This window comes from Perognathus longimembris, chromosome 9 (genome assembly GCF_023159225.1).
Source record: "Perognathus longimembris pacificus isolate PPM17 chromosome 9, ASM2315922v1, whole genome shotgun sequence".
Classification (NCBI taxonomy): domain Eukaryota; kingdom Metazoa; phylum Chordata; class Mammalia; order Rodentia; family Heteromyidae; genus Perognathus; species Perognathus longimembris.
Window position 1 is genome coordinate 12707039 of NC_063169.1, and position 57500 is coordinate 12764538.

The 57500-nt window shown below is 49.5% G+C and overlaps 1 protein-coding gene across 1 annotated transcript; it reads left to right on the forward strand.

Annotated features, from left to right (window-relative positions):
- The first annotated feature begins 24342 nt into the window (after window positions 1–24342).
- Bend3 (BEN domain containing 3) lies at window positions 24343–50675 on the forward strand. The gene is made up of 4 exons (XM_048354595.1): window positions 24343–24642; window positions 37883–37930; window positions 38942–39144; window positions 48346–50675. The coding sequence occupies exons 2-4, from the start codon at window positions 37894–37896 to the stop codon at window positions 50653–50655; spliced, it is 2550 nt and encodes an 849-aa protein (XP_048210552.1). The 5' UTR covers window positions 24343–24642; window positions 37883–37893; the 3' UTR covers window positions 50656–50675.
- Window positions 50676–57500: the final 6825 nt, after the last annotated feature.

The following is a 57500-nucleotide window of genomic DNA, read 5'->3' on the forward strand; positions in this document are numbered from 1 at the left end:
CATTTATAATATGAACATACGAGGCTAGGCTTTGGTGGCTCACACAAGTCATCCTCGGTACTCAGGAGGCTCAGATGTGAGATGTGAAGCCAGCCAGCCAAGGCCCTGAGACTCATCTCCAATGAACCACCAGAAAACTGAAAGTGGTCCTGAGGTTCTAAGTGGTAGAGCGCTGGCCTTGAGTGCAAAAGCTCTGGGACAGCGCCCAGACCCTGAGTTCAAGCCCTGTAACAGATAAGAAATAAAAATAAAATTAAATAAACATATTGAACGCTTTAACTTTCACACGATGAGGTGTGTGTATCACTCTACACCCAAGTAGTCATTTAATTAGTCTTTGTTCTACTAAGAGGATACTTGCCTCAATTTTTATCATTAATGTAGTAAACTATTGCAACAGAGGAAATAAGATCCAAGGAGTTCACACATGGAATGTAAGGTTACAAGCCAGGAGCTGGTAGCCTAAAATCCTAACTATTCAAGAGGCTAAAGTCTGAGGATCACAGTTCAAAGCCAGCCGGGTATAAAAGTCTGTGAGACTCTTATCTCCAATAAACTACTCAGAAAATGTCAGAAGTGACACTGTGGCTTGTGGTAGAGTGCTAGCCTTGATCACAAAGAGGCTCAGGGACAGCGCCCAGGCTCTGAGTTCAAGACTTGGGACTGACAAAAATAAAGGGGATGGGGCAAGGGGTGGGGGGCAGGCTGCGAACATGGCTTAGTGGTAGAGTGCTTGCCTAGCATGCATGAAGCCCTGGGTTCCATTCCTCACACCACACAGACAGAAAAAGCCAGAAAGGACGCTGTGGCTCAAGAGGTAGAGTGCTAGCCTTGAGCAAAAAGAAGCCATGGACAGTGCTCAGGCCCTGAGTCCAAGCCCCAGGACTGGCCAAAAAAAGAAGTGTAAGGTCACATTTGTAGAGCTAACACAAAATGTTCAATGTGAACCTGTGCAGCTAGTGGCTGAAGAATTTGGGACTGCAGCACCTCATAAATTCATGCCCAAGTCAGTTGTGGCTTCAGACCACCTGGTGGCAGTGGTTGGCCCCATGTTCAATGCTGTTGGGAACAATTCTGACTCCAGCAGCCTCAGGACAGCATTAGTGATTCTCAGAACGTCCCCATTAGTTAAAAATCTCTGAATTCAGAGATTCTGAAAGAAAAGAGAACTTGTCTTTTGAGGGCTCATACACACTTCTGCTTTCGTAGAGTCAGCTTCAAATCCAACACCCCATCCCACCATCCTGTGTACTTAGCTGCTCTCACACAAAAACTGGCCAGGAATGGGAGCCAGTTGCCAGTTCTGTATTCTGTCTAAAATTACACACACACACACACACACACACACACACACACACACACACACACACAGAGCTACTAGGGCTTGAACTCAGGACCTTACTTCCTAAGTTTCCTTGTCATGGGGCTTAAGCCCGGGACCTGGGTGCTGTCCCTGAGCTCTTTGGCTCAGGGCTACCACTCTACCACTTGGAGCAACAGCTCAGCTTCCAGTTTTGAGTGGTTAATTGGAGATGGGACTCTTGGGGACTTTTCTGCCTCAGCTGGCTTCGAACTTCGCTATTCAGATCTTAGCCTCCTAAATAGCTAAGATTACAGGCGAGGGCCACACCCAGCCTGTGCATTTTCTTAATTCTCCAGAAGACTCAAGGCTTGGTAAGCATAAGTAAGTGCTCCATAAACATTTAGTTCTGAAAGCTTTTGTTACATGAAAACTGGCAAAGCCCTTCCAAAGCGTTGTCCTCTGCCAACTGCAGAGAGTAAAGCCCTTTATTTAGGCAGGAAGTGGTCTTCATCACCTTTGTCTATAAATGATGTGAGGCAGACGCTTCAGTTCCTGAAGAATATAGGCCTCCACTTCCTGAAGAATATATGCCAGAGCAAGGCACGTGCACTGCCTGGAAACCAGGGGAGACCCTTTGGAGAGGGGATGAGGGAGACCTCAGCTTCCTGGTTTCTGTGCAAAACCACACATCCTTGAAATCCACTCATGAGAAGCCTTTCAGCTGGGGCTGGTGACTCTAACCTGTAATCCTGGCTATTCAGGAGGCTGAGAGGAAGTCGTCTAGGGAGGAAAAGCCCTTGAGAGACTCTCCCACTAACCAGGCAGAAAGACAGAATGGAATTGTGGCACAAGTGGTAGAGCACCAGCCTTGAGCAAAAAATCCAAGACTGAGCACGAGGGCAGGAAAACAAAAATGTCATCCAATTTTCTTTAAAAAAGGATTTATTTTAGAATAACAGGTTAAAATAGAGAAAAATGGAGGGGAGAGAGAGAGAGAGACATTTCCTCTTCCCTATGCAGGAAATAGGAGTTAAAAACTCAAGGGGGAGGGGCTGGGCATATGGCCTAGTGGCAAGAGCGCTTGCCTCGTATACATGAAGCACTGGGTTCGGTTCCTCAGCACCACATATATAGAAAAGGCCAGAAGTGGCGCTGTGGCTCATAGTGGTAGAGTGCTAACCTTGAGCAAAAAGAAGCCAGGGACAGTGCTCAGGCCCTGAGTCCAAGCCCCAGGACTGGCAATAAAAACAAAAACAAAAAAACTCAAGAGGGCAGATCCCACCTTAGCTGTCATGCTTTCAAAGCTGGGAAGAGCTGTTCCATGTACTTCTTCTGAAGGGGGGAATGAAGAGTTAGGGTGAACCCCATTTTCAGGCAGCCCTCGTTTTGTTGTCTGTTTAAACTATGAGCAAACCCAGGGCAAGTTTATTAGGGCCCAGCCGGTCAAGAACTCTAACAGCTGGGAATGCTTAACTCTAACCGCCCCCAGAATGCCTCGAGCCCTGAGCCAACCAGATTTGTACCCGTGTCCTAATCTTGCTTGCTTGAACACCTGATTGTTGTAACTTTGTTTTTTGCCTTTATAAACTCTGTGTAATCACAGCTCGGGGCTTCCTCCTAACCTCCGCTGTGTCGGTGGGTAGGACGAGGCCCGAGTTGCAGCTCGCTTGAATAAAGCCTTGCCTTGCTTTTGCATTTCGGAACGTCTGAGTCTCGGTGGCCTTCTAGGTGGTCTAGGTGGTTTCGCGACTTGGCATAACACTTCTAATCCCTTTTTTTCCCTTGCCGGTCCTGGGGCTTGAACTCAGAGCCTTTTTGTGCTCAAAGCTAGTGCTCTACCACTTGAGCCACAGCGCCACTTCTCGCCTTTTCTAAATAGTTTACTGAAGAGTCTCACGGACTTTCCTGCCTGAGCTGGCTTTAAACTGCGATCCTTACATCTCAGCCTCCGAGTAGCTAGGGCTACAGAGGTGTGAGCCACAGGCTACAATTTCTAATCCTGAGACTTGTTTTGGGTGACTGAGAAGGGTGAGGCCTGGCCAAAACAGTTAACCTTCAGAAGTTCCTCTTTCCTGACAGGCCTTGCATACTTTCTGTCTCCATCCAGATTTTTACCACTTCAAAGAAGGCAGATACAGATAGTTTCTCCAATATTTCAAAGGATAAAACAAATGTATTATAGCCCCGCCCACACCTAGGAATCTTGGAGTTTAGCATCTAAAAGAAGGTATGCAAGAGGGTTGCTTAACTGCTTTTCCAGTTACTTCCCAGTTTTCACTTTTAAGTCTGGCCCTTTTGATAGTTAAAAATAATGTGATTTTCCCAGGCACCTCCTCTGTCTGGCCAGGCTTCCTAAATGCGCTTCCCATAAATCCTAGTTTAGTTACCAAAAAGAAGAAGGGCAACACTGGTACTGTGGAAAGTTGCGTAGCTACAAAGGCTGTAACTTTGCTGTATCATATATTTTTATTTTATTTCATTTACTTATTTTGAGCTAGTCCTGGGGCTTGAACTCAGGGCGTTGGTGCTGTCCCTGAGTGTTTTTGCTCAAGGCTAGTGCTCTACAACCACTTGAGCCACAGCTCCATTTCTGGCTTTTTGTTGGTTATTTGAAGATAAGAGTCTCCTAGACTTTTCTGCCTGCGCTGGCTTTGAACCAGTATCCTCAGATCTGAGCCATTTGAGGTGCTGGGAATGTGGCTTAGCGGTAGTGTGCTTGCCTAGCATGCATGAAGCCCTGGGTTTGATTCCTCAGTAGTCCACATACACAGAAAAAGCCAGAAGTGGCGCTGTGGCTCAGTGATAGAGTGCTAGCCTTGAGCCAAGGAAGTTCAGGGACAGTGCCCAGGCCTTGAGTTCAAGGTCCAGGACTGGCAAAAAAAAAAAAAGGGAAAGAAAAGATCTGAGCCACTTGAGTAGCTAGGGTTACAGGACGGCACACACGCCTGGCTTCCTGGTTACTTTGTGCCAGGGCGCTGCTTGCCGCCTGGGCGCGCACTGGGTGAAATCGAATCTGCCTGTTAGGCGCCAGGGCCGCCAGGACAGCAGGCAGGCTGCACTAAACCAGTTGTTTGCTCATGAGGAATCTTGTAGACATTTTCTGCTTGGGCTAGTCTTGAACCCCAATCCTCCTAATCTCAGTCTCCCAAGTAGTTAAGATTTACAAACATGAGTCTCCAGTGCCCAGCCTGACACAGGGTTATGCAATACAGCTCAGGCTGGCCTTAAACTCATGATCCATCTGCCACTGCCCCCAAGGGCTGATGGCATTTGCCACTATGATGGCTGACTTTTGCTTTTTTTAAATTGAGTTTAAGTAACTAGCACTCTGCCACTTGAGCCACAGCGCCACTTCTGGCCGTTTTCTGTATATGTGGTGCTGGGGAAATCGAACCCAGGGCCTCATGTATACGAGGCAAGCTCTCTTGCCACTAGGCCATATTCCCAGCCCCATTATATATTTCACATTTTAGCCTTCACAAGGATGAAAAATCATCATTCTGCTTTTATTTTTTACTTTTATCGGTCGTGGGGCTTGAACTCTTGAGCGTGGGCGCTGTCCCTGAGCTCTTCAACTCTAGGCTGGCGCTCTACCACTTGAGCCACAGCACCACTTCTGGTTTTCTGAGTGGTTTGTTGGAGATAAGAGTCTCACAAACTCTTCTGCCCAGGCTGGCTTTGAACCATGATCCTCAGATCTCAGCCTCCTGAGTAACAAGGATTATAGGCGTGAGCCACTGGCGCCCGGCTTCTGCTTTTATTTATTTATTTTTATTTTTTTGCCAGTCCTGGGCCTTGAACTCAGGGCCTGAGCACTGTCCCTGGCTTCCTTTTGCTCAAGGCTAGCACTCTGCCACTTGAGCCACAGCGCCACTTCTGACCGTTTTCTGTATACGTGGTGCTGGGGAATTGAACCCAGGGCCTCATGTATACGAGGCAAGCTCTCTTGCCACTAGGCCATATCCCCAGCCCCTGCTTTTATTTTTTAATGCTTTTCATTTCATCAGAGGGAGAGAGATACAACTTTCCAAGTGTGTAATATACAATACTGAGGAGGAGGAAGCAGGTAAATATGAATTGCTCCATTCCTCTGGCTTTTTTTCTGAAAACTCAGCACAGTTGGGTTCCAAGAGCAATCGCTCCTCGCTCCAGGGTCCAGAAGGGAGAAACCAGTTTACTTGGAAGATTTTTATCTGGGGTCTTTCTAGTATTCTTGCCCCACTCCCGACCATTCAAATCAGGACCACGAAGCGACCAGCATCTCTCACACACCTAGGAAAATGACGAAACGAAGGGCACTTCAGGGAACTCCCTGCCCCCATTCATCGTCTTCCTGAGCTCAGATGCACTGCGCTCACCCCTTAAAGTTCACTAATGTTACTGCTTCAAACCAATGATCGCTCAATAATAGCTAGAATCATGTTTATTATTAACTCAGGAGATAGAACTTCCAAGCCGAGCACCGGTGGCTCACGCCTGTCATCCTAGCTACTCAGGAGGCTGAGATCTGAGGATCACAGTTCAATGCCAGTCCAGGCACGAAAGTCTATGAGACGCTTATCTCCAGTTATCCACTAGAAAACCAGAAGTTGTGCTGTTGCTCTAAGTGGGAGAGCTGTAGCCTTGAGTGAAAGGGAGCTCAGGTACAGGGCCCAGGCCCTGAGTTCAAGCCCCATGACTGACCAAAAAAAAAAACCCAAAACAACTTCCAGCTGTCGAGCAATTTATTAAAAGTTAAAAAAACCAAAAACTCACAATTGGCTGTAGATGTGGCTCAATAGTAAAAGCCATACATAGGTCAGATTGAAAGTTTTTTTTTTTCTCTGCTGAGATTAAACCCAGTCTTGTGCAACCTAGGCAAGCACTCTGCCACTGAGCTACATCCTCAGCCCCAAAGTGTAATTCAATTCAGAAATTGCTCATGGAGCACCAGACAACAATGATCAAAAGCAAGCATCGTATATAGAGTTTGATTGCTAGGAATGTGGCTTGGTGGTATAGAATGCTTGCCTAGCATGCATGAAGTCGTGGGTTCGGTTCCTCAGTACCACATAAAAAGAAAAACCCAAAGTGGCGCTGTGGCTCAAGTGGTAGAGTGCTAGCCTTGAGTACAGAAAGCTCAGGGACAGAGCCCAGGCCCTGAGTTCAAGCCCTAGGACCAGAAAAAAAAAAGAAAGAGAACGGAAGAAAGAGAGAGGGGGAGGCTGGGAATATGGCCTAGTGGCAAAAGCGCTTGTCTCGTATACATGAAGACCTGGGTTCGATACCCCGGCACCACATATATAGAAAACAGCCAGAAGTGGCGCTGTGGTTCAAGTGGCAGAGTGCTAGCCTTGAGCAAAAAGAAGCCAGGGACAGTCCTCGGTCCCTGAGTCCAAGGAGAGAGAGAGAGAGAGAGGAGAGAGAAGAAGAAAAGAGAAGAAAAGAAAAAAGAAATTGTCCATGGTATGATCAAGGAAAACAAGGTACTATAGTCATAAAAGTGAAATATCCTCTAGGATATAATATCCCCTAAGAATGTAGCTGGGTTCGATTCCTCAGCAGCACATAAACAGAAAAAAACAGAAGTGGCGCTGTGGCTCAAGTGGCAGAGTGCTAGCCTTGAGCAAAAGAAGCTCAGGGACAGTGCCCAGGCCCTGAGTTCAAGCCCCAGGAGTGGCAAAAGCAAAAGTGAAATATCCTATTGTATTATTCAGTACTCATCCTTTTCATTGAAGCTGGGTACGTAAGAGGTTTTTTAGGCCATGTTTAGGAAATTGGGAGTTCAAGACCATGCAGCCCCATTTGCTGGCCCTCTGGTGAGGTCTAACAACCTAAGGGTGGATGGCTTCAAAGCGGGAGTGAGTGGAAGAGAAAAAGCTCACATTCCCCAACACAAAGCCACAACAAGGGACCTGGTTCTCTCCTGAGAACGACGTCAGGGTTCCTAGGAGAACTACCTTCATCCCTTCTGAGGGTACCTCTCCAATGACCCAAAGCCCTCCCACTACGCCCCGCCTCTTAGCACTGCCACACTGGGGCCCGAGCTCCTGATCCCAACACCTGAGCCCGTAGGGGGCAAACAAAGTCCCACTCAGGCCATAGCAGGAATGAACACCCCGCTGGGCATTGCTTTGTCCCCATCTATGCTGAGATCAAGGATGGAGAGCCTTGCATGGCTTAAAAAAACAAACTACAGAGGAATGTTCCCCTGTAGCTGTGTGTGTGTGTGTGTGTGTGTGTGTGTGTGTGTGTGTGTGTACTAAGGTATGAATTCAGGGACTGGGTGCTGTCCCTAAGCTTTGTCACTCAAAGATGAAGAGCCACAGCTCCACTTCCGGCCGTCCTTTCTCACTGGAGGTGAGACTCTCATGGATTTTCCTGACCAGGCTGCCTTTGAACAGCAATCCTTAGGTCTCAGCAACCTGGGGAACTAGGAGAACTGACGTGAGCCACCGATCCCTAGCAGGAATGTTCCTCGGGGTTCTTGAGATTGTTTTCCATATATGGGGCAAGAAAAGCTACATTGCAAATGCTTAGGACTCCGTGGTGGAGCATTTGCTCAAGATTCACGAGGCCCTGGGTCGGGTCCTGCTCGGCCAGGCGGACTGCTGGGTTGGTTTAGAAGGTGCCCGGGGGCCGGTGGGCTTCTCTTAGATGTTTGAGAGGCAAAGGGCCCAGGGCGCTGTGACATCCAGCAGCGCCCTGTGGGCGGGCGCCCTAGCAGAGAGACGCCCTTGTCCCTGGTTGCGCATGGCAGAGCGGCCGCCCGCAGGGCGCTGCGGGAACGGGCAGGGCAGAACCGCGGAGCCTCCTGGGCTTGGAGAACTCCAAGTGGATGGCGGCTTCCGCCTCTAATCCTAGTGATGCACAGGGCTCCGACTTGAGGATGCTGGTTCAAAGCCAGCTCTGGAAGGAAAGCCCTTGAAACTCCCATCTCAAATTAACCACCAAAAAGCTGGAAGTAGAATTGTGACTCAAGTGGTAGAGTGCTAGCATGGAACAAAAAAACTTAGGGTCAGTGCCCAGGCCCAGGGTTCAAGCCCCAAGACGGGAAAAAAACAAAAACAAAAGGCTAGGGATCAAGTAGAAAGCTAATTATAGTTGTTTATTTTCTCTTCATCCATACAAATGTCAGAAGCACTTAGCCCAGGCGAGAACTTGTCCTCAGGACAGCAGGGTGTGTTGCTCCCCACTTTATGGGTGGGGGGGAAGAGAATAGCCATGAGAATGGGGTTCGAGGCCCTTTTGGCTCACACAAGTAATCCTGGCCACTCAGGAGGCTGAGATCTGAGGATCAGGGTTCAACACCAGCCAGCCCCGCCAAGAAAGTGCATGCGACTCTTACCCCCAACAATCACAGAACGAGGTGCAAGCGGCGGGGCTCAAGTGGTAGAACACTACCCTGGAGCTAAAGGGGACTCAGGGACAGTCCCAAGGTATGGGGTTCAAGCCCTAGAAGCAGAGAAAAGAGAAAAAGAAAGAATGTGGCTTGGGGAGCCAGGCTCTGGCTCACACCTATGGTCTACTCAGGAGGCTGAGAGCTGGGGATTATGGTTCAAAGCCAGGCTATACAGGAAAGTCCAGGAAACTCTTCTCTCTAATGAAACACTAAAATGGCTGAGGAGGACAATGGTGAAATGGAGGCCACCAAAGGCCGCCTAGGGATACCTGGCCCCAGAAAAATAACATACTGGGCATAGTAGCACATACCTCTAACCTCAACACTTGAGTTTGAGGCAGGAGGATCACAAGTTCAATGCCAGCATGGGCTACATAATGACAATGTCTCAAAAAAAAAAAAAAAAGGAAAAGAAAACATAAGATGTAGTATATTGGGCAGGGAATGTGGCTTAGCAGTACAGTGCTTGCCTAGCATGCATGAAGCCCTGGGTTCGATTCCTCAGCACCAAATACACAGAAAAAGCCAGAAGTGGCGCTGTGGCTCAAGTGGCAGAGTGCTAGCCTTGAGCAAAAAGAAGCCAGGGACAGTGCTCAGGCCCTGAATTCAAGCACCAGGACTGGCAAACAACAAAGAAACAACAACAACAAAAAAGCTGTGGTATGTCCCCCTCCCCACCCCGTGGGAACAAAGAACCCCCAAATCAGGCGGGAAGCTCCCTTCGGGCGCTGGGAAGCCAGTTTAGCAGGGGAAGGGCGGAGCAGTCCCAAGGCCCCACAGGTTCCTGAACTGGCAGAACCGGCCCCGCCCCCTTCCCAACAGAGGGGGGGGGTCAGCCAGCAGTGCAAGCCCCACCCGAGGCGCCCGGACCTCGAGGACTCTTACAACTAAAATCACAGGCGCTGGTGGGCAATACCAGCCCAGCAGGGTCACCTGAGCCTGATCACGTCCCCCACTCACAGCAGAGGCGAGGTCTGAGGGTGCCAAGCCACACCCGGACAGTCGATCCCACTGGGCCCCACACATACCGCCCCCCCCCAACGGACTCGCGGGAGGGTGCAAGCACAAACCAACAACCCGGGGCTCGCTCTGGGAGGCATATCCCGCTAAAGTGCATGTTGTAGTGGACGCTCAGCGCACAGGAGGGCGGGGCCCCCGGCGACAGCGCCCGCTCTGGTAGGCGTACCCTGCACTGGTGGGCGGGGACACAGCGACAGCAACTGCTGCCGTAGTCACACCTACACAGGAGGGAGGGAAGAGCTACAAATCAAACCTGAGAAGCCATCCAGATCTCCAGATGCGCAAATCACAAAGAAACATAACTCAGTTCATCAAAGGGCAAGCCAACTCACCAGCTCCAAAAAGCAGCACGACTGAAGAGGAGATGGAGACTAAAAAAGCAAATGAGGCCATGTTAACAGGAATGATGGAAAGCGTCAGAAATGAAATCAGAAAACAATTCCAGGAGTTTAGAGCAGAAATCTGGAAGGACACCCAGGAAGCCAAGAAAGAAATGGAAGCAAAACTGGATACAATGCAAGCCTCGTTTAAAGAAATGGAAGCAAAAATGGATACAATGCAAGCCGCCTTTAAAGAAAATCTCCACATCCTGAGAATTGAAATGCATGAAAAAATAGATTTAAAATACAACTCTTTGAAGGAAGAAATTTCCACGATCAGAGCTGATATGACAACCATAAATAGCTCTCTGACATCCATAACTCTGCAATTGAAACCGTAACACAAAGAGTGGACCATATGGAATCCAGAATCTCTCGCCTGGACGATGAAGCAGCTGACAACAACCAGAAAATGACCACACTCCAAGAAAAGGTGAAGCTTCAGAGCAGACTAATCCAGGAACTAATGGACAAAGACAAGAGATATAATCTGCGCGTAATTGGAATAGAAGAAGGAGCCGAATACCAGAGCAGAGGGCTTAAACATGTTCTCAATAAAGTTATTGCAGAAAACTTCCCCAATCTCACAGGGGACCCCATCCAGGTAACCGAAGCCTATAGGACACCTGGCAGGCCAGACCCCAGGAAAGCCACCCCAAGGCACAAAATATTCAAGACTACAGACCTCAAGATTAAAGAGCAAATTCTGAATTCAGCCAAGGCGAAGAAGGAAACTTTCTACAATGGGAAGAGGATTCGAATAACATCTGACTTATCCACACAAACTTACCAAGCACGAAGTGAATGGAAGAACACCATCCAAGTACTTCAGAATAACAATTTACAACCTCGGATCAAATATCCAGCGAAATTGGAGTTCACTTTCGAAGGGAAAACCAGATCTTTCCACACCAAAGAAGAGCTAAAGGAGTATGTGAATAAAAAACCAGCCCTACAGCGAATTCTAAGAGGGGAGCCCCACCCAACAGAGATCGTAAAAGACACACAGACAGAATCAGAAAGAAACTTCACTAGCCAAAGTCCAACAGAAAGAACAGCTCACTAAAGATAAGAAAAAAAAAGAGGAAAAACAGCCCAACAAGAAAATGGAAGGAGAAAAAACACCCTTATCCTTGATCTCTTTAAATATAAATGGTTTAAACTCCCCGATAAAGAGGAGCAGACTGGCAGAATGGATTCGCAAACAAAAAGCTGACATCTGCTGTCTACAAGAGACCCACCTTACAGCAAGGGACAAAAACAGGCTTCGAATGAAAGGATGGAGCAAGATCTACCAAGCAAATGCACCCACCAAAATGGCAGGTACAGCTATTCTGATCTCAGACAAGCTGGACTTCTCATTAAAGTCAACTCAAAAAGACAAAGAAGGACACTACATATTAATACAAGGAAAAATCCAGAATCAAGAAATCACGGTGATAAATTTATACTCACCAAACAAAAGAGGCCCGACATATGTCAAGCAAATTCTCACAGAATTACAGAACAAGATAGACGCAAACACAATCATAGTGGGTGACTTTAATACCCCTCTCTCTCCAAGAGACAGATCCAACACCCAGAGGATTAGTAAGGGAGCTGAGGACCTAAATAACACCATTTCCCAAATGGATCTAACAGACCTATATAGAACCCTCCACCCTACAGAGACTCAATACACCTTCTTTTCAGCAGCCCATGGATCATATTCCAAAATAGACCACGTCATAGCCCACACAAAGAACCTCAGCAAATACAAAAGTATTGACGTCATCCCATGTATTATATCTGATCACAGTGGATTAAAGGTAACCCTCAACAACAAAGGATACCACAGAGGCTATACACACTCTTGGAGGCTAAACGCCACGCTGCTATCCAACACTTGGGCCACAGACCAAATTAAAGATGAAATCAATGAATTCATAAGCCACAATGACAATGAAAACACATCACAAAGAAACCTATGGGACACAGCTAAGGCAGTACTGAGGGGCAAGATCATCGCCCTCAACACTCACATTAAAAGAATGGAAGCAGAGCAGGTGAATACCCTCATGATCAAACTAAAACAACTGGAGAAACAAGAAATGACAGAATCTAAAATGACTAGGAGGGGAGAGATCATAAAGATTAAAGAAGAGATAAATCTGATTGAAAATAGAAAGACCATTCAACAAATAAATAAGACTAAAAGCTGGTTCTTTGAGAAAATAAACAAAATTGACAGACCCCTTGCAAGACTTACAAAAAAAAGAAGAGAAGAGACTCATATTCGTAAAATCAGGGACTCCACCGAAAAAATTACAACAAGTACACACGATATTCAAACAATCATAAGGAGCTATTTCCAAAACCTCTACTCAGCAAAAAACAATAATTTTACAGAAATGGATCAATTCTTAGAGAAGTACAAACTGCCCAAACTGAACCAAGAAGAAATAAATCAACTAAATAAACCAATAACTTACAGTGAGATACAGGGGGTAATCAAGAACCTCCCAACAAAGAAAAGCCCAGGCCCAGATGGATTCACCAACGAATTCTACAAAACCTTTAGTGAGGAGCTAATACCAATACTCCTCAAACTCTTCCGCGAAATAGAAACAGAGGGAGAAATCCCAAACTCATTCTACAAAGCTAATATCATACTCATTCCCAAACCAGGCAAAGACAACAAAAAAAGAGAACTACAGACCAATATCACTAATGAACACAGACGCAAAGCTCCTCAATAAAATATTAGCTAATAGGATCCAGAAAGTGATCAAGAATATCATACATCATGACCAAGTAGGCTTCATCCCTCAGTCACAAGGATGGTTCAACATCCGTAAATCAATCAACGTAATTCACCACATAAACAGATCTAAAATTAAGAATCACATTGTTATCTCAGTCAATGCCCAAAAAGCCTTTGACAAAATACAACATCCATACCTATTAAAAGCTTTGGAGAGAACAGGAATAGATGGAACATTCCTCAAAACAATAAAAGCCATATACAACAGACCAACTGCTCATATCATATTAAATGGAGAGAAACTTCAATCATTCCCCCTAAACTCAGGAACAAGACAAGGATGCCCACTCTCCCCACTTCTGTTCAACATGGTGCTGGAATCCCTAGCCATAGCAATAAGGCAAGAGGAGGACATCAAAGGGATCCACATCGGCAAGGAAGAAATCAAGTTATCCCTATTCGCAGACGACATGGTCTTATATCTGAAGGACCCAAAACACTCAGTACCCAAACTCCTACACCTAATAAACCAATTTGGCAAAGTAGCAGGATACAAAATCAATCCACAAAAGTCAGTAGCTTTTCTGTACACCAGCAATATACAAACAGGAAAGGCAATTATGGAAACAATTCCATTTACAGTAGCCAAAAAAAGAATAAAGTACCTAGGGATCAACTTAACCAAGGACATGACGGACCTATTTAATGAAAACTACAAAAATGTAATAAGGGAAATCAAAGAAGACACAAGGAGATGGAAAGACCTCCCATGCTCATGGGTAGGCAGTATCAATATAGTGAAAATGGCCATATTGCCCAAATTGTTATACAAATTCAATGCAATACCTATCAAAATCCCAGCCACATTCTTCACTGAAATAGAGAAACCAATCCATAAATTCATATGGAACAGCAAAAAACCTAGAATAGCCAAAGAAATTCTAGGCAAGAAAAGCAGTGCAGGAGGTATCACAATACCAGACTTCTAGCTCTACTACAGGGCCATCATAACAAAAACAGCATGGTATTGGTATAAAAACAGATCAGAAGACCAATGGATTAGTATTGAAGACCCAGAAATAAAACCGCACTCTTACAGCCAACTGATATTCAACAAAGGAGCTAAAGACATACAATGGAATAAACATAGCCTCTTCAACTACTGGTGCTGGGAGAACTGGGCAGCCATATGCAGAAAACTCAAAGTAGACCCAAGCCTATCACCATGCACCAAGATCAACTCAAAATGGATCAAGGACCTCAATATCAGACAATCCCTGAAACTACTGAAGGACAGAGTAGGAAAGACACTAGAACTTATAGGCACAGGAAGGAACTTCCTGAATAGAGTCCCAGGGGCACAACAAATAGGGGAAAGACTTGACAAATGGGACTACTACAAATTAAAAAGTTTCTGCACAGCTAAGGTCATAGCCACCAAAATAGAAAGACAGCCAACGATATGGGAAAGGATATTTACCAGCACAGCAATAGAAAAAGGCCTGATATCTGTCATCTACAGAGAACTCAAAAAACTAAGCCCCTCCAAGCCCAATAAACCTATTAGGAAATGGGCAAAAGAGCTAAAGAGAGACTTCACAAGAGAAGATATAAAAATGGCAAAGAAACACATGAGGAAATGCTTAACATCCCTGCTAGTAAAGGAAATGCAAATAAAAACAACCCTGAGATACCACCTCACCCCAGTTAGAATGGCCTATACTCTGAACTCAGGAAACAACAAATGCTGGAGGGGGTGCAGGGAAAGAGGAACCCTTCTCCATTGTTGGTGGGAGTGCAAATTAGTACAACCACTTTGGAGAACAGTATGGCGGTTTCTCAAAAAGCTCAATATAGACCTACCCTATGACCCAGCCATACCACTCCTAGGCATCTATCCTAAACAGCAAAACCCAAGATATCAAAAAGACATTTGTACCTCCATGTTTATCACAGCACAATTCACGATAGCCAAAATATGGAAACAACCCAGATGCCCCTCCACAGACGAATGGATCCAAAAAATATGGTACTTATACACAATGGAATACTACATAGCGATTAGGAATGGTGAAATATTGTTATTCGCAGGGAAATGGTCAGAACTCGAACAAATAATGTTGAGCGATTCAAGCCTAGAACACAGAAAACAAAGGGGCATGATCTCCTTGATATATGACTGTTTGTAACAAAGGGAGACGGAGAGACAGTAGAGACCAAGTCTGTGAACACTGTATATGTTCTTGATACATTGTGTATTGTATATATGTCTACCTGACCTAGAGAAGGGATAGAAAAACAGGACGTAAGATATCACAAGAAATGTACACACTGCCCTACTATGTAACCGTACCCTTTTTGCACAACACCTTGTAAAAAAATTTGTGTTCAATTAATAAACAAACAAACAAAAAAAGCTGTGGTATGTAAGCCAGGTGCCAGTGGCTCACGCCTGTAATCCTAGCTACTCAGAAGGCTGAGATCTGAGGATCATGGTTCAAAGCCAACTTGGGCAAGAAAATCTGTGATATAAAAGAAGGAAGGGGGCTGGGAATATGGCCTAGTGGCAAGAGTGCTTGCCTTGTATACGCAAAGCCCTAGGTTCGATTCTTCAGCACCACATATATAGAAAAAAAAGGTCAGCAGTGGAGCAAAAAGAAGCCAGGGACAGTGCTCAGGCCCTGAGTTCAGCCCCAGGACTGGCCAAAAAAAAAGAAGGAAAGAAGGGAGAGAGGGAGGGAGGAAGGGAGGGAGGGAGGGAGGGAGGGAGGGAGGGGGAGGGAGGGAGGGAGGGAGGGAGGGAAAAGAAAAGTCTGTGAGCCTCTTACCTCTAATTAACCACCAGAAAACTGGCGCTGTGGCTCAAAGTGGTAGAGTGCTAGCCTTGAGCTGAAAATCTCAGGGACAGGGCCCAGTCCCAGAGTTCAAGCCCCATGACCACCGACCAAAAAGAAAAAAGAAAAGTGGTATGCTCAGAAAATGTGATATGACGGGATATGGCCTAGTGGGAAGAGAGCTTGCCTCGTATACATGAGGCCCTGGGTTCGATTCCCCAGCAGCACATATACAGAAAAACGCTGTGGCTCAAGTGGCAGAGTGCTAGCCTTGAGCAAAAGGAAGCCAGGGACAGTGCTCAGGCCCTGAGTCCAAGGCCCAGGACTGGCAAAAAAAAAAAAAAAAAAAAAAAAGTGATATGACAAAGGGTAAACAAATGTATCTGTCGTGGTACTAGCTAGACACTATGTTTAAAATGAACTATATAACTTGTGGGGATGGGAAGAAAACAAATGGGAGAGAATGTGGGAAGGGATGACATTGTCCAAATGGAAATGCACGTACTGTTAGGCTCTTACTGAAGCCCAGTTGGGCTGGTAGCCTATGCCTGTGATCCTGGCTACTGCTCAGGAGGCTACCTGAAGATCAGGGTTCAACGTCAGACTGGGCAGAAAAGTCCATGAGACACTTATCTCCAATAAATTACCGAAACAACCAGCAGTGGCACCGTGGCTCAAAGGGGTAGAATGCTAGCTATTGTAGGGAGCAGAGCTGACTCCATCTTGACTAGGGAAACATGGTAGCAAATGTTGGGGGGAGTAGAGCTGACTCCAGCTTGTTTATTAGTTCAAGCTGACCCCAAAATTCTGCTTCTGTAAATGACTTACTTAACTTGCTCTACCCCCTGCATCAACCCCCTACATATGTGCTACGCTTTTACCTTTATAAACTCCAATTTGAGGACTGCTCGGGGTCACGGTGGCAGCTCCCGAGTCTGCACTGTGTCCCTGGCCGGTCAGCCGGCTTTTCACTGTCGTAGTTTCAGCTCCCGAGTCTGTACTGCGTCCCTGGCTGGTCAGTTCACTTTAGGCTTCCCCAATAAATCCATCTTTTTGCTGAGTGGTGAGTGGTGGGCTCTTGGAGGGATGGGGACTCCCCTCCCTCGAACCCTGTAACACTAGCCTTCAGCAAAAGATACTCAGGGACAGGCCCCAAGCCCTGAGTTCAAGCCTAGAACAAGCACAAAAAAAGAAAAAAAAAACAACCAAGAAGATACTCAAGTACCAATACCTGATGCCTGTAATCCTAGCTATTCAGCAGGCTGAGATCTAAGGATCATGGTTCAAAGTCAGACTGGGCAGGAAAGTTCATGAGACTCTTCTCTCCAATTAACCACCAAAATCCAGAAGTGGTGCTGTGGCTCAAATGGTAGAGCGCTAGCAAAAAAGGTCAGGAAAAGCACCCAGGCTTTGAGTTCAAGCTCCAAGACTGGCAAAGAAAGGAGGGGAAGAAGGGAAGGGAGAGGAAGGAGAGGGACTGAATTCAAACCCAGTATGATTGGGTGGGGAGAGAGAACTTACTGAGCACATTCTGGTTAGGGCTTCTCCCATAATCTCATATTGCAGCTCTAAACCCCAATACATGCTATTTGGAGTTAGACCTTTTGGAATTAGATGAGTTTATTAGGGTGGGGCCTTCATGATGTTTTTGGTGCCCTATTTTTTTTTTTTTTTTTTTTGCCAGTCCTGGGCCTTGGACTCAGGGCCTGAGCACTGTCCTTGGCTTCTTTTTGCTCAAGGCTAGCACTCTAACTGTTGAGCCAGAGGCTGGGAATATGGCCTAGTGGTAAAGTGCTCGCCTCGTATACATGAAGCCCTGGGTTCAATTCCTCAGCACCACATATACAGAAAAAAAACCAGAAGTGGTGCTGTGGCTCAAGTGCTAGCCTTGAGCAAAAAGAAGCCAGGGACAGTGCCCAGGCCCTGAGTCCAAGCCCCAGGACTGGCAACCAAAACAAAACAACTGTTGAGCCACAGTGCCACTCTTGGCTTTTTCTGTTTATGTGATGCTGAGGAATCGAACCCAGGGCTTTGTGCATGCTAGACAGCTTGTCTACCACAGCTCTCTACCACTAACCCACATTCCCAGCCCTTGGTACCCTAATGGGCAGAAATATCACAGGGCTTGCTTTCCCAACCCAACCAAGAATATGGTGGAAAGAGGACTATGCAAGCCAGAAACGGAATCAGATAGATACACACACACATACACACATACACACTCATAGACAATATGCATATGCAGATTAGGTATGTATATGTATATTAAGTATGTATACATGCATATATACCTTTATAGGTATGTATATATGTTTATATACATGTGTACATATACGTACACAATTTCTTCTTGCAGAATCCTATCATGCAATAGGATATGCAAACTAATTATTGAGCTAAATCAGAATTTAAGGGACATATTAGGCTGTTTTAAATGATTAACACCTAAGGAAAAGTGCCCAGATAATATTATTTGCAGCTTTTCATTCAAAACTTCATTTAGAAAATGGAAACAAGGTTTTATTTTTATTTTTTGGTGGTCTTTGGTGATAGTGTTTGTTTTTCTTCCCAGTCCTGGGGTTTGAGCTCAGGGCCTGGGCACTGTCCTTGGGCCTTTTTGTATTTCAGGCTGGCACTCTAGTACTTGAGCCACACACCACTTCTGACTTTTTGTGAATAGTTTATTGGAGATAAGAGTCAGGACTTTTCTGCCCAGGCTGGCTTTGAACAATGATCCCTAGATCTTCCTCTCCTGAGTAGCTAGGATTACAGGTGTGAGCCACCAATGCCCAGCTTGTTTTGCCTTTTGTGTGTGTATGTGTGTGGGGTTTTTTTTTTTTTTCTGTCTTTTGAAGTGGGAAAAGGAGAGCACAAAAATGAAGAGGGGAAGTGTGATCATATGAAGTTAGGGCACTCAGTAGACTGTGGAAAATGAACTATGGAGCTTGTGGGCAGGGATAGAAGGGGGCAACTAGGGGAAATCCAAGGAAAGGGATGATATTGTCCAAAGGAAATGTACTCATTACTTGGCTTTTGACTTATGAAATGGTAACCCATCTGAGCTGGGAATGTGACTTAGTGTAGGTACAGTGCTTGCCTAGCATGCATGAAGCCATGGGTTCAATTCTTTTTTATTTATTTATTTATTTATTTTTTAATCTTTTTTTTTTTTTTTTTTGTCAATCCTGGGGTTTACCTCAGGACCTGGGCACTGTCCTTGAGCTTCTTTTGCTCAAGGCTAGCACTCTACCTCTTGAGCCACAGCGCCACTTCCAGCCTTTTCTGTTTATGTGGTAAGTGAAGAATTGAACCCAGGGCTTCATGCATGCTAGGCAAGCCCTCCACCACTCAGCCACATTGCCAGCCCTGGGTTCAATTCTTTGTTACCACATAAACAGAAAAGGCTGGAAGTGATGCTGTGGCTCAAGTGGTAGAGCTTTCAGCAAAAAGAAGCTCAGGGACAGTGCTCAGGTCCTGAGTTCAAGCCCCAGGACTGGCAAAAAAAAAAATGGCAACCCCTCTGTACAACACCTTAATAATAAAATTACATTAAAAAAACACTTAATTTTGGGAGCTGGGAATGTATGGATTCAATCTCCTGCATCAAAAAGAAAAATACATCTATTTTTCCCCCACATTGTGTTATAGTGTACTTTTATCGATCCCGTATTCCATTAAGAGTAAATTTTTTGTTTTTTGCTTAGTTTTTCCAACACGGAGGAATTAAATCTAGAAGCACATTATTCTTTACTAAACAAGACTCTTTTCTCTTGTGTGTATTCTCAGATTCATCTTGATCTGCCAGCTACTCTGAAGTTGAGACTTGGTAAAATTATACATCCAACAGGCAAGATATAAAGTGGAAATATATCACAAGTAACAGTAAAAATCTGTTGTGTTAAGTTTTAGCTACTAAAAAAAAGTCCTATTAAATACTGTTGCAGCAACTACAAATGTATTTTAGCAATGAAAAAAGAATCTTTGAAAGCTACTGGCTCATGCCTGTAATCCTAGCTACTCAGGAGGCTAAGATCTGAGGATCATGGTTCGAAGTCATTCAGGAAATACAGAAAAGTTGCCAAAGTCCATAAGATTCTTACCGCCAAAAAAACTACTCAGAAAAAGCCAGAAGTGGCTCTGTGACTCCAATGGTAGAGCACTAGCCTTGAGCACAGAGGCTCAGGGACAGCGCCCAGGCCCTGAGTTCAAGCCCCAGGGCCAGAAAAAAAAAATTACAGTAGCTGGGTTCTAGTGGATCACACCTGTAATCCTAGGTCATCAGGACGCTGAGATCTGAGCTGAGGATTGTGGTTTGAAATCAGCCTGGGCAAGAATTTTTTTTGCCAGTCCTGGGGCTTGAACTGAGGACCTGGGCACTGCCCTGGCTTGTTTTTGCTCAAGGTTAGCACTCTACCACTTGACCTACAGCAACCACGTCTGACTTTTTCTGTGCAAGCGGTGCTGAGAACCCAGAGTTTCATGCATGCAAGGCAAGTACTCTACAATTAAACTATATTCCCAGTCCCAAAGAAACTCTTTTCTATAATTAACCACCACAAAATGGGAAGTAGAGCTGTGGTTCAAAGTGGTAGAGCACTAAGCTTGAGTGAAAAAGCCTGGCCCTGAGTTCAAACCTCAAGACCAGTTAAAAAATATCTAAAATGAGCTGGGTGCTGGTGGCTCCCACCTGTAATCCTAGCTACTCAGGAGGCTGAGATCTGAGGATTAAGGCTCAAAGCCAGCCCAGACAGGAAAGCCTGTGAGACTCTTCTCTCACTCAGTTCACCACCAGAAAACCAGAAGTGGAAGTGGTGTTGTGGCTCAAAGTGGTAAAGCACTAGCCTTGAGCTGAAGGGCTCAGGGACAGGGCCACCTAGAATTTTCCAGACACCTGCCTCTATTCTCCCTTCTCCAGGACTGGACTACAGAAATGCATTACCACACTCTGCACTAGATGTGGTGCTGGAACTCAGGGCCTGGGTGCTGTCCCGGAGCTTTTTGCTCAAGTTTTGAGCCACATTTCTACTTCTGGTTTGGGGGTGGTTTAACTGGAGACAGTCTCATAGACTTCCCTGCCCAGATTGGCTATGAACCGCAATCCTCAGATCTCACCTCCTGACTAGATAGGATTGCAGTCATGAGACACCAGGGCCCAGCTAGAACTTTTTTTATTTTTTATTTTTTTGCCAGTCCTGGGCCTTGGACTCAGGGCCTGAGCACTGTCCCTGGCTTCTTCCCGCTCAAGGCTAGCACTCTGCCACGTGAGCCACAGCGCCGCTTCTGGCCGTTTTCTGTATATGTGGTGCTGGGGAATCGAACCTAGGGCCTCGTGTATCCGAGGCAGGCACTCTTGCCACTAGGCTATATCCCCAGCCCGCAGCTAGAACTTTTTGACAATTCAAAAATTAGATACAAACTGTTCATGTATATTGGAACTTGTCTATACTATTTTCCCTTTTTCCTTATAAAAATCCAATTCCAAGCAACCCAAACACAAAGCCCTCATAGAAGCAAAAAAGCAAAAAAGCACTTTATAATTTAGGCTTAGAATTCTAAGTACTTCCGCCCCCCCCCCTTTTTTTTTTAACCAGTCCTGTGACTTTGACTAGGGGCCTGAGCACTGTCCCTCAGCTTCTTTTGCTCAAGGCTAGCACTCTACCCCTTGAGCTACAGCAACACTTCTGGCTTTTCCTGTTTATGTGGTGCTGAGGAATGGAATCTAAGGCTAGGCCGCATTCCCAGCCCCACTGTCTTTTTAAAAATTTTTTTGGTACTGGGGATTGAAGCCACGGCATAGCACTTAGGAGGCAAGTACTTGGCCACTGAACTACATACATCCCAGCCCCTGAGATAGCTCATTTTCTTTTTCTTCTTCTTCCTTTTTTTTTTTTTTTTTTTTTGCCAGTCCTGGGGCTTGGGACTCAGGCACTGAGCACTGTCCCTGGCTTCTTTTTGCTCAAGGCTAGCACTCTACCACTTGAGTCACAGCGCCACTTCTGGCTTTTTCTGTTTATGTGGTGCTGAGGAACCAAACCCAGGGTTTCATGCATGCTAGGCAAGCACTCTACCACTAAGTCACATTCCCAGCCCTGAGATAGCTTATTTTCTAATCAAGGTAGCAATAATTTTTTTTTCTTTTGTGCAGGTACTGGGGCTTGCAACTTGGCCTGGCATGCTTTCTATTTGTTAGTAATTTAATTAGAAAAAACAACTTTACTGTAAAATGTACCTTTACAATAACACCCAAGTTCAGTGTCAATGGGGAGATGCTTTGAAAAGCAAGCTGTGAGGTATGGGTGGTTGCTTTGAATGCTATTAATCATTACAACTATTCTATCAGAAAAAATCTTTGGTTTGAAACAATATGGACACAGAAATACTAATTTCCATTGTTTCTCTCTAAAATATTAAGTGTCACAGTGAATGATTAAACTATATCTCTTCAAAGTACACAGTTCACTTAGTTCTACAATTTTAGCAAAGTCATTTTACATCCTTTAAAAGATACAGATTTATAGCTGGGCACCAGTGGCTCACGCCTGTAACCCTAGTTACTCAAGAGGCTGAGATCTGAGGATCCAAATTTGAAGCCGGCCCAGGGAAAAGTCCCTGTGAGACTCTCATCTCCAATAAACCACTCAAAAAGCAGAAGTGATAGAGCCCTAGCCTTGAGTCCAAAAGTTCAAGGACAACAGTTAGGCCCTGAGTTCTAACCCCACAACCAAATATGTGTGTGTGTGTGTGTATATATATATATATACACACACACATATATAACACATATATACATTTATAAATCTAATTATTATAAAGGCATTGTGGAGAGGGATTACCATTTCACAAGTCAGGTAGTTAAGTAGGGTTTTTTTTGGACAATGTCACCCCTTGCTTTGTTTCCCCCTTCTATCCCTGCCCACTAGATATTTTTCGTGTATACAGAGTAACACGATTGCATTTGCGCATTTTACTTTCTTAAAGCAATACAGTAAAGCGATTTCAATGAAAAATACTACTCAACTGTTCACTCAACTGGGAAATCCCAGGAAATTGACAAATGAAATGCAACTTCTACTTTTAAGCTCATAATTATAACTATCATATTAAATCGAAGGTGGGAATAAAACTGTTGTGTCTGTGAACTAAGTCAAGCGACGCACAGTATGTATCCTACTCGTGACTTAAGACTGCAAGTGTAAAAGTCAAGTTTCTGGCAGAAACGAAGCGACTCCAGGGCAGTCTCCCGGAATGTTTAACCATTCCCCCTCCAACGTCCTCCTCCCTCCCTCCCTCCCTCTTCTTCCCTCCCTCCGCCCCAGTTTAAATGTAGATAGGGTGACTGGAGTCTTTTGAATTTGAAGAGCAGCTATCTTGGCCCTATTCTTTTCACCATCCTGTTTTGAATGACAGGGAGCCCATATAGATCCTTTCAGAAAAGCACCCCCAGGATTCAGAGGAAGGTTCTGCAGGCTGCTAGCTAATTTTGCATAGCAATTAGTCGTGACTTTCCCAAGCCTGCACTCCCAAACAAGCTCGGGAATGTTCCACCGAGCTGCTCCGAGCGTTCAATAGCCGAATCCTGGAGGTGGTTTTTTTTTTTTCTCCTCCCAATTTATTTCAAACCTGGAATAAATCGAAGTTATTAAGTTCCCAACTGGAGTGGTTTGGAGGAGAAAACGGCACTGCGAAACTACAAGTTCCTTCCAAGCCTCGCCGGGTCTGCCTTCCTTTCAAATCCCCTCCAGCCCCGGCCGGGCCGGGCCGGGCCGCCGGGCGCCGCCGATGGGCTCATTTGCATTTTTTCTACTTTTTTCCCCCTCTGGAGCTGAGGGACTTTTAAAAGTATTTTTTAAAGTTGGGTTCCCATTGTTTCTCTTCACACGCGAGCGTGATTCTCACGTGGAGCTGGGCTTCCCAGCCTTCCCGCCCCCCCCACGCCCCCAGCCCCGCGGTTTGTGGGATCCTCTTGGGGTGCGGGGCGCGGGCTCGCAGCCCTGGCCGCGGGTGATTTAGCTGGGTTTTCCCCTTTGCGGCGCGGGCCGCGGACGCCCCGCGAGTTCGCGCTGGCGGCGTGCGGCTCGGTGGCCACGCGCGCCTCGGCGGCGCTTCCTCCGCAGCTTTGCAGTCCGCCAGCGCGGGAGGCGCGAGCGGTGCCGAGCGGCGCGGAGGTCCGCGGCGGCCGGGCTCGCGGGCAGGGCGGCCCGGGCGCTCTCCAGCGTCCCGCCGGGCTCCCTGCCCGCTCCGCGGGGCCGCTGCGCCCCGACGCCTTTGTGCCGGGCCCGGCGCGGAAAGATCCGCCGTGGGGGCCCGGGGGCCGCGGCCAAGATGTCAAAAAGAAAGCAGGAGGAGCCGGGCGGCCGGGCGCCCCGCGCGGGCGCCGACCCACAGCGGGGAGGAGCGGCGAGCGCGGCGCTCCGGGCCGGGGTCCCGGGGCCGCAGGCTTCCAGGGCGGGACGCGGGGCGCCGCGCTCGGCGGCGGCGTGCCGGACACATTGTTCGCCAGCGCGGGCCGGGCGCCCCGTGGGCGCTCCCCCGCCCCGCCGCGCCGCGCCGCGCGGGCCCACGTGGAGCGGAGCGGAGCCGGGCGGCGAGCGGCTCCCCGGAGCGCGGCCCCGGCGCCCCGCCGCGCCGATCCCGCCCGAGCGCCGCCGCCGTCCCGCGTGTGCCCCGCTGAGGGGGAGGGGCGGCGCGGTGGGGGCGGAGGGGTTGCGATTCCACTGCCGCGGGGGCTCCTGTGTCCTTGTGCGGAAATGACACACGGAGTCCCGTCACGTCACGCGAGAGCGCAGCGCACGGACACACACAAAGAGAGGGGAAAATACACGCCGCCCGCCCGCCGCCCCCAGCAACTCCGCGGGCCGCCCCGGCCAGGTCCCCGGCGCGCGTGGCCCCCCACTCCCGGACCCGCGCCCCCACCCCGCCCGCACGTGGCGCCCCAACTCGGCGCCGACCCGCTCCGCAAAAGTACAGAACTCGTGTTCCAGGTAAGTGGCGGGCGGGCCGGGCGGGCCGCGCGGCGGCGGCGGCGGCGGGCGCAGGGACGGGAGGGCGGCCGCGCCATCCACGCCGGGGTGGGGGCGGGCGCAGGGGAGGGACGCGGGGGGGCCGCCGCAGCCCGCCCGCCCGCCCGCCCGCCCGCGAGAGCAGCGGCCACCCCGATGCGGGGCTCGCGCGCCCGAGCGCGGCGCCCACGGACTCGCCGCGCCCATTGTGCCGCGCGCCCCTTTGTGCCCGCTCGGAACGCCGCGGCTCCATGGCGTTCCGGGGAGCACGCGCGCCGCGCCGGAGGGGGGGACGCGCAGTGGATCGCTCCGCGCCGCCGCCGCCGCCCGCCCCACTCGCGCCGCGCGCCGGCCTCGCACCCCCGCCGGGCGGCCGCGATGGAGCGGCCGGGGCCGCCGGAGGACTGTGTGGAGCCCGCGGCGGCTCCGGGGTGCCCGAGCTCGGCCGGGCTGCGGCGGGGAGGGACGGCGCCGCGTGTGGAAGGGGGTGTCAGAGCCGGGGCAGGGGGCGGGGACTCCGGGCGCCGCCGAGCGCGGAGCGGGGGGCCGGGGAGCCGCCGCTCGGAGGGACGCTGCCCCCGGTGTCTGCAAATGGAGCGAGGCAGAGCGGCGGCGGCGGCGGCGGCGGCGGCCGGGAGCGGAGGGGACGGACCCCGCCGCCAGGGGGCGCGGCGCCCTCCCGGCCGACCCACGGCGCGGCGTGGTTCCCGCTGCCGGGGAGCTGGAGGCGGGCCCGGCGCGTCGGGTGCGCGCCCGGCCTGGCGCGAGGCCTTCCCGGCCGGCCGGGGCGCCGGGGCGCCGGGCGCTCGCCGTCCCCCGCGACCGCGCTTCCCCCACGATGTCCACGCAGATCCGGCGTGCGGGCTCCGGCGCGGCTCCGGTGCATCTAACACCGCGGAGAGGTCCGGTGTCCGCGGTGATGGCCCCTCCGAGGGGAACCGTGCGAGCGCCCGGCCGGCCAGCGCGCCGGGAGTGGCGCCAGGCGAAGCGGTTTCGGGGCAGATGCACTTTAAAAACAAATAATCATTTTATTGTCAAAGTTGCACTTTCCTAAGGAAACTTTGGGGGGGACTCTACCACCCGTGCTTACAGTGACCCGGCAGCCGGGGTGGAGGTCGGAGCTGCCGGCGGCGGAGGGATGGGGGTGAGCCCGAGCGCGGGACTGGGCGGACCCGGGGCCGCGCTCCTCCGTCCCAGGCTTGCTTTCTGTCCGCTCCCGGGACCCCGTTAGCTTCCCCGGATCGACACTCGCGTTTGGACAAGACTTGGCTTTTCCTTTGGTGGTAACAGTTGTGGGATTTCTTTTTCTTTCTTTCTTTTTTTTTGGCGGTCGTGGGGCTTGAACTCTGGGCCTGGGCGCTGCCCCTGACCTCGTCAGCTCAAGGCCAGCACTCTTACCACTTGAGCCACCGCTCCACTTGTGTCTTCTGGTGGATAATTGGAGCTAAGAGTCTCAGACTTTCCTGCCCGGGCTGGCTTTGAACCTGCGATCCTCAGATGCCAGCCTGCTGGCATTACAGACAATAAACTACCCCGAAAAAGCTGGGAGTGGGAGGGTGCTAGCCTTGAACCGAAAAAGCTCAGTCACCAGTGCTCCGCTGCCTTCAGACTTTGACATTTTCAAGCTTGATAACTTATTAGGTGCTCACTGTAGTGAATGCCTGCTAAATATAGAGAGAGAGACTCTAGGATTGCAAAAGAAGGATGGGATCTGAGGCGCTAGCTCCTTCTCCTAAAGGATTAGTTGTGTAACTGGCCCTCGCAGTTCAAAGCCTGCTCCAGCTGCAAAGTCCCAGAGACTCTTATCTCCAATGAACCGCTCAGAAAAAGCCGGAAGTGGCCATGGTGGCTCAAGTGGAAGAGTGCTACTAGCCTTGAGCAAAAGAAGCCCAGGGACAGACCCAGGCCCTGAGTTCAAGCCCCAGGACTGCCTGCTTCTCCCCACCCCCCACCCCCCACCCCCCACCCCAATCTGTGATATAAAGCCTGTCACCCAACACGGGCTTTGACGAATCATTTCCTTATTAAAGAAATATTTAAGAAGTTGTCTTTCTTCCCCCCCCCCTCCCCTGCTTTTTCTTCACCTACACAAGATGAGAAGCCAGTTTGGACCCAGCCCACAAGTTGACCAGCATTCCATTTCTTTTTCTTTGAAACAAGGTCTCAGTCTGTAAACCAGGCTAGCCTGTCATCTTCTTGCTTCAGCCTCCCCCCACCCTCCTTCCTCAGCCCCCCTTTCAGGGCTGGGATTATAGGCATGCAACACCACACTCAGCTTTGGGGGCTCTTCTTGGCAACCAAGCACCTCTTATTATTACATAAGGCATGGCAGGATAACTAATACTGGATGCCACTCTCAGGCATTTGATTAGAGAAGTTAATACTGTGCAGGTATGTCCCAGTTGGCACTTTGTAGAGCTGTCTAGAAATTCCTGGGAGCCAGAGGGAAGAATCAACATGCTTTTTGTATTGGCACCACGATGAGAAAGAACTTAAATCCTTGATACAGTGTAGAAATTCAGGAAAGTTGGTAACTAACCAGTGAAAATAATTTGATGTTGGTGATATGAGGTTGGTATATAGAAGCTTTCTGTGGCCCTTACTTTTGATGACATCATAGGTTGTGGTTGCTACCCTAATCATATTGTACTCATTATTGGGTAGCTTATTTTGGGTAATTGTTTGTAGAATTTCTCTGGGATGGTGGAACTTTACCCCATTCAGCTGTATTTACAGTTCAACTTTTATAGAGCTGTACATAAACAAAGATTTTCAGGATTTCTTTTTTTTGTGGTAGCTTGAACTAAGTAGAATTGACTTATTTATTTAATGCTGGTCCTGGGGCTTGACCTCAGAGCCTGGGTGCTGTTTCTGAACTTTTGTGCTCAAGGCTAGAGCTCTACGGCTTGAGCCATGCTCTACTTCCAGTGTTTTGATGATTTGTTGGAGATGAGGATCACGGGCTGGCTTTGAACAGTGATTCGCAGATCTCAGCCTTCGGGGTAGCTAGGATCTCAAGTGCAAACACCAGCCCTTGCCTTTACTTTTATTTACTTACTGACAGAATTTTGAGACAGAGCTTTGGCTCAAGCGGTGGAGCACTAGCCTTGAGCAGTGCCCAGACCCTGAGTTCAAGCCCCAGCATCCACATTGAAAAAAAGGAAATTCTTTTTTCTTTTTTTTTTTTTTTTGGCCAGTCCTAGGCCGTGAACTCAGGGCCTGAGCACTGTCCCTGGCTTCTTTTTGCTCAAGGCTAGCACTCTGCCACTTGAGCCACAGCGCCACTTCTGGCCATTTTCTGTATATGTGGTGCTGAGGAATCGAACCCAGGGCCTCATGCATACGAGGCAAGCACTCTACCACTAGGCTATATCCCCAGCCCCAGAAATTCTTTTTTGAGACAGGCTCCCAGACTGGCCCCACTCTATCCTCCTGCCTCAGCCTTCCAAGAGCTGGATTGATGAACCATCACACCTGGCACGAAAAGAAGAGTGAAAACACGCATACCAAAAATGAGTATTTCTGTGCTGTGGGAGGCGCATCAACTTGTTCTCAATTTCTTTCCCTTCCCCAAGCTCCAGTTTCCCAGGGTCCCGATTTCAGTCCAGGCTTCATCACGTCAGCCACTCAGGCCACGCAGCGAGGCTAGCATCCCAGCCTCCCGTCTCCAGTCTCCAACGTGCTCAACAACACGGGCTATATTGGCCCTGAGTGGTAATTGCTGCCTGCCATGTTAGTCTGAATTTTGTCTAAAAACCACCTTTCACAAACAGTTGCTTTAGAACAAAAGTTTTCTCCCTCCATTTATATTTTAACTGGCAACTTGTATTTAAAGTTAGTCATCTTAGTGTCTTTGTGCTGGGGCTTGAATTCAGGGCCTCAAACTAAATGGCTTTCTTCTCAGGAGGGGAATACTTTACTACTTTAGCCACACCTCAATTCCCAACTTTTTGCTGGTTAATTGGAGATTAGAATCTCACAGACTTTTCCAGCCCCAGCTGGCATCAAACTGACATATTTGTATCAGCTTTCTGAGTAGCTACAATTACAGGTCATACTTTTTCAATGCCTAGCTAATATGAATTGCTTTGCTGGGGCTTGGCCTGGGTACTGTCCCTGGCTTCATTTTGCTTAAGGCTAGCAACTCTACCTCTTGAGCCACAGCGCTACTTCTGGCCTTTTCTGTTTACATGGTGCTGAGGAATTGAACCCAGGGCTTCGTGCATGCCAGGCAAGCACTCTACCACTAAGCCACATTCCCAGGCCCTCCCCACCTTTTTTTTTTGGCAGTCATGGGGCTTGAACTCGGCCTGAGCACTGTCCCTGAGCTGAGCTCTTTCACTCAAGATTAACGCTCTACCACTTTGAGCCACAGCTCCACTTCAAGTTTTCTTTTCTTTTCTTTTTTTTTTTTTTTTTTTTTGCCAGTCCTGGGCCTTGGACTCAGGGCCTGAGCACTGTCCCTGGCTTCTTTTTGCTCAAGGCTAGCACTCTGCCACTTGAGCCGCAGCGCCACTTCTGGCCATTTTCTGTATATGTGGTGCTGGGGAATCGAACCGAGGGCTTCATGCATACGAGGCAAGCACTCTTGCCACTAGGCCATATCCCCAGCCCCCACTTCAAGTTTTCTAGCGGTTAATTGGAGATTAGGGCCTTGTGGCCTGCTTGGGCTGGCTTTGAACCACAACCCTCAGATCTCAGCCTCCTGAGTAGCTAGGATTACAGGGTTAAGCCACCAGCACGGGCTTACGAAGCACACGTAAGCAAAGGACTGGTAGCTTGTGCATGGATCTAGCAAAGTGAGTTACCCAGGCAAGCCTGGTGCTAAGGCACGAGTGATACCAGACTGTGCCCAGAACTAATTAGCTCATGGGGTCACAAGATGAAGTTGTGAGTAGTACAGAGGCAACCCGGCCTGTACCTCTGAAGAACATTCAAGTTCCCCAGTTCCGGGTGCATGCAGGAAGGTGCTCTCTGCTCTCCTCCTTCTGGAGGCCAGGTATGAGGAGGTGCTCAGGTCTGCAAGGGGAGCCTGTTAGCTGAGGGAAGTGTGGCGTTAGTCAGGTCCAGACATCACCGACCGAGTTGGTTGGACACCAGACCGGGTGGGCAGCAGCGTCGTGGCTGTGCTTCGCTGCCCGCGGGCTGCGGGGAGGTGACGGCCCTGGCTGAACAGGAGAGGCTTCAGGAAAGCTCGGGAGAACTGTCTGGCTTTCATGAGGACTGGTATTTTTCAAGCAGCATTTGCAGATGTGTCTAAAAATAAAAAAACAAATTGCAAACATGTCCTGCAAGTCCCCTGGGCAGGATGCCACCCCTGAGGACGGGGCTCTGAGATCCCGAGGCTCCCAGCTGACCCGGGAGCCCCACGCTGCCCCTCCAGAACCCGTGGCATGGGAACATTCTTCTTGTCCTCAGGGAGGGAATGCAGTTCATCTCCCTCCCTCTTCTCCCCTCCCCCCCAGCTTGTTCCTTTCACTTGAACAGAAGTTAATAAACTTTTGTAAACCTTTAAGCCATTTTATTTAATTTTGCAATTCTTTAAAAGTTATGTCATTAAAATCCACTTTAAAATTGGGTTTTTTTTGTTCCCTTCAAATGTTATAATAAGTCACATGAGTGGCCTATTCCAGGCATTTTCTTTACACTTTTCACAAAATCCCGGATGAGGCAGATGTGGTCAGCTCCGTCACAGGGCTGGGCTGGGTAGCTAGCATGGCAGCCATTAGATGCTCTAACAGAGCTAGAAGCCCTTTGCAACTGACTAGGTTAAAAGCCAGCATTTCTTTTTTCTTTCTTTCTTTTTTTTTGCCAGTCCTGGAGCTTAAACTCAGGGCCTGGGCACTGTCCCTGAGCTTCTTTTGCTCAAAGCTATAGCACTCTACCACCTGAGTCACAGTACCACTTGTGGCTTTTTCTGTTTATGTGGTACTGAGGAATCGAACCTGCGGCTGCATGCATTGCCAGGCAAGCACTCTACCACTGAGCCCCATTCCCAGCCCTATATATTTAATTTTAAAACATTAAACCAATCAGTATGACCTGCAGTAGAGGTGTGGAGAAATTCAGTCACGTCACGTGGGTAGTGGTAAAGGAGTTGAAGTAAGGTTTTGGTCTTAGAGTCTGTCAAGGCCTTTTGGGGGGGTACAAGGGGTACCATTTGGGGACTTGAACTCAGGGCCTGGGTGCTGTCCTTTGCTTTTTCTATACAAAGCTGGCATTGGGCCACCTGAGCCACCTCTCCATTTCCGGCTTTTTGCTGGTTAATTGGACATAGAGTCTCACAGACTTTTCTGCCCAGGCTAGCTTCAAACCTTAACCTAGGATTACAGGTGTGGGGCGTTTCATCGTTAAAATGATCTGAGCACATGTTTCATCTGTTGTGGGTCCCCATTGTTTGGACTCCAGTCTCCTTTCTACTTGGAGACCCGCGTTCTTGAAGGAATCTGGTCCCCATCTGGAAATGGGGGCTAGGGTGAGGGGCAGCTACCCCATGAGGCCTCAGGTCGGGAATGCTGGGGCAACTTCTCTGACCTGCACTTTGGGCCCCTTTGGAGTCCCAGCCGGGCAGGCCGCTGTTTCTGATTCCACTGGACAGAATCCTGAGTCAGCTGGCTGGGATTGAACCTTGAAGTTTCAGGAAGCCCAAGTACTTCCCGTTTCTGGGTGTGCAGGGTGTCCTGTGTGACTCTGGCAGCTCTGATGAGCCTCCCGAGCTGTCACAAAGGCAGTGTGGCTTCTCTGGAGAGTGGCTGGCTTTTCAGAGGGAACTTGGTGTGGCCTGTGGGCAGTTCTAGAGAACCAAGGCGTCAGTTACAGACGGGACAGGGATCCTGTGGGCCAAGGGCTTTGCCAGAAATCTCCACACCGTCTGCCCCTGCTCACAGGAGGGTTTCATTTCCCACCCCTCTTCCTAAGGAACATTTCCCAGAGTCTGGTCCCTGTGTGATTCCATGCTTACTCACTTCTCAGCTGCCCTTCCAGACTCCTTCCTTTTTTTGCAACCCAGGAAAAGGTTCTGTCGCAGCCTGGCCTCTTCTTCGTTGTGCACTCCTGGCCCCTGGGGCATGCCTCCTAATGGGATAGGTTTTGTGCATGTGCTGGTAGCTGGGGTAACAGGTGTGAGCTACTGGCTACCTGTATTTTATTTTCTTAGTGCTGGGGATTAGACCAGGTGTCATTCATGATAAGCATGTGCAGTGCCAATCTTCTACACTCAGCCCCCCAGCATCAATATTTTTTACTATTGTTATTAATAATAATATTTTCATTTTGTGCTGGCCCTGGGACTTGAACTCAGGGATTGGGTGCTGTCTTTGAGCTCTTGTGCACAAGGATAGCCCTCTATCATTTCAACTACAGCTCCATGTCTAGCTTTTTGGTAGTTTATTGGAGATAAGAGTCTTATGGACTTTCCTGCTCTGGCTGGCTTCAAACCTCGATCCTCAAATCTCAGCTTCCTGAGTAGCTAGGATTACCAGATGTGAGCTACTGCCACCTGGCTTGGAGTTTGTTTTGATAAGTAGTATTTTAGATGTTTGGGGGAGTGACATCTTTGGGTTCCTCCCCTAAGGGGTTGTCCATTAGTTTGTGTGTGAATGTCCAGAGCCATCTATAGTTATTACCCAGCATAATACTATAAGTGTTTAAAAGTGAAAAGAAGCCCTCCCTGGTGGCACGTGCTTGTAATCCTAGTACTCAGGAGACTTGAGATCTGAGGCATGAGACTCTTACCTCCAACTAACCTGCAAAAAGCCAGAAGTGGAGGTGTGGCTCAAGTGGTACAGGGCCAGCATTGAGGGAAAAAGGCAAGTGAGAGCTCAGGGCCTTAAGTTCAAGCCTTAGTACAGGCACACAAGCAAGACTTGCATGATCATCATAGAATGTTTGGGAATAGAGGAAACTCTATAGAAAGAAATATCCATAATGCCTCTAATTGGAAGCAATGAACATTTTGGCATTTTTCCTTCCAGTTGCTTTATGGCAGTTAAAAAAATTACATAGTTGAGATATCCCCAGTGAACTTTGAAGTATGTTATTATTGATGGGGTAGCCCTGTAATGAACAATTGAATTTGAATCTTTACACATAATTTGATGCTCAACTCTTTCAGAGGTCTGTCGAGAAAACATGTAGAAGTTGACTTCTAGCTTTGTATAATGGAAAAAACCAGGAGTGATTAAAGGTCTGCATAATCCAAGTTGCATTGGGTCTGTCAGTAATTAGTAATGGCTAATGGGCTTCCCACACTGTGGCTCCCACCCTCGCAAGCTGGCCCAAGTGTCTTCTATGTATTTATATTATTATTAAGTAGTTGTACGAGGGGGTTGCAATTCCAGAAGTCAGGTTATAGGTACAATGCATCTTGGTTAATGTCACTCTTCCATCATTCTTCTTTCCCCATCCCATCCTTATCCTCAAGTTATATAGCTCACTTTGACATAGTCTACATTGAATTGAGCAATTACATTTACTCCCCCTTCCTCCCTCTGTTCGTGTGCCCCCCAACATGTTTCTACTGGTATCCATTTTGTTAAACAGTTGTTCAGAAGAGTTAAACCATAGGATTCTTTCCCTAAACATACCCTCCTTTAGTCCGTCTATGTGTGTATATAAGCATGAAAACCTATATATTACGTATGCTTGTACTTCATATCTAAATTCTACATACAAGAGAAAACATGCGTCATTTGTCTCTCTGAGACTGACTTCACTTTATGTAATTTTTTCTACGTCCATCCGTTTCCCTGCAAATGACGTTATTCTTTCTGATAGATAAGTAAAATTACGTTGTATATATGTACCACATTTTGAGGAATCTCCAGACTGCCTTCCATAGTGGTTGCACTAGTGTGCATTCCCATCAACACTGTTGGCATAAGGGTTCTGCCTGAGTTTCTACCCCAGCTCCATTTAAGACTAATAGCCAAGTGGGAGCCTCCTGGCCAGGTTCTCTGTCCTCTAGCCTTTGCTCTTTGTGGTGCCTCAGGACCACAAGTTCCAAGTGTGTGAGGAGATAGTTTGTCAGAAGTCCTTAGGACACAAACATGCTGAGGAAGATTTAAGTTATGCCTTGATTGTCATTGGCATAATTATATACTAGGTGGATTCTCCCCAAAATTAGCTTTGGTTAACATTCTTTCTCCCTTGAAGCGGAAAAAGATCCCCTAGGTCTGTGATAGAGTTCCAAAAATGTTTGCATTCAGAAAACAAAATTCCAAAGCCTGAGGCTGGTGGCTAAGGCCAGTAATCTTAGCTACTCTGGAGGCTGAGATCTGAAGATCACAGTTCAAAGCCAGGTGGGGCTAGGAAATCTGTGAGACTCTTATCTCCAATTAACCACCAGAACACTGGAAGTGGTACCCTGGCTCATAGTGGTAGAGTGCTAGCTTTGAGCAAAAAGAGCTCAGGGACAATGCCCAAGGCCATGTGTTCCAGCCCCATGACCCCCTCCCCCCACCAATACAAGAACACAAACCAAACATAAAGCCTGAAGTAGAACTGTGACTCAAAGTGGTACAATGCTAACCTTGAGCAAAAGAGCTCAAGGACAGCACCCAGGCCCTCAGTTCAATCCCCACACCAAGAAAAGAAGAGAAATTTCCAGGCATTAGGGACTAGCTGTGAATTGGAACTGTTATACAAACCCCAGAATACTTGCCAGTAACCTTGGGGTTCTGATGCCTTTTCTTTCCTGCTGCTTTTGTCTCCTGTTGTTGTTGTTTCCCCACCTTCTCCTCCTGCAGTGCTTCCCGGGCTCCCTCTCATCTCAGCCCTGGGACTTCCTGTGTCCTCATCCTCTCAGTGTCTGCTGAGCCCTGCCCCTTTGGCCCCACAGCTGCCTCTCAATCACACCACACAGCACATGTTCTTTACCTTCCTGAGCCTCCATCCACAGCTGTAAAACTGCTCTAAAACTCCCTCAGGGCTTTTTGTTGGTTTTGTGCCAGTCCTGGGGCTTTAACTCGAGGCCTGGGTTCTTTCCTTTTGTGCTCAGGGCTAGCTGGCTACTGCCTGGGTATCACATGTTGCAGTGAGTGGAAGCCCATCATTGTGGGATTTGTTTTTTTCCTTGCCAGTCCTGGGGCTTGAACTCAGGGCCTGGGCACTGTCCCTGACTTCTTTTTGCCCAGGGCTAGCACTCTACCACTTGAGCCACAGCGCCACTTCTGGTACTGAGAAATCGAACCCAGGGCTTCATGTATACAAGGCAAGCACTCTACCACTAGGCCATATTCCCTGCCCCATCATGGTGGGATTTGAGAGAGAGAGAGAGAGAGAGAGAGAGAGAGAGAGAGAGAGAGAGAGAGAGAGAGAGAGAGAGAGAGAGAGAGAGAGAGAGAGAGAGTGTGTGTGTGTTGGTACTGAAGCTTGAACTCAGGGTCTCTTGCTCTGGCTTGGCATTTTCCCTCAAGTCTGGCACTCTGTCACTTGAGTCTTAGCTCCTCCATATTGGCTTTTTTGATGGTTAAGTGGAGAGAAGAGTCTGAAGACATTCCTACTTGACTGACTGTACTGTGATCCTCAGCTCTCAGCCTCCTGAAAAGCTAGGATTTTAGGCATGGGCCTCTGGTTTTTCTCTCAAAAATGTAATGCGCATGAAGTTCCTCCTGACAGCTGGCTCTCCGCCTCAGTTCCGCATCTCGCAGGGAGGGAAGAAGCGATGTGACTGTGTGGCAGCGCCTGAGGGCTGCTGGCAAGCTAAGCAGGCCCAGGTGTCCCTGAGAGGCCCCGGAGGCCCTGGGAAGCAGGTCTGAGTTTCTGCCGGGCATTGTCAACCGTCTGCTTCGGGACAGCCAGCTGGGATGCAAAGTCTGTCCAAATCCAGCAGACAGAGGCACTCGGCGTCACCTGTGCAAAACAGTGTGTGGATCTTTGAAGCTGAGTCCCTTCCCTGTCACCTTGTGTCTGTGTAGGTAGGAGATAGTTTCCTCAGTGGCAATAATGACTATTTTGACAGTCCTAGGGTTTGAACTCAGGACCTTATGCTTGCCACGCAGGTACTCTGCCACTTGAGCCACTCCACCCCTTCTTTTGCATTGAGATAGGGTCTCATGTTATGCCCAGGCTAGCCTGGACTTCTGTTTGTGTTTCTCCAAATAGCTGAGATGACAAGCAAGTGCCACCATGCCCAGCCATTGTTAATTGAGATGGACTGTTGAGAATTTTTATGCCCAGTCTAGCCTTAAATCACGATCCCCTGATCTCTGCCTCTCTAATAAGTAGGATTACAGGCTTGAGCCACTGCACCTGCTTCTGAGTGAGAATTTTTTTAATCTTAATTTTTTTTATTGTTTGTGTCCATCGTGGTGCTTGAACTCAGGGCCTGGGTACTGTCCCTGAGCTTTTTTGCTCAAGGCTAGCACTCTACCACTAGGGCCACAGCTCCCACTTCAGCTTTTTGATGCTTCTTGGAGGTTAAAAAAAGAGTCCAACAGACTTTTTTGCCAGGGCTGACTTCAAACCACAATCCTAAAATCTCAGCCTCCTGAGTAGCTCAGATTACAGGTGTGAGCCACCCAGCTGAGAACTATTTTTAGCTCAGTCCTTACTTTCTCTGTTGGTCCTCTGGAAGCACGCAGAGTTGAAAGGACTCCTGTCAGCGGGCTCCGGTGAGGCTCTGAGAAGGGCGTTTCCGTCTGTCCGTGAGCACGGTGCAGGCGTTGCTATTGTGTGTATGTGTCGCCTAACACCATCTCCTTGGCCTCCTCCACTCTTCCCCGTCTAAAACACGGGACGTATGTTGAACACACACCACTCCACACTGCTCTGTGATGTGCCAAGTGCTATCAGTGATATGGCTATGGAAAAGGGAGTGCCAGCATGCTCCCTGCTCCTTTCTCTCTCTCTCTCTTTTTTTTTTTTTTTTTGGTGAATTGGATATGAGAGTCTCTCGGCTGTCTTCAACCTCAATCCTCAAGCCTCAGCAGCTTGGGTTACAGGTGTGAGCCACTCGCCTTTGTGTTCCTTAACACAAGAACCGTGTTTGCGGGCTGGGAAGATGGCCTAGTGGCAAGAGTGCTTGCCTCTCATACATGAAGCCTTGGGGTTGATTCCTTAGCACCATATATATAGAAAAGGCCAGAAGTGGTGCAGTGGCCCAAGTGGTAGAGTGCTAGCCTTGAGCAAAGAGAAGCCAGGGCCAGTGCTCAGGCCCAGGCCCAGGACTGGCGAAAACAAAAAACAAACCAACAAACAAAAAAAGAACCGTGTTTGCAGTCACCTGAATCAGGAGCCACAAGTACCCGCATCCAGGTTGAAGGCTGCAGGATACATTCTCTCTCAGGCTGAATGCTTGTATCTGATTGTGCCTTATACTACTGCTAGATATGATCATGGAATCTGGGGAACCCCAAAGGCTTAGTTCCTTCTTCCCTCCCTCCTTCCCTTCCTTCCTCCCTCCCTCCCTCCCTTCCTCCCTCCCTTCCTCCCTCCCTCCCTCCCTTCCTTCCTCCCTCCCTCCCTCCCTCCCTCCCTCCCTCCCTCTGTTCTTTCTTTCCCAAAACAAAACATGGTACTAGCGTTTGAATTGAGGGCCTCCTGAGTACTAGGCAGGCAGTCTAGCATTTGGGCCATGCTTTCCCACCCTCTGTTTTTGAGGTAGGGTCAGCCTGGGCTGTCACCTTCTGTTCGTTTCTGCATCCTGCCATAGCTTGGGTGACAAGTGTATATATCACCACACCTAGACTTGCTCTGTTGAGCTGGGGTCCCAAAAACATTTGGCCCAGGTTGGCCTCAAACTGCCAGATCTCAGGCTCCCGAGCAGCTGGGATTATAGGTGTGAGCACCACACCTTGGCCACATTTAAAACTTTCTAATCGCTACATTTAATGGTGAGGTGGAGTTAATTTTAAAAAAGTTTTAATAAAGTAATTTAAATAAAGTCCCACATTCTATACATTTCCTGTGAGATTAATCTGGAGCAGTCCTCATGGAGCTGCCCTGCCCCACGTTGACTAGGCCAGGTGTGAATGTGGTGTGTTTGCCACTCCCAGCACACCCACTTGGGCTGGCCACACTCGGAGTCGTGAGCACTCTCCCCCTGAAGACCGGGAAAGGGAGGCCCACGTTGGGTCCTGGGTCTGTGGAAGGCTCCGGGGGCCTGCCCCTCCCCCACACTGCGCGGTGACCTTTACTCAGTGCTGGGCTGGGCCGAGGGTATCCGTGAGAACACTGAATAATCCCAGCAATAACCAAAAACCTTGTCTTTATCTTTTCATAGTGGAACAGAAGATGAACTCAACTGACTTCAGTGAAGATGTAGACGAAGGTAAAGTATGTTTTTAATATGTTTGAATAAGTCACAGTCACACAGCCCCAAATATTTCAGTTATGCAATGAAAAGTTTCCTCCCCCCGCTGGGCGCCGGTGGCTTCTAGCTACTCAGCTGGCTGGGATCTGAGGATCATGGTTCAAAGCTAGCCCAGGCTGGAAAGTCCAGGAGACTTATCTACAATTAATCACAGAAAAAACGGGAAGTGTGACTCAAGTGGTAGAGGACTAGCCTTGAGCAAAAAGAGCCCAAGGACAGTGACTTGGCCCAGAGTTCAAGCCCCAGAACCAGCAAAAAAACAAAAAGTCTTCTCCCATTCCTTGTTTTCATCTGCTCTACCCATACCGCATGCCTATTAGAAGTAGCTTTCCTAAAAAGAATGGAATTTTGTTCTTATTATTAAGGTTATGTACACAGGAGTGACCATTTCATACATTAGGTAGTGAATACAGTTCTTTTTGGACAGTGTCATTCCTTCCTTTGCTTTCCTCGAGTTAGCATCGTTTGTTTATTTTTTCTCAAAGTTGTAATTTTGTAGTTGTAGTTTTTCTTTGATGTTGTTGTTGTTAAAAGCATCATATGTATTTTTTCAGAGTTTCTTTTGTGTGGGTGTGATGGCGCTGGAGTTCAAGCTCAGGGCCTCACACTTGACTTTGCGAGGTGAGCCACACTTCTTGTTCATCCCGCTTTTTGCTGGATATCTTAGAGATGGAGCATCGTGGGGTTTTTTGCCTAGTTGGCTTGGAACAGTGATCCTCCAGATTTCAGCTTTCTGAGTAGCTAGGACATATTTAGTTATTTCCCTTTTTGCTTCTTTCCACAAAAGCCATCCTGAACTTCTGAACGTGGGATGAGATTTTATTCCATGGCACTAGTGTCATAAGATAAAGATCACGTTGTTGGAAAGCACAGGGTTATTGTGACAAGGGCAGCCCTGGTTGCTCAGGGAACCCTGTGTTTTCCCAGTGGCCCTGTCTCTCCTGCTCAGCAATATTTCTTCTGTCACAGTTTTAAAAAATAACATTGTGAAGGTGGAGACAGAAGCTGAAGATGCCGTGCTGGACTGCTCGCTGAACTCCAGGATTTCTGAGAAAAACCCTCTGGACAGTGTCTTCATCGCCCTCCACGACGTCAGCAAGAGACGGCAACTGGGCAGTGATGGTCACTCAGACTCGGTGCCCAGCGTGAAGAGGCGGCGGCTCATACCCGAGGTGAGAACCCAGCCCCTTCGCTCTTGCTTTGGGCTCTGACCTACTCTGATCCAAGGCTGTCTCTCAACTAATAAGGCATCTTCACAACTGCCAATTCCTGGGGCTGAAGAAGGCTTTCATTGAAGGTCGCTCACCTCGGCCGCCCTGTCTAGATGGCAGATGTTAGGTTTTAAGAGTAGGTAGCCGATAAAGGAGATCGCTACAAGGTTTCAGGCAGGAGAGAAAAGTTTATTACTGAACTGCTGGCTGAGGTGGTGCTTGGCATGAGAGAAGGGGCGACCCCCACCCGGCCCTGCCTTGTGTAGGGCAGGGGCAGGAGGGTGTGGCCAGGTGGATTCCCATGTGACCTCCAGGAAGGGGGAGGTAACTGCCTCCAGGTATGCTGGTTACCCAGGTAACTGGGTGGAGACTTAACCAAGTGGGGGGCATCTGCGTGGAGAGCTCCCAGGGCTGACCTTAAAGTAGATTTTTATTTTATTTATTTATTTTGCCAGTCCTGAGGCTTGAACTCAGGGCCCTGGCACTATCCCTGAGATTTTTTTTTTCCCCCTCAAGACAAGTGCTCTACCATTTGAGCCACAAGCTTTTTGCTGGTTAATTTGAGATTTGAGTTTCATGGACTTTCCTGCCTGGTTGGTTTCAAACTGTGATCCTCAGATCTCAGCCTCCAGAGTAGCTAGGCTTACAGGATTGAGCCACCGGTATCTGGCCTGACTATTCTTTCAGTACGTTTTTGTTGTCACAGTGGGATGATGAAGGAAGTTTCTTCTTTTGCAGAAAGGAAAAGAGAAAGTTGCTATGGTTTATGGTGTAGCTGAATCCTTCAGTAGCAGATAACCATTCAGAACAGAGCTCGCACTAGGCTAGATGTCCAGGGCATTGATGGTTGAGCAGTTGCTTGGGTGTCACTGGAAGGCTGGGGATGTTTGGGAAGAGGAGAGGTAGTAACCTGGAGCTTTGGGCACCAGGCTCTGCAATGTTTGGAGAAGAAGGTGCAAAAATGCCGTTGAGTATTTCTAATGTGATTGTCTGAGCTGCATATGCAGCTCCACGTGTTTGCTTTTCAGTGGATTGGATGCAGACAGCATTCAGTCTACTCCAACTGCTTTAGACTGGGGAATAGAAAAATGTATGCTGAGTCCTGAATTTGGATACGGATTCTTTGTTTTATGTTTTGTGCTCATTCTATGGGTTAAACTCCAGGGCCTGGGTATTATCCCTGAGCTCTTTTGCTCAAGACTAGCACTCTGGCTGGGAATATGGCCTAGTGGTAAAGTGCTTGCCTCGTATACATGAAGCCCTGGGTTCAATTCCTCACACCACATATATAGAAAAGGCCAGAAGTGGCGCTGTAGCTCAAGTGGCAGAGTGCTAGCCTTGAGCAAAAAGAAGCCAGGGACAGTGTTCAGGCCCTGAGTTCAAGCCCCAGGACTGGCAAAAAGCAAAAACAAGACCCGCGCTCTGCCAGTTGAGCCACAGCTCCACTACCAGCTTTTTAGTGGCTAATTGGAGGCAAGAGTATTATGGACTTTCCTGCCTTGAGATCTTAGCCTCTTGGGTAGCTATGACTACAGGTGTGAATTATCAGCACCTGACTATTTGAATGTTTTATCATTTTGTTAAATGTTTCTTGGTGTATGTGAGGTAAGGTTGATATGTCCCTACCCTCCTTCCTGTTCTATAAAAATAATATAAGGGGCTGGGAATATGGCCTAGTGACAAGAGTGCTTGCCTTGTATCCATGAAGCCCTGGGTTCGATTCCTCAGCACCACATAGATAGAAAAGGCCAGAAATGGTGCTGTGGCTCAAGTGGCAGAGCGCTAGCCTTGAGCAAAAAGAAGCCAGGGACAGTGCTCAGGCCCTGAGTCCAAAGCCCAGGACTGGCAAACAAACAAACAAGCAAACAAAAAAAAGAGTATAAGCTTTTTGAAATTCTTTGCACTACTTGTAGAACGTTTTCATGTGAACTTAAGGCAGTATTTTCTTTTCTAAAGTTCACGTAAGTCATTGTGTCAGTAAGTCAGTACTCTCCCAGCCCTATGAAGTTGTAAACAGCTCATCGATATTATGAAATTATAGTATGTATCTATTTTCCCATATAGTCCTAGTCTTCATTCAGATGAAGGAATAGTCTTTTGTCCTTTCTCCCTGAGTTTTCTTTGCTGCTGTTCTTTTGAGACAGAGTTCACACTATACCTAGACTTTGAACTCATGGTCTTTCTGTGTCAGATTTCTCAGTGCGGGGGTTCTGGCATGAGCCACTCTGCTGGCTGGCTTGTTCTCTGCACCTACTATGTGTGATAGCAGGGAATATGCTGCCTTCTTAGCACTTTCCTGCTGTACTGAATCAGGTGGGACCTGGAGCCTGGAAAGAGTTGTCATCAAATAACAGAAGATCTCGTGTTAGCTGTATCAGGGTTGAGGGTGGCACTCGATCCTGGCCTCAATCCCCAACACCTCAGAAGACAGAAAACAAAGGCAGTTTCTAGCCCCTAGTCCACAAGTAGCACCCTGCTCCCGATTTCATTTACTTTGTTTAATCCATGTAACAAGCCAGTAAGGAAGGAGTTAGTGTCTTCTCTCAGGCATGTAAGTGGGACAGCCTGACTCCTGGTATGAGGAGTCAGGAGGGAAGACTGGCTTTATGCTCTGCCACCTCTGATTCACTCATTCACTCATTCATTCACACTTGGGGGAAGTGTGGCAAATATCAAAAGTTGCCGAGCAGACCCTGGTGAGGGATCACCCTGCTCGCCTCGCAGGCTAGCCATAGCTCATAGCCCATAGGAAGAGTCTGGCACGGGGCCCCTCCGCATCAGCCTTCCCAGAAGCCCCTTGGACTCCCATGCCCATGTCCAGCCTTCAGCCGCCTTCTCCACATCCACCAGAGCTAGACTGCTGTGGAGTTTAGAGGGAGGCTGCCACATGTCCTCATGCTCCGTGTCTTCTGTTTCAGGAAGAGAGGGCAGAATGGGGGTGGGGAGGACTCGGTGGTAAACCCAACACTAAAGAGGTGCCGCATACAAACTTCAATCAGTGCTGAGGTGTTTATGATTTACTGCGAGAAAAATAAACCCTCTCTGGAAAAGTCAAACTAAGGACTCTAAAGACTCCCTTGGCCTTCTTTATAACTAATGTAAGCTAGTATAAAAAGTAAATTAAGGGGCCAGGAGTTTGGCCTAGTGCTAGTGTGCTTGCCTAGCATGCACGAAGCCCTAGGTTCGATTCCTCGGTACCATATACACAGAAAAGGCTGGAAGTGGTGCTATGGCTTATGTGGTAGAGTGCTAGCCTTGAGCAAAAAGAGTTCAAGGACAGTGTCCAGGCCCTGAGTTCAAGCCCCAGGACTGGCCAAAAAAAAAAAAAAAAGGTAAATTAAAGACTCACCTTGGCACTTTCACCAAAGAGGGCTGCGGAGTCAGCAAGCACAGCAGATGTGGGAGGTGAGGAACCCGAGTTTTTATTGGTAATAATCGTGTTTTGTTACAGGAGTGATCTTGATATTCAGAGCTATATGCCAGGCAGAGAGGCTGGGTTTTTATGTATGTGTGTGTATGTATGTATGTATGCATGCATGCTGGTCAGAGGGCTTGAACTCTGGGCCTGGGCGCTGTCCCTGAACTCTTCAGTTCAAGGCGAGCACTCTACCACTTGAGCCACAGCACCCGGCACTTCTGGTTTTCTGGAGGTTAATTGAAGATAAGAATCTCATAGGCTTTCCTTCCCGGGCTGGCTTTGAACCGTGATCCTCAGATCTCAGCCTCCTGAGTAGCTAGGATTACAGGTGTGAGCCTCCAGCGCCCGGTGTTTGGTTTGTTTTCATTCTACATCACAGGGTGGAGAACAGACAGGCGGTGTCACTCCTGCAGTGCAGATCTACCTGAGCACCTGTGGGACAGGCCAGGGGACTATGAGGAATGGAGCGGCGCTGGGCCTTCCCCTGGTGAGAAAGCTCGGCTAGGTTGACGCTCCAAGCCTGGTCCATTCTGGACCAGGTGCACTTCATTAACTGTGCAGGTGACCCCCAGGGCTGCTGGAAAGTTTGTCAGGGGCCTCATGCGCTACCATTTTGTTGTCTCTTCTGGTCTTCCTCTTTGCCCTTCGTTGTAGTTGTTGCAGTTGCTGTCTCCCCTAGTTCTTGCTTTTGGGGGCTCCTTAGCACATTCTTCATCCTCTCCACTGGCCCTTGGCGGCAGCAGGGTAGCCAGAAAGAAGGGCTACGAGAGGAGAAACTCATTCCTGTCTCCTTCCTGTGTGCCCAGGGCCTCGCTCAGTGTCTGGGTACTGGGAATCATCTTTCCTGGTGCTAGGGGTAGATAGCTCTTCCACATGTATTGCTCGGTAGCTCTGGTCACTCATAGGAGGATTGGGTTGAAAGTGGACAACTGTGTTGAAGTGAAGAATTCTTTTTTTGTTGTTGTTTTTTTGGCCAGTCCTGGGCCTTGGACTCAGGGCCTGAGCACTGTTCCTGGCTTCTTTTTGCTCAAGGCTAGCACTCTGCCACTTGAGCCACAGCGCCACTTCTGGCCATTTTCTGTATATGTGGTGTTGGGGAATCGAACCGAGGACTTCATGTATACGAGGCAAGCGCTCTTGCCACTAGGCCATATCCCCAGCCCCGAAGTGAAGAATTCTTGCCATGCTTCTCGGCAGAAGGTGGCGGCAGCCCCTTGTTGTGGCTGCCCACGGCCTGCCCTTGATGCCACATTAACTCTCCACTCTCTGCTTCCCAAAGGCATGCTGCTTTCTTGGTGTTCCCCTGTGCTGACTGTGTGGGCACCGTGTAGTCACTCCTTGAACTGAATTCAGTGACAGCTCTTGGTGCTGGAGGCCTGGTAGAGATGTCCGGTCCTCAGAACATCTCTGTGATGGTCCAGACCCTAGCACATGCACGGCTGGGCCAGGACGCCTGGATCCTTCCTCGATGATCTGCTGGCCCCTGACTAGATCACAGCATCAGCCTCTCTTCCTTCTGCCCCATTTTCCAGCTGGGGAATCGGGGCATTCCCTCATGAGTCTACAGGTGCTCCATCAAGATCTAAGCTGGCCGCTGGCACTGCAGAGCCAAGCTGCGCCGCAGAGTTCCCATATGGCTGGAAGAGGAGCCTCGGAGAATTGGGAACAGTGTCAAGCAGATACCTGGTGCCAAGTGGCCCAGATTTAAAGATTTCTTGATACTCCTAGACAGCTGAGCCGAGATCTTATCGTTGGCAAGTGCAGCCAGCCCATCGGCACCTTGGCAGCGTCTGTGGGATGAATGGAGCACCGAGCTGACAGGACGGGGGGGGGGGGGGGGGGGGGGCGGTGTGTGTGTGAGGAAGCTGCTCTCTGGCTTGTGTAGTGCAGGTTTCTGGGAGTGGGCAACGTTGCCCTCTACTGTCGTTCCAGCTTTTGTTCAAGCAGTAGAGTCCGGGTTTCTGTTGACAGCGATGCTCCTAACATGCTTGGTGGAAATGGACTGTTTGTATTTTTTTTAAGTTTTTATTATCAAACTGATGTACAGAGAGGTTACAGTTTCATACGTTAGGCATTGGATACATTTCTTGTACTGTTTGTTACCTTGTTACCCTCATATCCCCCTCCCCCCCGACTGTTTGTATTAATGACAGCTGCTGAAGGGATTGCTAGTTGCCTTTCCTGCTTCCGTGGAAGTACAGGGAGTACAGTTGTCAGGGTTCAGCCAGTTCTTTCCTAACTTCTCCCTATACTTACGTGTGTGTGTGTGTGTGTGTGTGTGTGTGTGTGTGTATGAAAGAGAGAGAAACAGAGAGAGATAGAGAGAGAGAGAAAGAGAAAGGGGGTGAGAGAGAGAGAGAGAGAGAGCGAGCGAGCGCACACGCTCAGGTGTAGAGGAGCATCCCAGGCTGCACTTGGTTCTTGTTCCGGTCCTGTCTCTGTTTACCTGAGGCACACGCATATCAGTGGAAGTGAAGGCTTTGAGCTTCAAGTCTCCAAGCTCCCCCGATGCTGCTTGATGCTGCCAGTGCTCGTTAATTATCCCGACTGCTTAATAAACCCTACCAAAATGTATTCCAGTATGGTTTCTGTGTCAAATTTAACTTGTCAAAAACAGGTTTATTAGGGTATAACTGAAATACAACGACTAGTACAATTTAAAGTACACGCGATGCATTTTGACATGTGTACCAATTATCATTATAGATGAACTACTAGAGCTCTCGTTTCTCTTTGCCCCTCCAATCCTCCTGCCCTCCCCTCTCCCCCCGGAAATTCTAACTGCGCTTTTTGTACTACAGCTACATTTACATAATCTAGAATTTTATATACATATCCTGTAGCATGGCTTCTTCACAAGGAGCATGCTGGGACTCAAACCCGTGGCTTGCACATGCTAGGAAAGTGCTCTACCTCCAAGCCGCAGCACCGGCCTTGGTTTTTGTGATCCTCCCGTGATTCTTTCAGGAGAATTATTTTGCAACCTATCACCTATGACTCATTTTTTTTTTATTGCTGAGTACTATGCTATTGCACAAATCTAATAACTGTGTGTGTGTGTGCGTGCACGTGTGTGTTGATCAAAGCTCGTTTTCTTGACAATTTGGAGCTATTTGCAAATGTGGCCCTCATGAACACTTGTGTGCACACTCTTCTGTTTTTCTTGGCAAATAAAATCTGAGACACAGAATGATCCATGTATACTTTTAAAGAAATGTTGCAGAAGTGTATCCCGAAGTGTTCTCCCCGGTTTGCATTGCCTCCATCAGGGAGTGCGAGTCCTGTTTCTTCAGCATGGGTACTGTCCGTCTTTTTGGTTACACTCATCCTGGTGAGGGTGCTGTGGTTTTAATTTGCATGATACTCCTACTGTGCATGTTTTTATGTGCTTATATCCTCCCTCTCCCTCCCCAGCCCACCTTTATCTTTTGTGTCAGTACTAGACATTAAATTCAATGCCTGGGTGCTGTCCCTTAGCTTTTCTGCTCAAGGCTAGTGCTCTACCACACCTCACTTCTGGTTTTTTAGTAGTTAATTGGAGATAAGAGTCTCTTGGACATTCCTGCCCAGGCTGGCTTTGAACCATTCTTTTGTTGTTGTTGTTGGTCATTGTGGGGCTTGAACTCAGAGCTGGAGTACTGTCCCTGAGCTTTTTTCCTCAAGACTAGCATTCTATTGCTTTGAGTCACACTACCACTTCCAGTTTTCTGGTGGTTAATTGGAAATAAGAATCTCATGGGGACTTTTCTGCCTGGGCTGGCTTTGAACCAAGATCCTCCGATCTCAGCTTCCTGAGTAGCTAGGATTATAGGCATGAGCCGCCAGTGCCCAGCCTTGAACCATTCTTGGAATGAGAGCTCAGCCTACTGAGTGGTTAGCATTACAGGCACTTAGCTAGGTTTGTCTTTTTTTTTTTTTTATTTGGCCAGGACTGGGCTTGGATTCAAGGCCTGAGCACTGTCCCTGTCTTCTTTTTGCTCAAGGCTAGTACTCTGCCACCTGAGCCACAGCGCCACTTCTGGCCGTTTTCTATATATGTGGTGCTGGGGAATCGAACCCAGGGCTTCATGTATATGAGGCAAGCATTCTTGCCACTAGGCCATATTCCCAGCCCAGGTTTGTCATTTTTAAAGTGTCTTTTTGTTGTTGTTGTTCGGATGTTCCCAGCATGCTAGACAAGTGCTCTGAGCTTCCATCCTTAGTCCTAGGCTGTCTTTTTTAAATTATTGTTGTTGGTTGTGGACCTTGAACTCTTAGCCTGGGCAATGTTGCTGAGCCTCTTTGTGCCCAAGGTTAGTACTCTACCACTTGAACCACAATGCCACTTCCAGTTTTTGAGTGGTTTATTGGAGATAAAAGTCTCACAGGGACTTTTCTTCCCAGGGTGGCTTTGAACTGCAATCCTCAGATCTCAGCCTCTTGAGTAGCTAGGATTACAGGCATGAGCTACCAGTGCTTGGCTAAGCTTTTGGTAGCAGTGTCTCATTATGTAGTCAGGCTGGCCTTGAACTCTCTGTGTAGCCCAGTCTGGCGTCAGACTGAATCTTTCTGTTTCATTCTCCCAAGTATGGGAATTATAGATGTCTACCATCCTACCAATCTTCAAATAACCTTTCAGAGTAGAGTTTCTACTTTTGCTAAAATCTATTATCAGTTTTCTTATGAATTATGTTTATTTTTTTATTTACAATTTTTGAAAATTATTATAAAGGTGATGTACAGAGAGGTTCTAGATACATAAATCAGGTGGGGAGTACCTACCTTCCTTCTTTTCTTCCTTCTCTTCCCTTTCCTCCCCTCCCCTCCCCTCCCTCTCTTAAACCATCCAGTTAGCTACTTAGGAAGCTGAGATATAAGGATCAGTATTTGAAGCCAGCCCAGACAGTCAAATGCAAGACTTACCTCCAGTTAGCTTGCCAAAACCCACAAGTGGAGGTGCTGGTCAAGGGGTAAAACCCTAACCTTGAACAATAAAGCTAAGAGAGAGCTGGAGGCCTCGAGTCCAAGCCCCAATAGTGGTACTTGTGCATGTGCGTGCATGTGCACACACACACTGCTGAGTGCCAACAGGCGAAAACCGCTGAGGAAAGCAGTGAGAGCGCTGGTTCCCGGAGGCTGATGGAGCCCGGCTTCCCGCACTCAAGTCTTTGGAGGGTAGCCTGAGCCTCCAAGAATGGATTTCTGGATGCGTCATCCTAGGGCGTTGAGAAGGTAGAGCTTTATTCTCCCCCAGAACCTTGGTGAGAGGCGTCTGGAGAATGCAGGGCATTTTTGGCTAAGGAAGGCTGTTGGCTCAGCAAGGAGGAGGGCCTGTCACTTACAGAACATCACAGTGGCCCCAGGTGTGGCGATCTGGGCCAGCCCGTTTCTGACTTGAGGTAAGAATGAGTCCGGGCAGCAGAGTTGGTGGCAGACCCAGTGCACTATGGAGAAATCTCTGCCGAGGCACCAAGCTGAACCGACCCTCTGTTGCCTTCTGGGGCCCTGTGTGTGCCCGTGGCCTCCCTCCCGCCGCTGGGCGAGTACTTCTCGGCGGCGTCTGTGCCCGGCCTCCTGTAGGGTGGTGGGCAGGAAGCCCAGCGCTGGTGACCTGGAGGAGGGCGTGCCCTCCTGGGTGCATATGTGCAGTTAGTGATCCGGTCCTGGGTGTTTGGGGGGGGGAGGGGAGCCCTGGCCGGGGGACCCCAGGGTGTCGCGCAGGAAGTGGGCGCAGCGGCCTAACGCAGGCAAACCCTGTTTTGCAGGCTCTCCTGGCGGGCATGCAGACGCGCGAGAGCGGCTCGCCCTGCCAGGGCAACGGGGAGCCGGCGGCCCGGAGCCGGGGCGGCGCCTCGGCCTGGCCCGGTGGCGGCGGCGAGGAGGAGCCCGGCAGCGATGCCACCGCCCCGTCCTACAAGAAGCCCCTCTACGGCATCTCGCACAAGATCATGGAGAAGAAGAACCCGCCCGCGGCCGAGCTGCTCGGCACCTACGAGCTCCTGGAGAAGGCCACCGCGGGCAGCAGCCCGTCCCCGCTGCGGCTGCTGAGCGAGGCCCCCAGGCGGGACCCGGGCGGCGGGGGCGGCGGGGGGCCCGGGGCGGCGGCGGACGGCGAGCCCAACATCTACTTCCTCATCCAGAAGATGTTCTACATGCTCAACACGCTCACGTCCAACATGTCGCAGCTGCACAGCAAGGTGGACCTGCTCTCCCTGGAGGTGAGCCGCATCAAGAAGCAGGTGAGCCCCGCCGCCGAGCTGGTGGCCAAGTTCCAGCCGCCGCCCGAGTACCAGCTCACGGCCGCCGAGCTCAAGCAGATCGTGGACCAGAGCCTGTCGGGGGGCGACCTGGCCTGCCGCCTGCTGGTGCAGCTCTTCCCCGAGCTCTTCAGCGACGTGGACTTCTCCCGGGGCTGCAGCGCCTGCGGCTTCGCCAGCAAGCGCAAGCTGGAGTCGCTGCACCTGCAGCTCATCCGCAACTACGTGGAGGTGTACTACCCGTCGGTGAAGGACACGGCCGTGTGGCAGGCCGAGTGCCTGCCGCAGCTCAACGACTTCTTCAGCCGCTTCTGGGCCCAGCGGGAGATGGAGGACAGCAAGCCCGGCGGCGGCGGCGGCGGCGGCCCGGTGCCCGGCTTCTTCGACGTGGAGCCCGGGGACGGCGGCCACTTCCTGGACGGCAAGGACCAGGAGGAGGCGCTGTCCCTGGACCGCAGCAGCACCATCGCCTCGGACCACGTGGTGGACGCGCAGGACCTCACGGAGTTCCTGGACGAGGTGTCGTCGCCCGGCGAGTTCGCCGTGTTCCTCCTGCACCGGCTCTTCCCGGAGCTCTTCGACCACCGGCGGCTGGGCGAGCAGTTCAGCTGCTACGGCGAGGGCGGCAAGCAGGAGCTGGACCCGCAGCGCCTGCAGATCATCCGCAACTACACGGAGATCTACTTCCCGGACATGCAGGACGAGGAGGCCTGGCGCCAGCAGTGCGCGCAGCGCCTCAACGACGAGCTCGAGGGGCTGGGGCCCGAGGCGGGCAGCGAGGGCGACGCGGCCCGCGACGACGCCTACGACGCCTTCGGCCTGCCCGACATCTCGGTGGTCAAGGTGGAGGACAGCTTCGAGGGCGAGCGGCCCGGCCGGCGCTCCAAGAAGATCTGGCTGGTGCCCATCGACTTCGACAAGCTGGACATCCCGCAGCCGGACTTCGAGGTGCCGGGGGCCGACTGCCTGCTGAGCAAGGAGCAGCTGCGCGGCATCTACGAGAGCAGCCTGTCCATCGGCAACTTCGCCTCGCGCCTGCTGGTGCACCTCTTCCCCGAGCTCTTCACGCACGAGAACCTGCGCAAGCAGTACAACTGCAGCGGCTCGCTGGGCAAGAAGCAGCTGGACCCCGCGCGCATCCGCCTCATCCGCCACTACGTGCAGCTGCTCTACCCGCGCGCCAAGAACGACCGCGTGTGGACGCTGGAGTTCGTGGGCAAGCTGGACGAGCGCTGCCGCCGGCGCGACACGGAGCAGCGCCGCTCCTACCAGCAGCAGCGCAAGGTGCACGTGCCCGCGGGCGCCGAGGCCGCCGCCGCCGCCGCCGCCGCCGCCGCCACCGCCGACTACCCGGTCAAGCCCGAGAAGTTCCGCGAGGAGTTCGAGGGGCCCCCGCTGCCCCCCGAGAGGAGCAGCAAAGACTTCTGCAAGATCCCCCTGGACGAGCTGGTGGTGCCCTCGCCCGACTTCCCCGTGCCTTCCCCCTACCTGCTCACCGACAAGGAGGTGCGCGAGATCGTGCAGCAGAGCCTCTCCGTGGGCAACTTCGCCGCGCGCCTCCTGGTCCGCCTCTTCCCCGAACTCTTCACGGCCGAGAACCTGCGGCTGCAGTACAACCACTCCGGAGCCTGCAACAAGAAGCAGCTGGACCCCACGCGGCTCAGGCTCATCCGCCACTACGTGGAGGCCGTCTACCCCGTGGAGAAGATGGAGGAGGTGTGGCACTACGAGTGCATCCCCAGCATCGACGAGCGCTGCCGCCGCCCCAACCGCAAAAAGTGCGACATCCTCAAGAAGGCCAAGAAAGTGGAGAAGTGACCGGCCCGGGCTGGGGGAGTGGGGGGTGGGGGGGCGGAAGGGGAGGGGCTCGAGGCTGCGCGCGTGCGCACGCGCGGGCACCCCCCCCCCCCCCCCCCCCGGGACCGAGTGTCACTTTGGAGCACACGCATGGTATCCGCAGGCAGGCACCTTATTATGTCGGTGGGGAGTGGCTTCCTACATTTGCACACGGCAACACCCACCCAACCCCAAGAAAGAAGCCTTGAGTTCGTTCCGTCTCTTGTATTCTTTGTGCTGTGTCCCCCCCCCCCCCCCAGGGTGGGAGTGGGGGGCCCAGGCCGGGTGGCGAGAGTCAGCCTGGCACACCGGGGGTCCCCCCCCCCTCGGCCCTCACAGCTCAGAAGGCAGACTCAGCAACCTGTCCCTCCCCGCATTTTTACAGCGTCCATTTTTACTCCCCCCTTTAAAAAAAAAAAAGTAAAAGGAAACCCTTTGAGAAAGAAAGTATCATTGAGCTCTTGGGGGCCATTTTACTTAGGAGAAAAATCTTTTTTTTTTAAGTATTTGAGATGAAGTACTGTAAGATGACTGACTTCATTTGCTGTGATTTTTAAAAGAGGATTTGTTTTATCATTCCTCCCCCCCCCCCCCCAGTGCCATGTTCAAACATGGTGGGCAACGGTAGCTTCCAGTGGCATAGAGACGGCTGGTTTTTCTCACCTTAGAGTTGACACTCAGATGTCAACTGAAAGCGCTGGGAAGAGTCAGGGTGCCCCTTGGATGGTAGGGGAGAGAGGGGGCATCGTGTGCAGGCCTGCCCTACCGTGGGCCAGGTTTCCCTTCGGCCGTGGCCCCCCGGGGGATGGTGGGCGGCGTGGCCCGCGTGCCCCTGCCTCGGGTGGAATGTGCTCAGTCTGTAGATGAGAACACTGGATGATGATGAATGTAGATAGACGTGGAAGCACGCGGGCACAGTGTTTTCCTGTCGTGGTGTCTTCCCGTGACCCTCTAGCCCCTCTGTAAGTGGATTCAGGTTTCGAGGGGCAGAGCAATGTGTGTGGGCACCAGGCTTTCTGTGTGGTTCCAGGGTGGGCCCCTCTGAGTCCCCTGAGGACTGTTGACTTCCCCTGTGGGTATTTGAACACGGTTGGGTTCTGGGAGCTGTGTGGTGACTCCCGCACACTTCAGTGTTGGCTCCTTCCATCCGCAGCACGCCCCTCCCTCCGCAGGCTGCTCCCAGGCCTGGAGCCCTCTTAAGATCGCCCAGTAGCAGGAGGATAGAAGGCATCTCACACAAGGCTCTTGTGTCTCCTTTCTGGCTCCCCTCAGACTCTCTAGAAGGTTCTCCTGTCCTACCTTGGCCCCTCTCCTGGGTGCAACTAGGTGCACATCTCTTTTCTCCCTGCTGCTCCAGCCATACAGAGCTTGCTGCCTGGGACCACCAGGCGGGAGAGTCCGCAGCGGGCGGAGTCCTTTAGTCTGCGGAGGGCCTGGTGTCCTAGAGGAACTGGACGCAGCGCGCTGCAGACCATGTGCGTCCTACCAGAGAACTACTTGACTCACCCGTGGGAACCCCACCGCCTCTGTGTGAGGTACAGAGTTCATAACCTAGTTATTTAAGACTTTGCTACCTTCAGATGCAGAAATAATAGAAATAATCTGTGAATTGTCTTCACATACCGAAGAACTTGAGTTCCAGTGGCGACATGACCAGCATCAGGGAGCGTTTTTAGAAGATAGATAACACAGACGTTTGAACCATGGAAAGCTGCTGGTCAATGACAGGGGCAGATGATTTTGATTGAAACTGTTAACCTGAATTATTGAAGTTGAGAAATTTGCAGTGATTTAATGAGTCTCACAATCACCTCCCCTCCATACTTCGTGCCCATGCCTATGGGCACACATATGCGTGCACACACACGCACACACCTACATACACACACCTCTCTCTAACTAAAAACCTTCAGCAAGAAAGAAGGCCAGTCCTGTCTGAATAACAAGCTGGCCTTTGTGCCTGGAAAGAAACAATAGTCATTTCCCCCCCTACTTGGACCTTTCTCTATGCCTTAGTTCTTCACCCTATACACATGCACGCGTGCACGTGCCCTGCCCAAAGATGGCCGGTGGGGGCCCGTGAAGTTTGTTCTGGTCTCTAGGATTCCAAGCCATGTGAAAACTGTCCTGTTTTCAAGAGGGTGGACTGTGACCTTGTAGCTTCAGAAGCACAATCACTTCTTAATTCCTGTCTACTCATGTTAGAGCAAGCAACAGGTTCTAGGAATTGACATTGTTTTGTAGCCTAGAACATGTTAAAAATGTGGAAACTATTTTGGCTTTTCCCATGTAGGGCTTCTCCCCCCCCCAAAAAAAAAATCCCATAGTTCCTTTCAATAAAGAGAGGCAGCTGCATTCTGGGAGCCACTTCCTGTCCCCTCGGGAGCCACTTCCTGTCCCCTGGCTGTGTTCTGTCTGTATGGCGTCCTCACTTCCCCATCCATACAGGTGGCTCCGGTCGGCATGGTTTTTTTACATGAAGCAATAGAAGTACGAAATGCTTATTTTTTTTTTTTTTCAGAATCTAATGTGTTCCATAAAATCTGTTGGTAACCCCTTTCTGTCCCCCATGTAGGTTCTTTGGTTTTATTTTTAAGTAGTTCTACAAAGGGGTTACAATTCCATAAGTCACGTTATGAGTACAATGCTTCTTGGTCAATGTCACCCCTTCCCTCGTTCTTCCCCACTCCCCCCCTCCTGTCCCTCCCCTCAGGTTGGTTCTTTGGTTTTTACTTGTTGGTGTTTTGGAATTTTTTTCCCCTCTGTCCTGAAGGACTCTTAAAGAATTAGCACAGACACATTTCTGATGTTAAGTAAAATAGTCACGGTAGGTGGTAGTGGTCATGTTTCCTGTTAGTAAATTGTTAAAGAATGTATGAAGATAGACATGAATGTACAAGCTGTTCGAATCCTGCTTCAGTTTCCGTGGCCGTGTCTACATGACGACAAACTTTGACAGGGAATACGTCACATCTAGTGTCATTAGCACTAGTGTGCCCCTCCCCCTGCAGTGTCGCCCAAACCCATCTTCCCTTTAAGTTTGGGGTGGGGGAGGGCGGTCAGCAGCAATCATCAACCGATGGGATCTACGCAGTAGTGGCTCCATTGGCCACTGGCTTGACCATTGCCTGGCCACTTGGGTCCCGGAGAGATGGCCTCAGTCCCCACACCCACTTCCTCCAAGTTTCACTTCCTGTCCTGTTAGGAGGGGGTCAGAGGTCATCAAGCTCTCACCCTGCTTGTCTGGAGAGGTGGGGGACGGGCCCCGGGGCTGCGCTGTGGTTTAGAAACCTTTGCCTGCTGTAGGTCCAGCCTTAATGTTTTTCTGACATCCTAGTAAGAGCAGACCCTGCACAACGCGGATATCAGAGTTAATACTGTGAGGAGACAAAATAATGAGAATAGTTTTACCAAAGATAATATCACATAATGTCTGCATTTCACCGTTTATTTGAGTGCATCCTTGGAAAACTGAATGTAACAAAAACCCAGGACATTTTTTTGGAAATTGTATGCTCTCTAGCAACCCTGTGTGAATTTTTATACAAGCACTGTTTTATGAGTTATATAAAATATTATAAAAATAGAAAAACAATGGTGTGTTAACATCTTATTTCCTCAGGCCACTAGTCCGTCTGTCTGTCTGTCTGTCTGTCTGTCTGTCTGTCCCAGGGTAGCGCGTGGATGTTGTGGGCTTCCACACTGCGCGTTGGGGACAGTTCACAGGGTTTCAGTTTGGCTCTAGCTGATGACTAAGAAGTCACCAAAGCCATCCTCCAACCCTCTTCCTACACAGCAACTTCCGGCCACGCAATGGAAAGCTCATTTGACCTTTTACCTTTCTTGGTGGAGTGCCAGGCTAGCAGGCTTTGCCCCCTTATTTTTCCCTTTTCAAGTGGGATGTAGTTTTCAGAGCTGCAGAGTTTGCTGATAACAAAAAGATGCGTCCTTTTTCTTAACTACCTCTTCTCTCAGGCTAACTATAAGTAAGTAACACTAGTGACATTTCATAGTAAAAATAACGTGTGCAGCTGTCAGAGAAGGCTTTTGGCCATGAAGTGGGATGTGAGTTCTAAGTGGAGTTTTCCTGTGTGCGTGCCAGCACTGGGGGCCTGGGTGTTATCCATTAACTTTTCTCATTCAAGGATAGTGCTCTGCTAGTTGAGCCGCAGCTACACTTCTGGCCTTTTGCTGACTAATTGAAGAGATGGATCTCATGGACCTTAAGCCAGCTCAGACAGGAAAGATTAGCTAAGAGTAGCTATGATTACAGGTGTGAGCCACCATGCCTGGCTGACTGGAGCATTTGTTAAAGTCTGCGTTGGTTTATTTCTGACTTTTGTTTCTGATTTATTGTTGCTGTGTTAGGAATTGATTGGTCTCAGGCATGTTCAGCATTCGGGCTCCATTTGAGCCATATCCCCAGCCCTTTACCTTTTTGGTGGGTTGAATCCAGGGCCCCACCCAATCTACTCATTTATTTTCTCCCTTTACTGTCCTTTTTTGGGGTGGAGGGGAGCAGGCTACATAACCGAGGCAGGCCTTGAACTTGCAGTCTTCCTGCCTCCCTCTCCTAAGTTCTGGGACTATGTTATCGCAGCCAATATCCAGCTCCCTATTTCCAGTTTGATAGCTTCAATCCAGAAGACTGACATTGCCTGTGCTCTGAGCCTCCTTGGCAGGCAGCTCTCCCTGGGGGCTGGGCCCCAAGGCTAAACCTACTAGCCATTTCAGCAAGAATTGGAGATATAGACTAAATTCTGGCTACAGGTCTTTTCATCACACAAAAAAAGGGAGCTCGTGATATTTTGCTATCTGAAAGCATATTTATACAAGCTCAGAAATAACTCCCCAGCAGGTGAATTAGATCATACGTGATCCCAGAGTCATCTCTACGCCTTCCAGGAGATCCCAGATCCCTGGCTGCTGGCTGCAATGGCGCTCGCCTGCTCCTGTGGACAGAATCCCCGCAGGAGGATTTCTATCCCTTTCAGGCCCTTGAGGTAAGTGTGTAACTGCACCTTGGTGTGCGGAGGGAAAGCCCGTGTTCCAATGACATGGGAGCTAGCTCCCCCAACTCCTAGGAACACTCTTAGTTTTAGATTTTTTTTTTTTTTACTTTTTATTTGGTGGTATTTGAGACTTGGATTCCGGCCTTGCACTCGATGGGCTGTGGTCTACTACTGAGCCGTGACAGCCCCCCCATTTTTTTCATTGGTTGTTTCTGGAAGAATCTGCTCCAGCCATCCCAGAGGACCATGCGGAGATAGTCAAGGACAGGAGGTTTATATAAAGAGGTTTATTAGGAGGGCCACATCTCCCAGGGAGAGCAATATGGCATCCGCACCTTAATCCAGGTGGTCGCTTATATAACTCCGGGGTTAACCTAAAGGGGAAGTAGGTCAGTGTGAATGGTGACTGGGCGTGACCCATTATAGCTCTAGGGCAGGGAGTTGAGGTATGGGTGGATCTGGGGACTAATGGGAGGGGCTGAGGGGCCCAGGCCGGGAAATTTCTAGAAAAGTTTCTAAAAAAGGGGTCTTGCTTCTGGGATCTGCTACGTTGGGCTTCTTGCACTTGCTGGGATCACGTCTTCCCTTCTGTGGAGCTTAGAGCTGGGGGTTTTGTTTTTGTTTTTTGGCCTGAGCTGGCCTCAAGCTGTAAACCTCCCATTCTTACCCTGGTCCCAAGTAGCTAGGATTACCGGAGTGAGCCACTGCTTCTGGCTTCTGGTAAGGAACCGGGGAGAAATAGGTTTCTTGCCCAAGTTTATACAACTTGCAAATAGTGCCAGGAATTGAAGGTCAGTAAGCAGTGATTCAGATCCACAAACAGCTGTGACCTTTGTCACCACATCCTTTCAGCCCCGGCTTCTCTGATCGTAGATATATACGCTGGTTTTAGACCTGCCCGGGGCCATGTAATTGTAGGGACTGAGGACTGACAAATGGTGCAACTGGGAGAAGACATTTTTAGCTGGGTGTAGCTGCTGGCGCCAGCGCCCGGGGGGCATGGGCAGAGCCGGGCAGGCTGGCAGAGCCCCACCTCTCCGGAGGGCTGCGGGGCCAGGAGTGTTGGCTGTGTAGAGTGCAAGAAGCCAGGCCCAGGTGAAGCCCAGGGCCCGTTGCTCGGGCTCAGGGCAGGTGCGTGTCTGGTGACTCCTTTGGTCGGGGTCAGGGCTCCCGCAGCGAGGGCGTCCATGGGCACGGAAAGGGATCTGGATGGGTGGCCCAACAGCACCCACTACAGCGGAGGGTCTCCAGGTTTATGGGGGTGAGAATCCCAGGGCTGAACTCCACCCCAGAGTCATGGGATTTGCTTTATTTATTTATTTTCCTGTGCCTGGGGCTTAGACTCAAGCCTGGCGCTGTCCTGGAGGGTTGGTTTGTTTTTTTGTTTTTGTTTTGGCTCAAGGCTACGGCTCTATCACGAGAGATTTAGCTCCACTTCCAGCTTCTTAGGATTGGTTGGAGATAAGAGTCTCAGTGACTTTCTCCCTCAGTCTGGCTTTGAATCAAAATCTTCAGATCTCAGCCTGTTGTGTAGCTCGCTTTACAGCCGTGAGCCACCAGCGCCCAGCTACATTTCTTGTTTCTTTTTTGGAGTGGTCCTGGGGCTTTAACTCAGGCTTAGGCACTGTTCTTTAGCTTTTCTCACTGAAGGTTGGCTCTCCACCTCTTGAACCACAGCTCCGCTTCTGGTTTCTTTCCTTCCTTCCTTTCTTCCTTCCTTCCTTCCTTATTCCTTCCTTCCTTCCTTCTTTCTTTCCCAGTCCTGGGGCTTGAACTCAGGTCCTAGGCACTGTCCCTGAGCTTCTTTTTCTCAAG

What these genes read in the sequence shown, in the direction of transcription:
- Bend3 (XM_048354595.1), top strand. Translation starts at nt 37,894, where the DNA reads ATGAACTCAACTGACTTCAGTGAAGATGTAGACGAAG. An exon ending in CAGTGAAGATGTAGACGAAG is followed by an intron (nt 37,931 to 38,941) that starts GTAAAGTATGTT and finishes CTTCTGTCACAG; the next exon opens with TTTTAAAAAATAACATTGTG. An exon ending in GGCGGCGGCTCATACCCGAG is followed by an intron (nt 39,145 to 48,345) that starts GTGAGAACCCAG and finishes CCTGTTTTGCAG; the next exon opens with GCTCTCCTGGCGGGCATGCA.